This window comes from Lynx rufus, unplaced genomic scaffold, assembly GCF_022079265.1.
Source record: "Lynx rufus isolate CCGP_SWC_20201006 ecotype Redwood Valley unplaced genomic scaffold, mLynRuf1.p SCAF_2, whole genome shotgun sequence".
Classification (NCBI taxonomy): domain Eukaryota; kingdom Metazoa; phylum Chordata; class Mammalia; order Carnivora; family Felidae; genus Lynx; species Lynx rufus.
Genome location: NW_025814834.1, coordinates 3,375,939 through 3,445,417, shown reverse-complemented (window position 1 = coordinate 3,445,417; position 69,479 = coordinate 3,375,939). Strand labels below are relative to the sequence as shown.

Here is a 69,479-nt window from a genome sequence, read left to right as displayed (position 1 = left end):
GAGTGTGGGCCCCCACGCCAGCTGGCCTTAGCAGGGTGACGGCTCCGTCCCTGCATGCCCACCCCTTTAGAGCAGGGCTCCCTCTGTCCCTCCCCAAGCTGCCATCCGGGGCAGGAGGCTGTGTGCCAGTCCTGCCGCTGTCGGGGATCAGCCCTGGAGGATGCGTCCAGCCCCCGGCAAAGACAGACCCACGGTGAGAACGCAGGGAGGAGTGGCAGGGAGGACAGACGTCCCCGTGTGATGAGCACCGTCCTGAGGGTCTTTAAAACCCTCGAATGGAGCCAGGTGCCAGGAAGGTAGGGCAGGTGCATTCCTGCCCCACCTGGTAAGTACTGTGCATCTTAGACAAAGCCCGCCCCTCCATTTAGTGCCCTCTCACACGGGGACAGCTCTGGTACCTTCCTCGTGGGAGGCTGTGTGTACGGACTGTGACCACGGGGGTAAATCCTACAGAAGAGCACCTGGCACTCGATGAACCGACCCCAGCCTTGCAGCACAGTGAGGCTGACCGTCTCCTCCGAGATGACACAGCTAGGGTGACATCCAGTCTCCCGATTCGGACTGTTGGTGCTTTTATAGACCGATGATTTGTAATCGACTGTCCTCGATGTGAAATGAAAGCATTTCTCTGACACCGATTTATGAAGCATGTTTACGACAGCTGCGTTCAGGAACTGAACTGCGTTCAGGTCCTTCCGACCTTGGATTCATCCACGTACTCCCACCTGCTGGGAGTCACTGCCACCCGTCCCAGAGGCATCCCTGGATCTCGGTATGGTGGGGATTTCGTGCTGTGTCCTAGACATTCTGGTTATCGTGTTAGGAGACTTGATCCCAACAAAATGTATTTCAGCAGATAATCGCCCGGCTTCCGTTGAGGTCGAACTTGCGGGCGTCAGCTCCAAGGACGGCTTAGTTTTTGGAACACACGCTGTGTCATTTAGGTCTGCTTCATTCTTCCCGTGCTGCTGGGGCTGCGGCTCCGTCCCTGCAGGTGTGGTCCCCGGGGGCAGAGGTCACTGGGCCCGGGTGTCCTTACATCACCAGGCGGAGGGCAGTGAGACACATGGCTCCTGCGGCGGCAGGCAGGCGGGCCCCCGGGGGTCCGGCTGTGGAGGGGCCGGGACAGTCGCGGCTGCTCCCAGATCGGCCGGCCTGCTGCAGCCCGGTGGCTGAGCGGGGCTGGGGCTGTTCACTGAGTCTCTGTTGGGTTCCCCTTTCCCAGCCTCTTGGCCAGAGAAAGTAGGCTTTTTGAGATTTTCTTTTCATCTCTGCCTGTCGGAGGTTCTGACTACAGGTCTTTCTGGCACCCAGATAAAATGAAAACCCAGCGAACATCATTCCTTGGGCCCCGAGATCTCCGGCCTCCACCTTCTGGCAGCCTATGCTTTGTCCACGGTGAAGTCAAAATCATTTTCAGGGGGTCAGGTTATTTTTAGAATAGAGGAACCGGGGAAAGGAAGTCCAGCATCATTTTTCCAGAATCAAAATCCTAAGTCCTTTATAACCAACCACACGTTCCAAATCTTCTCTCACCAGGTCCCACTAAATACCCCCAAATACACACTAAATACCCCCAAATAGTTCCACGGGGCCGGCTGGTCTTCTCAGGGGATGGTTCCGGATAAAGGGCTCATCGTCAGTCGGATAAAGTAAGATCGGCCTTGGTGAGAGGAAGCCCGTGCTGCTGGACCCACGGGGCAGACCTCCAGGTGACCAGGGACAGAGGCTGGCCTCTGACGGAGGATGAGTCCCCAGCACACCCGCTGCCTCAGCGTCTCCTCTGCAGGGGACGGCCTCTGGTGAGCACTGATCTGAGATGAAAACGCAAACGTGGTGCCCACTCCCATCTTGGATCCTGGGAGAGACACGTGGCTCCTCGTCTCGGATCTTCCCATCTTCCTTCCTCTGGTTCCCTGACCAACCAGAGAGGCTCGCACCACTGCCCGGACCTGCTCAGCACCCTCCCGTGCTCGCAGCCCGGCTCAAACCTGTCAGCCTTCCAGGTCACTTGCTAACTGGACTGGAGCCCTATTCCCACGTGAGGCATCTGCTGCCTCCAAAATCCAGAGTTGCGTCTAATGCTGGTGGCTCTGTGTCTGTCGTGGGGATCGCAAAGGGAATATCTTGCCGTGACCGAGAAGGCGTGTCCCAGCCCGCTCTAGATCACTGGACCCCTAAAAATCCCCCCAAAGTTGCGCACCCCCAGTCTTACAGGATTTGCTTCCAGTCCCCGATACTCATGTCCTACCCGGGCAGCCAGCCTCCCTGCCGCTCCCGATGTGCCAGGTCGAATTAGGAAAACATCAGTACGTGGGACAAGCATGCTCAAGGTTCCTGAGGATTCTATGAAGACGCCGATCAGAGAGTTAGGATCGCCCCGAGACAGCAGAGAGGAGACGCTACTTTCTTCCTATGTGAAAGCAAACTCACTCCGGATCCTCTTTCCTGATGACAGTGTGGAGGCTCCCTGACGAGTGTCGGCCCAGAGTCGGCATCCAGTCACCCTCCTAAGGCCAAGCATCTTCCTTCACCCAGTACACAGTTACTCTGCCAAACAGCCATAGGTCCCTCCGGGGGAAGGAATGTGGGATGTTCACGGCATATATTGTAATGACCTTGCAAGGTCTGTCCTCCAGGGGCCCGGCTTCTCCTTGGATCAGCGGGCTCTGGGTCTGAAAACTAGTTTCGATCTGGAAACTGGAGGGGATTCTGATTTTTCATTGCAGCACCTGATAGCAGCCTTCTGTTTTTACTAGTTCCTGGCTTCTTCCGCATAGACCAACCCAGCAATGTCCTAGCTGGAACCTCGTCTTTTGCGTCCCGAGGAATACCATGGTCTATTAGCCAGCCCCATAGATACCAATGGGCCAAGGGGCCGTGGTCGCCTTTCTGGATTTTCTGCCATTATGGCAACTCTGCCCGCCTTGCCTCTGACGGTTGAGCACCTCCACCTAAACTCTGTTTGACGATCCTGGCACCCCTTGACACTAGGGAGTGAAGTTCCACGGCATAATCTACTGTCAACATTGACAGCATTGAGCACAGCCAGTACTGAGTTGCCCAGAAATGCAAAACCACTCCTCATAGGCGTGTTCCCTACTGTCTTGGCGAGAGAAGTGTCCTCTGGGCCTCCCGGGGAACACAGTCAAGTGATAGAGGCTTCAGCCTCACATGATGGATTCCTTCCCGCATCTCTACTTCCCCAAACCCTCTCTGCTCTTTCTCGACACTCTAGAGAGACAGCCTCAGCACGACACCTCACCTACAGCATCTGGATAACTCCCAAGTATGCCTGCTGGGAGGTCAGATCCTGAGACACGGCCACACTCTGCCAAATCAATAAACCCAGTTCATTATCTTCCAGTCTGCCCCACACATTTCTTCTGTCGCTCAGTGACATATACAAGCCGGGACCTGCGCTCCCATCCGCGAAGATGCCGTTTACGCCCAGAGCAGGAATTTTGTTTCCTCACTTGGGCTTCGCTGAGACCTGGCCCTCGTTGCTGGCCTAGAGGAAAGAAGGACAGACGGGGACAGGTCTTGAGAATGGCATCCTGTTGTCGGACAGCTACGTCGGGTGAAGCTGATGTCCAGGCACCAACTGGACCAGAGGCTGCTTCTTCACGTTCAGAGCATTCTGGGGAATCTGGGTGTTCAAACTCAGACTCATCCACCCAAACGTCCCCGTCCCAGGACGCCACCACTGCCCTATGAAGGCCCTGGCTGCACCACAGAAAACCTATTCAGGGCATTCCCTCTGTAGCTGTGGCACACATTTGCCAGATATCGGTATCAGCTGTCCCGTGAAACCCGAATTTCAGAAAAAGAGCGAACATTTTAGTAAAAATAAGTATGTCTCGTGAAATATTTAGAACATACTTCTACTTGGGGAAAAAAACAACTGTTCGCTGTTAACCTAAAATTGAAATTTAACTAGGCAGCCCGAATTTAATCTGGAAACCCTCCACTGGCACCCTTACTATTAAAAGCTGGGTCTGATTATCAGCACAGGCTGCCCAAAGGTGTCAAGAGATACGGATTTCTTTCAACAGCATCACCTGGAGGCCCTCTGGCTTTCCCAGTATGTCCTGAGAGACACCTGTACCTGCCATTTATTTCTCAGGTTTGTGTTAGGGTTAGGGTTAGGGTTAGGGTTAGAGTTAGGTTGCATTAGGTCTGTATTACAGTTTTTAAATGACTTTAAATACCTGAAAATTCTAATCGAGTGTCTCCGAAACCCTGAACTGCATTTACAAAACTAATTTCAGGAGTGCCTGTGTGGCTCAGTCAGTTGAGCGTCGGACTCTTGATTTCCCATCAGTCATGATCCTGGGGTCATGGGATTGAGCCCTGCTATCGGGCTCCACACTAATGCGCAAAGATTGCTTGGGATTCTCTGTCTCCTTCTCTCTCTCTCTCTCTGTCTCTCTCAAAATAAATAAATAAACATTAAAAAATAATAATTATAATTTCAAAAGCAGTGACCTAGCCCACACTCCTGGGCAGGGGGATCTGAGCCAGTTTGGAAGGTTAACTTGGGAAGGGTGGAGTTCGAAAGGCAAGGCACAGAAGCAGGTGGGCATCAGGTTTCCGCCCTGGACCGAAGGCACATCTGTGCTCCAGGAAACAAGTGTGCCCATCTGGGCTTGGGGTTCAGGAGCTCTGGGAGAGGGGGCTGGGCATTTGAACTGGCTTTGGGGTGCAGGTGGCTGGTTCACGTGAAGACGGGTGAGCATGGGCATAGGGGAGGGTGGGGCGAGGGTGAGTGGGCACAGGGTGGGCTGCAGAGTGGAGGGAGGACGGAGTGAGGGGCCGCGGGGCTCTTGCTCCTGGCTCTGGCTCGCTCTCCGGTTGGCCCTGACCTCGGAGCCCTTGCTGGCTGGCGGCGGGATGACCTGAGGAGGTTCGGGGGCAGCGGTTCACGGGAGCCAGCGGGTGACAGATTAGCCACACGGCCGATGTTCGGGAACATTCGTTACAAGAGTGTAATGTGAAGTATGAACTGCAGCTCATGCGGTCGAGACTGAAATTAGGTCACTCCGAAGTGTGGACGTGAGGAAGGGGTGGGGAGAGTTGGGGCGCCTGATGTAACCATGGTGACGCGGGAAGGGGGGGGTCACGGCCACCGGATGCCTCGTGGTGCACGGTCAGGGGCTCCCCGGGCCGCCCCTGCGCTTTGCTCCGGCAGGTGAGCCGCAGAGGGGCTCTGGCTTTGACGTCCGGGTCTGTTCCTCTGGCCGCGCTGCCCGGGCGCGGGTGGCCTCCCCTGCGGTGCCGGTGCCCCGCCAGGCTGCGCTTCAATCTGGTCTCCCCTCTCTGATGGTGACAACTGGCCCGGCGTCTGGGCTTCCTCACCTGCTCAGCCCAGGTGGTGCCAGCAGGCGCCCCGCACAGGAGACGCGGGTGGTCAGGCACCCACGCTGCCCGGCACTCGGCGGGTCTTCAGGGAGGACCGGCCCTCCTCCCTGCGGAAGGGGGTCTTGGCACGAGATAGAGCATGCAACTACATGGCCCGGATTCTTTCCCTTCCGTTCGAACCATTTCTGCTCCGGGCCGGAACCCCTGGTAGCGAAAGCCCCTAACTGAGCTCGTCCAGGGAAAGGCAAGTGTTCACTGGCCCGTGCCTCACATGACCTGAAGCTTCCAGAACCCCGAAAGCCTGAGCGGTCTGGCGGTTTTAGAGTCACGGGCTTCGTTCCTCGGGCGACTTCTCTCTCTCTTCGGCCTGGGCCTCTCTGGCTGCTTAGAGCTTCCTCTCAGCAATATCAAAATCTAATTCCTTACATGTTCTGATGAGGAAAAGCGCGTTGCCTAAACGAATTTGCGAATCCTACGTTTCTGAGCCCTTGAACACAGGGTAGGAACAGGCAAATGAAATCCTGTCCGGCTTTGGGTAGAAGGAAACTGTTTCTTGCCCTCTGACCTCCTTCCTGGGGAGAGAAAGCAAGGACGACCTCGGCCCAACTCAAGATAGAGGAGGAGGAGGCTGAGCTGGGTTGGGGCCCGGGATCTCCCAACACTATAAGGGCCGGGGAGCGGCAGAAGCAAGAGGAGAATGTCGGCCCCTTCCCAGCAGACCCCTTTCCCCAGGAGGGCGCCGTGGGCACTGGGTGGTAGGGGCAGAGCTCTGTTTGGAAAATGCCCATCAGTCAAAGTTAACAACCAAGGCATCATCATCGGCAACGACACGGATGGAGCTGGAGGGTATCACGCTAAGTGAAATAAGTCGGAGAAAGACAGATACCATTTGATTTCACTCACATGCGGAATTTAAGAAACTAAACAAATGAGCACAGGGAGGAAAGAAGAGAGAGAGGCAAACCAAGAAACAGACTCTTAACCACACAGAACACCCTGCTGGTTGCCAGAGGGGAGGTGTGGGGAGTCGGGGTGGGGGGGTGGGGATCAGGGAAACAGGTGCTGGGGATTAAGGAGTGCACCTGTCGTGATGAGCACCGGGTATCGTAGCAAAGTGTTGAATCACGACATTGCATACCTGAGACGGATATTACGCTGTAGGCTAACTCACTGGAATTTAAATAAAATCTTTCTTAAAAATCAAGGACATCACCAAAACATCATTCTGACTACCGGTTTATTCAACAAATAGTTCTCAAAGACCTACTGTGCACCAGGCACATCAGAGTGAACATGCGGGTCCTAGTACCCTCAGAGACTGGAACAGGGGAGTCCAGACGTGAGCCAGGTCCCCACACACATGGCAGGTAAACTACATTGGGGTGGTTCTGCAGGAACGTGCAGGGAATAAGGGCACCCCATGTGGGGAGGGCTGGACGCTCAGAAAATGCTTTTCAGAGGGAGGGGTGTTGAGCTGGGAATGAAAAAGGGAGAAAGACCAGACCAGGGGAGGGGAGCCATCCAGGGCTGGAGCTCAGAGAACAAGGGTGGGAGGGCGGGACAGCTCGGAGACAGCAAACAGGTGTGTCACAGAGGTCAGGGTCAGTGTGTGTCCCCAAATGTGGGGGGTGGGGGGCAGTCACGGGGCCCTGTGCACTGAAGAGCTGACTGAAGCAGCGTCAGGTGACACTGCCTCGAAGCGATTCCCTGCCCGGTCCCCACAACCACAGAGCCCAAAGAGTGCTTCCAAAAAATGGGATTTTCCCCAACTTCTCAGATTCGTAAAAGAAAAATGAAGTCATTCGGTACCTGATGAGAACATGTTTTCCTGTAACATACAGGTGGTTTCCTGGACATGGCTGGGGTTTGGGGCCCTGTTTCGTATGCGTTCAGCTTCACTGTAAGTTCACCTCCAAAATTCAGTTGCCTCTTGCTAACCCAATGCCGACCTGGCCCAGAGGATTTAGACAGGGGAGAGCGAGGGAAGGATTTTAACGGCTGCCTGCAGCGAGCTAGAGGACCCGGGAGAGGGCTGTGGGTTGGGGACAGCCAGCCTTTCAGCACAAATCCTGGACCCTGCCACCTCGGAGATGCTGTAGGGTGCTCCCTGGTAGGCCGCGGACCTCCTTCCCCCTGGAGCCCCCTATCTATGAGCAGAGATGAGGCTCAGCCCAAGCCCAGGCTTCAGCGAAACTTGCCTGCGTGGCTCTTGCCCTGGAGAGGCGGGGTCTCCCCAACTGTGAAATTCAAGGATCCTTTTCTGAAGGCCGTCTTCCATGTTGAGCTTCCTGCGGGAATGGCCCAGACCCTAATGCTTCCCTGCCTGTCATGCCTGCCCCAACGTCCCAGCAAAGGCAGGGTCTCCAGACAGCCACCCCTAAGACAAGGTGGGGAGGAGGCCTCTACTGCCCTCTGGTGTCCCCCCATCAACCAGATTGCAGAAGAGTCTGATGGCTCGGTGAGCAGCTCACTGCTAGAGAGGTAAGCTGTCCCTAACCCACTGTGTGACCTCAGGTATGCACCGCCCCTTCTCTGTCTCTAAGAGACAGAAAACACTAGTTCGGAAAGATACAGGCACCCCTAAGTTTACTGCAGCGTTATCGACAATAGCCAAGATACGGAAGCAACCCAAGTGTCCATCAAGACTTGAGATGGATTTCTGCAAAGTGGTGTAGACAGACAACGAGCCATAAAAAGGCATGACAGCTTGCCACTTGTGACAACACGGATGGACCTAGAGGGTACTATGCTAAGGGACATCAGTCAGACAGCACGACACAAATACCATGTGCTCTCACTAGATGCGGAATTTAAACAGAACGGATGAAGAAGCAAAACAGGAACAGACTCACAAAGGCAGAGGACAAACTGGTTGTTGCCAGAGGGGAGGGGATAGGGAGATGGGCCAACGGGGGAAGGGGAGTGAGAGGTACAAAGGTCCAGTTAGAAAATAAGTTAGTCACGGGGATGGGGGTACAGTCACACTATTGTAATAGCCTTGTAGGGGGACAGGTGATAACTTCACTTACGTGGTGAGCACAGCATCATGCATAGAATTGTGGAATCCCTGTGTCGTACACCTGAAACGAACAGGACATTGTTGGTCAACTCTGTCAATCGATCGATCAATCAACCAAGAGATAGGATTGAACCACAGAGCGCTGAGAAGGAGAAAGCCAGCCCCAAGCAAGTGAACAAGGAAGGACAGTCACAGGGGCAGGAGCAAAATGTCAGGGATCCAGAGGGTACCACCAAGGGCACGCTGGGAGCCCTGAGAAGCTGGCAAGGGGTGGGGGTGGGCGGAGTCCCAAAGGTGAGGCCCAGATAAGGCAAGAATGTTGGGTGAGGACAAACAACCGAGCCCCAAGATCCCAGCCAGAACTCACCAAACGCCACTGCTGAGCTCTCTCTCTTTGCTTCCCTGTCCTCTCCTGGTTTCCCCTAAATAGCTAAAGTAGGAAATCAAGGTATTCTCAACTGGATCCTATGCTCCAAAGGATATTATTGAGACGACTGGCGAAATTTGGAAGGGTTCTCGTGAGGAGATACGGCAATGGATCACGATTTTGCCGGTTAGACCAGTTTGGGAGGAAATTGACCTTGTTTGTATAAAATACAGACTAAAGAAAAATCATGTCATCAACTCACAAATGGAGGGGAGGAGATCTTTGTGCGATAGTTGCAAATTTCTCTAATTTTGAGATTGTTTCTACAATTAAAAATTTTTTTAATTCTAGAGTTTCCTTGTAAAAATTGCATACATTCTTTGACTCCACGATTCAATTTTAGGATTTTATTCTATAAATATATCGGTATAAGTATGTATGTACCATGATATGTATGTATGTATAATATTTTGTATCATTATAAATATGTCAATGATATGAAGTATTGTCTACAATATCTACATGACAGAATTTTTTTACATAGCAAAAAATCAAACATTGGCTGTCCATCAATAGGAGAATGGTAAAATAATTACGATAAACTCATGCAATGAATACTCTGCAACAATTAAAAAGAATGAGGGGCGCCTGGGTGGCGCAGTCGGTTAAGCGTCCGACATCAGCCAGGTCACGATCTCGCGGTCCGTGAGTTCGAGCCCCGCGTCGGGCTCTGGGCTGATGGCTCGGAGCCTGGAGCCTGTTTCCGATTCTGTGTCTCCCTCTCTCTCTGCCTCTCCCCCGGTCATGCTCTGTCTCTCTCTGTCCCCAAAATAAAAAACGTTGAAAAAAAAATTTAAAAAAAAAATAAATAAATAAAAATAAAAAGAATGAATTTGGGGGACACCTGGGTGGCTCGGTCGGTTGAGCACCCAACTTTGGCTCAGGCCATTATCTCACAGTTTGTGGGTTCAAGCCCCGCCTCGGGCTCTGTGCTGACACCTCAGAGCCTGGATCCCGCTTCGGATTCTGTGTGTGTGTCTCTCTCTGCCCCTCTGCGACTCGTACTCTGTCTTTCTCGGTCTCTCAAAAATGAATAAATGTTAAAAAAAATTTTTTTTGAAGAATGAATTGGGTCTATAGCAGTAGCAGTTAATGTTTACCAAATATTCACCATGTGGCAGGTGTCATCCAAGCGCTTTATGTATATTGATTCAGAACCACCGACTATGTGGATCCCATTGCTATCCCCACCATGTAGACAGAGAAGTGAGCTCCCCGAGGGGGGTGGGGAATAACATGCCCAGGATATCACGGCTAGAAGGGAATACACCCAGTTGGGGGTCCAATCTTGCAATTGGATCCAGAGTCTATGTCCTTTCCCACAACCACAGTAATTCCGGAACAATACACAAGACACCATTAGCAATAATTGCCTTTGAGGAGCGGGGTCGGGAGCAGAAACAGGGGCAAATCTGACTTTTCATTTTATGCCGTTTATGTCCTTTACCACGACTCTTTATCATGTGTCACCAAGTATCACTACTGTGCATGTTTAAAAACCCACCAATTAAAATAAAGTATAAAAAATAACATTGAAAAAAACACCCTTCTGCCCTTAAGGAACTTACAGTCCCGATGCCAACTTTTAAAGGATTTATTCACTTTACAAGAAATAGCAAAATACGTGGTAAGGAAATGAAAAACGTAAGAACCGGCTCATATGGGCTGTGGAAACTGGCTTATAAGTTGCAATTATTTCCAGGGTTTGCACCCCCCCACGCCCCCCCTCCCCCCCCTCACGCCCCCCACCCCCACACACCAGTTGATGATGTTTGGGGAGGGTTCCTATCCTAATGGAGCCCAAGCGCCTGAAATACCCAAATTCACTTGCGGTGCTTCGTGGGCACAGCCAGGTAACCAACCACTCTAACCGGGGTCGCAATTTGTGGCTTCTGAAAACTCCTTACGAATCATACCTAATGTGACTTCCCAGTGTTCCTACAAGGTTTAGTTTCCTCTTCTGTATGGAGACGATAGTATCTGTTCACCTAACTGCATCCATTCTGTATCTATTACTCATCCTACCCCCATTTTGCAGATAAGGAAACTGAGTTTCAAAGGTACCTCCTGGCGCAGGGGGCGGTGTACTTTTCATTTCAGAATTTTTTAAGGATAAGAGAGACGGTGGAGGGGGGAGCGCTCTGATGCGCCCAACTCCGGGAGACAGAGGGAAGTTGGGAGCTTCCCTAATTGTCCCCGCGAGTTCCCAAGGACCGGCGGGGGCCGGGGCTGGTGGCGGCGCTTGGAACCGGAACTCGAAGCGCCCCTGAGCGCGCGCGCGGGGTCCTGGCGGGGAGGGTGCGGGGAGCTCGGAGGAGGGGTCCCCTCCACTGCGTCCTCCGAAGGCACCTCGTCTGGTCTGCGCGCCCCGTCTGCTGACTCCGCCCCCAGCCGCGGCTGTGCGACCCGCGGGACTGTCCTCGGTAGGCAAAGCCCCGGGTGCGCTCCCCGCGCGGGGCTCCTGGCGCTGTGGGCTTCCCGGCCCAGCCGCGCCCCGAGGCCGGGCAGGATGGAGGGCGGCCAGCGGCACAGGACCCGCGCGACGAAGCCCTGGGCCCCCGGTCCCGCTTACCAGTTGGCATTCCCATTTATTAGGGGGTGGCTTTCGGTAAGGATCTTTCCTAAGCCTCAGTTCGCCTACCGGTAAAGCCGGAGTAAATTGCGCGGTAAGGCTCTTTCCTAAGCCTCAGTTCGCCTACCGGTAAAGCCGGAGTAAATTGCGTTCGCCTGCAGCATTGGGATGGCAGTTCAAAGTCCCGCGCGCTCCGAGGGCGCGTTCAGACAAGCGGGTCGTGGCGTCCAGGGCCCGGCCGCCGCAGCCGCGTCGCCCCGGCAGAGTCGCCGCAACTCCCGGTGTGGGCTCAACCCTCCCCCTCCCCGCCGCCACCTTTGTCCCGGAGGGTGGCTTGGGGCCGGAGTCGGGGGCGAGCCTCTGCACCTGCGCCTTCAGCGCCTGCGCCCTTCGCGCGGCACCCGGAGGCGCACCCGGAGCTGGGCGGGGCGGGGCTCGGCCCTCGTGACCCAGGCGGGCCCCCCCCCCCCCCCCCGGCTGTGGTCCGAGCCCGGCCACCCTTGCAGGTCAGGTGCCCCGTGCCCGGCGCCCCGCCCCCTGCCTGGCCCCCTGCGCTCAACGCCCCGCCTGGCCCCGACTATACCGCCTCGCCCCAGTGTGCCCCGACCGACACCCTGCCTTGTCGCCTTCTTTTCCCTCGCAGGACCGGAAAGAGCAGCCCCGGGGGCCGGGCCAGGGCCTGCACACCCCTAGAAAGGAGCCGGTGAGTGCCGTCAGAAGGGGGCATGTGGAGGCCGGTGTGGCGCCCAGGACTGGGGACTGGGCGTAGGGAGAGTCCGCGGTGACGTGTGCAGCCCCACCGGCCCCCAGCGGCTCCCAGGTCTTTGTCCCGGCTAGTGAGGGGAGGGCGGGGGCGCTCCCTTTCCACCCTGATCAGACCGGCCTGGGTTCTCAGCGAGCCCATTTTGGACAAAAGAGTGGTTTCACCCAGAGCCCTGCCGCGGGCCCGCGGGCCAGTGGGGCTGAGGCTGCGGTCAACCCGGGAGACTCAAGGCTGGATGCCCAGGGGCCCGAGGCTAGCTGATCAAAGACTGACCTCTGCACTGCGGTGCCGATTTGGGGGCACAGAGCCGGGTGATGTTTCGCCATGGGAGAAGGGTCCTGGCCTTCCTCTGGGCTCCGGCAAAGCCCCAGCTTTATCACAACCAAATCACCTTCTGTTTGCCAACAGCCCCCCTCCTCACCCGCCCCCACCGCCCATCCACCTGCTGCAGAGATGTGGGGAAGGGTCCGTGGGTGATGGACATTGCGCGTAGCCGGCCCCGGTCCCACTATGGGACGTTGGCTCCTGGCCTGAGCTCAGCCTCCCGTAGAAATCCACTAGAGCTCCCTACGTAGACTTGGACCCCGGTTTCCTACTAACCTTAAGCAGATGTTGAAACCTCCATTTTCAGTTGGGTCGGGCTTTTACATTTTCTTTTTCTATGTGGTGTGTTTTGTAAAAATCTTCTTTCCTTCTGAGAGGTTGCAATGGTGGTGGGGGAGGTGAGGCCCACTAGCCCGTGGCAGGCACCGGTTATGGCTGTGAAGCCCGCAGAGCTGAGGCCCAGGGAGGAGGCCAGCTGGTGCCTGAACTGAGACCGGAAGCCGGCTCCCGGCTCCTGGCCCTGTCCTCTCCCACACCTCGCCCTGGGACCCGTGCTTGCTGTGGACACTAGAGCTGAGGCTTCAGCCGGACATGCAGAACCCACGTCCGGGTATACGTGAGGATTGCCAACGACTTCCCAGGGACCTGAGAGAGCAGAGAGGACGGGCAGGTGGGCAGGCAAAGCTAGAGTGCCACCCAGCGCGGTTGCTGCTGGGGCAACTTGTGCCTGGTGCCCCTTGAGCAGGGGTCGGGGGAAGCTTCTGGATGGAAATGCGCCACTTTGCAGCCGACGAGGGCTGGGGCTTTGGTGGCTGCAAATGGACAGCAAGTCCTGCCCGCGGGAGTAACGACACCAGCCAGCGTGAGGGTGGTGCTGAGAGACAGACAAGGTTAACACGCGGGGCCCCCGAGTGGGCACCTCCACCTGCGCTCAGGAACGTGCCTGCACCTTTATCAGCAGACGCACCAGCTCAGCCTTGACCGTGAGTCAGGGAGCACTCCTGCCTTTGGTAGCTGGGCATTTGCTGAGAACCTTTGACTTGCTTTCCGGTTTTATTCGCTCAGGCGGGTGACCACTCCCAATCGCCATTGTGCTCCAAGGCTCCGAGGGCAGCTGACCCCAGAGGTGGTCAAGCCAAGTGTCGTGTGGGCGGAACCCCGGCCCGGACTTCCCTTTGATTTGGCCAGAACGTGAACTCAGTTCTTTAGCAGACAGAGACGGACACGCCATCGGAATTCAGTGGTCTGCATCTGGGGTATCCACTTTATAAGACCCATTCCGCTGTCTCTGCAACTGGTCAACCTCCTTGCCCTAATGGCTTTTCTCCACTGTCACTCCGAACCGGTTCGGGAGGGCTAACGGTCTCAGAGATTAAGACTATGATTAAATCCGAGCAGTGGGACGGGCAAAACTGAAAGCATTTCGTTTGGGAACCTCGTGACCAGGAGTGATCGGCTCTGAGACAGAACTAGGAGCCTGGTGGAATCCGCCCGCCCCAACACACGTGCCCTGGGAGGTCCCCCCACCACCCCGCCCCTGCGTTAGCCTCCTGCCCTCATGCTTCCCCGTGACTGCTGCGGGTGGAGGGGTTCCGGGAGCAGATCGGGGTCGGGGCGAGCCAGCACGGTGTGTAGTGATGGAAGAGGAGATCGCTGGCTGAAAGGCCATCCCCTCCAATGAGCCCGGGGCGGGGGGGCACGGTGTGGCTGTGTCTGGCTGAGGGACAGCCCGCATCCGTGTCCCATGTCCCAGCCGGAGCCAAGCCAGGCGGGTGCTCCGGACGACAGGGACTTGTGGGATGTGCGTTTTAAATGCTAAACTCAAACATACCCTCCGTTCAATTTAAGGTAACTTTTTAAACATAGTTTTCAAAAAGCATGAAAAGCCTCTCCATGTCATTAATTCACTACATGGGAAGATTCGGTCGCAGTAGATAAAGACCCGTGTCGTGGGCCACTGGCTCTCAATCCCTGGCCATGCTGGGAACACGCTCCCCTGGGGATCCACCCCCCCGCCCCCCGCCGCCACTGCCTCCCTACGGGCGAATCTGAACTTGGGACTTCGTCTTCCTTCCCTCCCCTCCCTGTACCCCTCTCCCCCCCACCCACCGGCTCCCTTGGAAGCTGGGTCCGAGCTGAACGTAAGCATCAGAGTAAAATCTTTCAGGTGACGTCGCGACACTGGGAGCGAAGCACCTGTTGTTGGTTTAGCTATGCCGGGTGTATGTTATTCAAAGTCTGTTATCACATCAGCTCTGGTTTTAGTAAACACCGCATAGCGAACACAGGTCACTTCCCTTAATAACTCAGGGTCATGACTGGCACGTTCTGGAAGGTGTTAGGTCACACTTTCTGTAGAAGCAGGTGGGGCCACCGGCCACCCTCTGCCTGCTGGTCTCCCCTGTTCACATCTCAGCTGCTCCTGAGGCCTCACCCCCTCGGCAGGCACCCCCCTCATCACAGGTGCCCAGACCCACTGGGTCCAGCATGCATCTGGTCCCCCCGACCTTGGTGATCTTTGCTATCCAAGCTGGGAAACCAAGCCATCGTTACGAGCAAGAAGCTTTGGAAAGAAGGAACAGGTGGGGAAGGGGGCCGGGGGGAGACACGTCCCCAGCCTCTGGGGCTGAGGGGGCAACTCTTGACTAAGTAGTGGCCTCCCGTCCATCCGCTGACCGGCCACTGACCATGCTCTAAGATACTTAGGTGCGAAAAGCGTGCTACTTTCCTTTTGTTTTGCTTTGCTGCCTCCCCCCTCGCCGTCTTCCAGGAAGCCCGGAATTGTGTCCCTTCGGAGAGGAGACAGAGTGGGAACTAGTCAGCTGACAGTCACAGCTCTCTCATCTGCTCTGAAAACAGAGCTTCAATGAATGTGCTTCTTATGATACAATTTTTTTTCAAAAATGGCAGAAAAAAAAAAAGAATAAACTTCAGTCATCTATCAAAAAAGAACTTTTTCATCCAGGTTTTTAAAAACCAGAAACTATGGGTTCTAGGGAAACAGCAGTGAATTTTGTTTTCACGTTTTCTTGTCCAAAATCTAAATTCAACCGTAAGTGAATATAGTCTGAATGACTCTGGCATATCAGGGCGACTTCTGGATGCACGATTCACAGCCAGCATTGTGCTTGAGGGTGGAAATACTGAGGGTTTGGTGCAAAAAAAATTTTAAGAAATTGGGGTGCCTGGGTGGCTCAGTCGGTTGAGTGTCTGACTTCAGCTCAGGTCATGATCTCGCGATTCACGAGTTCGAGCCCCGCATCGGGCTCTGTGCTGACAGCTCGGAGCCTGGAGCCTGCTTCGGATTCTGTGTCTCCCTCTCCGTCCCCCTCTCTGTCCCCCTCTCTGTCCTCCTCTCCGCTTGCGCTCTGTCTCTCAAAAATGAGTAAACGTTAAAACATTTTTTTAATTAGTAAATTATTTTTCACCAATTTAAGGCACAAGTCAGGGAATATTTTAGTTGAGCGCCATAGAACCTCTGAGGAAATTTTCATTTTAGATGCTGTTTGGGTGATAGTCACTTGTCATAATTAACCCCCTGTGAAACAAATCAGAGTCCATTTCTATCCTGTCTTATTCCAGGTGTGATCCTGACAGGCAGAGATGGGGAAAAAACTGGATCTTTCCAAGCTCACGGACGACGAGGCCAAGCACATCTGGGAAGTGGTTCAGCGGGACTTTGATCTGAGAAGGAAAGAAGAGGAAAGGCTGGGGTGAGTGTATGAGGCCGAGCCCGTCCCTCCGGTGTCCCCTGGAGGGGGGGCCTCCCCGGGACGCTGGGGGTGAGCAGACAGCAGGGAGCTCGGGGGGCAGGACACCGGATGGGAAGCCGGACGCTGGGAAACGTCCTGCTGTCTGGGCTCAGTTTCCTCATAATTAAAGTGAGGGGATCCGACCCCCCAGCCTGCATTCCGGTGCGTCCCACTGTGCCGTGAATACTTTTAGTTCATCCTGGTCCAGCTTCGGGTCCCGTCTCCTGAGCCAGGAGATGCTTCAACCGTGGCAGGGCGGGGTGAAGGTGATAAAATACGGAAACACCCGGATGTCAGGCTGGAGGGGTTTTAGCATCGAGGCTGAGTTTGTCTTTCTTTCCAGTGTGTTGGGGGGGGGACCCCATCCCCCAATGGGTGGCCATGGACTGAGCCAACACCGTCTGCCATTATCTACTCCTCCCCCACCTCTAAGGCTTAGCTGTGCGGTGTGCTCGCTTACGAGACTTTCCTGGTGCCGGGTGGCTGGAAGGCCTGTCGAGGAGACACGGGGGCAAGGACTCCTGGCGAGGGGAGGGGGGGGCAAGAACGTGTCTGGGAGAGCGGTGCAGGCAGGGGCGAGGCTGCAACGAGAGCCGGCTTCTGCCCTGCCAGCTCTGGGCCCCCGGGACGCGGCCAAATGTACCGGGAGGGCAGAATCAGCCAGTCTGCCCACGACTGCAAGTGGGGGTGACGAGGGCGACTCGTGGCCTGAGTGACCCGGAAGGTGCAGCGAGGTGGAGCAGGTCTGGGGGAAACCAGGAGAGGGTTCGGACACGGGGGTTAGGTTGCCTGTCGGATGCCCGGCGGACAAGAGGGCTCCATGCGTGCTGGCCGCGAGCCCAGAAGGGATGGTGGCATTGTCACCGGTAGATGATATTCAATCCGTTTCCTGGGGCCGCTACAGTCGCCACAAGTCTAGTGGCTTCAAAGGCACAAATGTCCCGTGGTTCTGGAGGCCAGAAGTCTTCCAGTCAAGGTGTCGGCGGGTTTGCGTTCCTTCTAGAAGCTCCAGGGGAGAGTCTGTGTCCTTGCCCTTTCCGGCTTCCCGAGCCCCCTCCCCCCAGCCCTGCCTGTCTTCGGGACCTTCATCACGGCATCTTCCACAGCCCCCGACTCTGCTCTCCTCCCCTTCTCCCTCTGTCCCTTATACAGACCCGTGACGACACAGGGCCCACCCAGGTAATCCAGGGCAACCTCCCGCCTAAGATCCTTCACTTGGCATGGCCTCTTCTGCCATGTGAGGTGACGTGTTTACACCTGGGAACCAGCAACGTGCCGTTTTTCATGCGGGAGAAGCATTATTCAGCTGCCCCCGGTGTTTAGGCACCAGACAGGAGGAGACCCCGCAGGAGGGGATCCAGAGAGGAAGGCAGGGCCCCCGAGATGACAGAGACAGACCGGGGCTGGGAGGAACTCTAGGTCCGGACACGGGACAAAGGCCACGAGAAACAGACAAGGCACGAACAGAAACAAGCGTGTTTCTGATCGGCGCCCCCAGGGTCTGTGGGGAGGGGTCCGGGTCAGTGCTGCCCAGGCTTCCAGCTGTTTCTCTGTGCAGCCCCCTGCCCTCCATCCTGCCCTGGGCTCCCGGGTCACCCCCTGGGCTTTTGTCGCTAAGACACTTCCACCCTGCTGGCCTCCAGGGATTGTCAGCCGCTCACCCACCCACATGAGACCTGACACCGGGGCCACAGCCGGCCTTGACCTGACCCGACTTCCGAGTACCAAGCAGGGGTCGGAGCTTTGCACCCACCTGCCCCAGCCCGGCCGTCTGGCTCTGCCGAGGCCCACGATGCCTATACCAGCAAAACCAGCCCAGCCTTTCCCGTTCACAGCGCCCTCTTCCCAGGGGAGGGACCAAACGCTGCCTCCAGGCAGCTCAGCTGTTGGCAACTTTTATTTTAAATGTGTACAGAAACACAGATAAATGGGACAGGAGGGGAGCCCAGCTCCCCAGGGAGCAGAGGGAGGACCCCGCGGGCCAGGTCCCAAGAGGCACCCCCTTTCCCAGAGACCCATGAGCTGGGCAGCTCCTCCTTCATCTAGACGGCTGAGGTGGGTTTTGCAGAAATCCCTGTGTTTCTTGCACGAAGGTGAGTCCCTTCTGACATCCGTCCTTCCTTATCTTCCTACTCCTTTGGTCATTTCGCATTGCAAAGAGGAAACGGGCCCCGGGGACCTCTCCACACTGTCAGAACCAGAAGGCTCCTACAAGGATGTGGGCTGTGTCACCCCCTCTCCGGCGCACAGCCTGTAGCTCAGGCCAGGTCCCCGGGCCAGTTATGGTCAGGGCAGCCTCCTGTCTCCTCGTCAGGAGGTGCCCAAAGCCGTCTGCTCAGAAAGGGCCAGGGTGGGGAGTGGGAGGCAGGGCGTGTTGGGGGACTGGCCCGTTCTGCCGTGTCTACTCCGTCTGCCTTGTGGTTGGGGACGGGATTCTTAAACATCCCCCATCAGACGTCAGACAGGGAGAGGTTGTACAGGGAACGTTAATGCAGTGGGAGGTTGTGTCTCTCCCAGAAATGCAAGCATGCGGCGGTGTGGAAAGTTTGTGTCCAAGTAACATTAGGTCAAGGGCAGGGACGCCCAAATGGCACTACCATGGCCAGATCTAGCAAGTGATCACGTTTGGGAAGAAAAGAGTCGTTTCAGGGGGTGCAGGGAGGGAAGGGTTTTTACATTTCTTATCGTATTTGATGGTTTTGCCTCAAATACAAAATTAGGATGTTAATGCAAAAGCAGGATGTTCACAGCATCGTTAAACATGCCGCAAAGAGTAAAGCTGCTTCTGTCCGTGAGGAACCTTTCCTCCAGTGTCCCCTGACCCCGGGGTGCCGCAGGACCCAGGCGCGAGGTCTCGAGGCAGGTAGACGTGATGAGCACCGTGAGGTCAGAACCCATGGGTTCGAGTTCTGCCCAGACGGGCAATTCTGCTTAGAAATGCTACAGGCAGCACAGCATAAACACTCTGGGTTCCCGACGCCAGAACTCGTTCTACAGAGCCGTTAGCTAACATGCCTCACTCTGGTTCTCTGATCTGTGAACCAGTCCTGGGCCGAGCTGAGAAACCAGTCCTCCAATGACCACCAGGTGGGTGGCAGCTCGGGGGTCGCTCAGATGGGTTTCTGATGTCTTTGCCATTCTCCCAAAGAGATGCCGGCCGGACGGACGGCAGAGCTGGAGGAACCCGCCACAGGGGCTGACAGAACAGAGCCCATGGGGGAAGAATTATGAAACCAAGAAACAGGCATGTTCGCTAAAGGGAAAGAATTCTCCTGCCCTGAATGTGCCTCAGGTGGGCACAGTGTGTGGGCCTGATACCCCAGGAGCAGACCTGCCAAGGGGCGCTTTGCTAAACAAGCAGTCCACCGAATAGACCAATTTGAAGACAACAGCAGGAATATTTCTTTCAATGTTTACAAGTTAATGGGAACGTGTGCCAGGCAGACCTGTCCCCAGACGTGGGAGTACCAACCCGTTGTCGGGGATGCTGGGGCAGGGCCAGGCTGAAGTTCCCCGATATGGGGAGGACGAAGTCCCACGTGGCTCTGAGACTGGTTTCAGTAACACCCACAGGTAGTAGAGTGTCCCCCAAACACTGAAGCCCCCGGTCCCTCGCTGAGCCTGACCCTCCCCAGCCTGAGGTGAGGACACTCACAGCCCCGTGGGGAAGACAGAGCCCGTCCCAGCTGTGAGAGGCAAGGGGTGAAGGACTTTGGCCGCTGCCTCAGCCCGAAGCTCCTGAGGTGGCCTTCCAAATAGACGACACAGACGGCTTCCCTCAGAATCGACTAGAAGGAAGGTGGAGGCCACGCCATCTCTGACTTAGCCGCAGGCACGCAGAAGTCGCCCCCTGAGGGTGGCGTGTGGGACCAGGGACTGGGGAGGGCCGTGTTTACCATACAGGGTGAGGGTGTCACGTCATTCCTGGCTTCCCTTCAGGACGTGCTGCTGCATCCCAAAGAGTGGGAAATTCGAAGATCTACAAAATCAGGGTGTTCACACCATTGGCATCAGAAAGGTGCTTTAGGATAGATTTCACATACTACCTGTTTCCTACCATCGAGTCCTGAGCGTTGGGCTATAACGAGGATGTGTGTCTTCCTGTGGATGAACTTTGAGCCTTCAAACATGGCGGACGCTTGTGTGAGACAACGGCCCCCCTTATGCTAAGTCTGCTACCTGGGGCAGGGCTTGGGCCGTGAGCCTTCATGACTGTCAGGGAGACAAAACTTAGAATTATCTCAGTGCCACCGAGGAGTGTTTGGTAGTGTGCTCTTTCCGGTCATTTTTTTTTTTTTTTTTAATTAGTAAAGTGGAAATAAAAATTCTTTCTTAACATGATAAAAATATCTCCCAAAGAATAGCCATCAGGATAGATTAATGTTAGAAACAAGAAAAGGATTTCTGTCGGCACCACTCATCACCACTAATTTATCATTGTTGTTGATACGCTAGCCAATGCGATTAGAGAAGATAGCAAAACAGAGCTATTATCTACAGGTGTGAAAACCCAAGTTCTCTGAAAGACAAAGAAAAAAGAGAATTTAGTAGCCTGCCTAATTACAAAAGAATGTAGAAGAAAATCGGTGTCCCCCTCTTAGACACCAAAAATAATAAGAAAATATATAGAAAAAAATTCTATTTACGATAAAAACATGAGGTACCTAGAGATACACGTATCAGAAATGTGCAAACGCGGTATGACGAGTAGCACAAAACATTATTGAGCAGCATGCAAAAATTTTAAATAAATAGCAAGTGAGACCATACATTCTTTTTTTAAATTTTTTTTTTCAACGTTTATTTATTTTTGGGACAGAGAGAGACAGAGCATGAACGGGGGAGGGGCAGAGAGGGAGGGAGACACAGAATCGGAAACAGGCTCCAGGCTCCGAGCCATCAGCCCAGAACCTGACGCGGGGCTCGAACTCCCGGACCGCGAGATCGTGACCTGGCTGAAGTCGGACGCTTAACCGACTGCGCCACCCAGGCGCCCCTTATTTTTTTTTTCAATGTTTATTTATTTTTGGGACAGAGAGAGACAGCATGAACGGGGGAGGGGCAGAGAGAGAGGGAGACACAGAATCGGAAACAGGCTCCAGGCTCCGAGCCATCAGCCCAGAGCCCGACGCGGGGCTCGAACTCACGGACCGCGAGATCGTGACCTGGCTGAAGTCGGACGCTTAACCGACTGCGCCACCCAGGCGCCCCAAGCATCATACCGCAGAGGAATCAGTGAATTGTAACCCCAGTCAAATCCCCGCGGCAGGTTGGGGAACGTGAGAAAATGGTATGGAGGAACAAGGACGTAAAAATGGTAAGAAGGACCTCGTCCCGTGAGATAATTTATTTCAGTGCTACATTAATGAAAATAAATCAGTTCTCCATGGCTGTCATCAAGGAAACGACATGGAAAGGTCTAAAACACAGCAAAGGATGGGTAACAATTTCTAGTGCAGTAAAGGTAACATTTTGTAGCAGTGGGAAAGGTTACTTTAGGGACAGTTGACCACGGGTGAGGTTTAACCTCCGTGAGATTTGTAATTGATTGGTTAAAAATATAAAACATGCAACTATGAAGATTCCTGGAACAGAATAGAGGTAAATAGGAACTTAGTATTGGTCTATGAACTTAGTATCGACTAAGTAAGTATATGCATTATATATATGTTAATTTTATTTTTTTCTTTTTTTTTTTTAATTTTTTTTAATGTTTATTTTTGAGTCAGAGAGAGAGCATGAATGGGGGGAGGGGCAGAGAGAGAGGGAGACACAGAATCAGAAGCAGGCTCCAGGCTCTGAGCCATCAGCCCAGAGCCTGACGTGGGGCTCGAACTCACGAACCGTGAGATCGTGACCTGAGCTGAAGTCGGACGCTCAACCGACTAAGCCACCCAGGCGCCCTATATGTGAATTTTAAAAGAAAAAAAATTTTTTTTGAAAATTTTAATGTTTAAAAAGTTAGAAGAAACAATTGAACAGAAATGGCGACGATTCATATCCTCGATGTATAAGGAGCTTCATAATATCAGAAAGATACATAAGTTTTCCAAATTAGAAAGCCATGAAGAGCCCAATGAAATAGGAAAAGAATACGAATAGGAAATTCACCAGCTAAAAAATGCACGTAACCAATAAACACAAAGCAATAGCTAAAAGCATGACGATAGACATACAAACTAAACAAAATACATTGTTTTCACATATTTCCAAAGATGAATGAGACTCCCAGTCTGCAGCCTGGCTAAAGGGTTCAGGCAAATGCACAAAGAGAGGGATAAAGTTGACCTTTGCAGAGGCCAGTCTGGCTGGCATCACGTAGCAAAAGCCCAAAATGTGTGTTCACCCTTTGAACCTGTGAAAAGTCATCCTACAGAAAGAATTAGGAGAAGCTATTCCTCACAGCAAGGATCATAAGAGCCAAGAACTAAGACCCGAATGTCCAAAATTACAAGCTTTGGTTATGTGGAAAAAGCATATCGTGATTTTTTTTTTAATTTTAATGTTTGTTTATTTGAGAGAGAGAGAAAGAGAGGGAGAGAACGCCCGAGCAGGGGAGGGACAGAGAGAGAAGGAGACACCGAATCTGAAGCAGGCTCCAGGCTTTGAGCTGTCAGCACAGAGCCCGACACGGGGCTCGAACCCATGAACCGTGAGATTGTGACCTGAGCCGAAATCCCAAGTTGGACACTTAACTGACTGAGCCACCCAGGCTCCCTGACATTTCACTTTTTAAAAATGCATAGAAAAGTCTAGCAGTAACGGAGGCTCCGTACCCACTGAGCTTTTTCTTGCTGCCCACTCGTGTCGTGGGGTCCAGCCCCTTCCGTTTCCTTTGCTGATCTTCCTGGACCCCCCAGTATTCCCTTTCAGAGGGTCCGGGGCCCCCACCCCTTCTCACCTCGCTCCCGGAGTGGTCTTCACTGCACTGTGGCTCTAATGCCCTCTAGACCAGCACTGTCCCGCAGAATGAGCCGCTGGCCTCCCTCTGCACTCCAGCCTCCGCACCTGTTAAGCACTTGAAATGGGCTCATGCAGCCGGGGAACCAGCTTTGTCTTCCCTTTCTTCATTGTAACTAAAATAGCCACACGTGCCTAGTGGCTGCCATATTGGACAGCGCAGGTCTAGACAACAAGCCCCGAAGTGATGCCCTCCGCCGAGAACTTGCCTCTGAACCTGTGACACATGGGGACGAATGCCCACTGAGCACCTTGGCCGGGGGTCTAACCAGCATCTCTAATCCAGCGTGCCTAAGGCAGGTCTCGACTCACCCAAGGCCCCCACTTCCCCATCTCGGAAACAGCCTGGTTGCTGAGGTCTGGTGCCCAGGGATCACGGTTGGCTCCTTCCCCTCGTCCCACATTCCGGGCCTCAGCACGCCCTGTTGGCTCAGCCCTCAAGATCAATCCCAGCTGTGGCTCACCACCACCTCTGCTGGACGTCTCCCCTCCGCCCTCCCTGCCCTGTTGTCTTTCTCTCTGTGGCCCCCAGGAAGCTCCTTTCCTCCTATTGCTGCCTCCCTCACGTCCCTTCTCCGATGTCACCTCCTCAGAGAGGCCTCCCTGGATTGCCCTTTCTAAAATAGCCACCACCCTCCCAGTGCCACTTCTTTCTGCGTAGCCTCCTGGATCTCCCTCCACAGCACTTAGGGCCCGTCTGAATCCATATGAGTCACGTACTTGTTGAGTTAGAGTTGGCCTCCCCACCCATGTCTCAGCCCAGGGAGGGCTCCATTTTGTCACTAGCGCCCAGCACAGTACCTGACCACGGAAAGACTCAAAAGCTGTCTTTGCGCACGGATCATTATGAATGTGCACTGAGTTACATCGGTTCCTCCCCGGACAAGCCTGCCATGTGGCTCTTACTGTTATCCCCGTTCGCAGGGGAGGACACTGGGAATGGGCCAGGTCTCCCGGCTGTGAAGAATGTCCAGGAATCTTTATAGCCATGGGAATATCGGGGGGAGGGGACGTCTTGCTGGGTGTCGGTCTGTACCATCGGTCCTCTCCGTGTTCGCCGTTTGTTCCCGTTATTCGGGTGTTGAGAACGTTAGCTACAGGAAAGATACACGATATTTTTTGATGTCGCATCGGTACGGAGTAGCACCCACGTAAACCTCCAGGTAGTGGCCCCGCTCTTTCGCTCGCTCCATCTGGGGAAGAGCCAGTCCTGTGGACACCCGCGTCCTGGACCCCACGGATGCGCGCAGGGGAGAGGATGGCGAGCCTGCGTGTGGCATCCGGAACCTGCACTCCCTGCCGGAGAGCCTGCCGTCTGCTGTGCTCCTATGAGGACCTTCCCGCAGATCCGCCCGGAGTGGCCTCGCAGCTGTGTCCGGGGTGGGAAGGGTTGGGTAATCCGAAAGCCCTGGGGGCACAAGAGTGCTCAGCACAGTGACTCATGCCCCTGGGTGAGGACGGAGCTTACCTAAATAGAACACCCTGTTTCAAAGGGCACAGCCCGAAAATCAAATATTAGGCCTGCGAACGTTCCCCAGGAAGGCAAACAGGTGGGGTTGTGGATTGCTGTTTCCGCAAACAGACCAGGGCTCCTGAGATCCTCTCTGAAAGTTCTCCCTGCGTGAGACGTGAGCTTTCGTGGCTCGCTTTGGAGATACTGCCACCAAGGAACGTGAAGTGTGCCCCCAGCCGGGCCCCCTGGCACCCCAGACCGACCGAGACCACTGCCGAGGCTCCCGTGACACTCGGGGCCCGTGGCTCACGCGGCCGCAAGGATTTCCTCCTCGTGCCGTTGGTCGTCCTGTGGCCGCTCTCTTCCAAGGACTGCACGGGACGTTAGCAAGTTTCTGTTCTCGTTCCCTATCATTCCCGATACTCCTTCCCATAATCGGGACTTTCGAGCCCCGTATCCGCTCTTCAGTTACCGTTGCACAACACGGTCTCTTTCCTCAGTTGTGTGGGACGGTCACGCTGCGTTTGGGCGCCACACCACCAAGAATTTCGCCTCTTGAGTCTGCGACTCAATGGTGCCTTCGGGCCCCCACGCCCCATTCTTAGGGTCGCCCCTGGGACCCGTCTCTCCGTGGGGGGCGCGTCTGCAGGTTACGTTCTCCGGAGAGGCGTGGCCCGTGGAACTGGCGATCGGGAATCTCTCAGCCGGGAGGGAGACCTCTGCTCACACTTCCCCTTTGGAATTTTGGTGGGATAACACCCTCCCCCGCCAAAGACGCCCACGTGCTGATCCCCCAAATCCGTGAGCGTGTCCGGCCGTGTGCCAAAGGAAGATTAGGTTGCAGAGGCCATTAAGGCCTCCAGTCAGCTGGCCTGGACCTGGGGAGACGGTCCTGGATGACCCGCATGGCCCAGGGTGATCAGAAGGGGGCCGGCAGGTGGAAGGAAGGGAGGCAGGACAGCACGAGAGCCAGAGTGCTCCGCCGTGGGGAGGAGCCCCCCTGCCACACGGGCTCTGAAGGTGGAGGACGGGGCCGCGGGCCGTGACGTGCCCTCTGGACGCTGGAAAGAGCACAAGGACAGATTCTCCCCCACGGCCTCCCGGAAGGATTCCGTCCTGCCAGCAGCTTGATTTGGGCCCAGTGACACCCACGTCAGGCTTCTGACCTTCGGAGCCATCAAATGAAGAGAAGGTGTTATTTTAAGCCACGAGATGTGTGGGAATTTGCGACAGCAGCAACAGGAAGCTGGCCCATTGCTGCTAGCTCGCGCTCTCTCTCTCTCTCTCTCTCTCTCTCTCTCGGCCTTGCAGAGAAGCCACCTGCCAGCCCACCCACGTTCCCCGAGAGCGAGCCCGCTTCGTCGGAACCGAGCGGTGCCGGCAGCCTGCCCCTGTGCGGTCTACAGGCCAGCAACTCCTGACCTGAAGGCCCGGATCCTCCTTGTCTCCTGGCCGGGAGACTTGCGTGTTCTTCCGGTGATCACTGTCTCCGAAGCTTGGTCAGGACTCACAGCCAACCAGGCCGTGCCGAGAAAAGCAGTCCGTTTAGTACCCGTCCAAGATTGCCCGTGAGTCCCCACCGCTGGGGCAGGAGATGGCTTCAGCCTGTCGGTTTCCAGTTTCCGAGACTCTGCTCACTTACACGGACGGACTCTTCGCGGCTCAGTCTTCTCCTTCCGAGTCCCGCATCCCCACAGCCCCTGCTTGTGGCCAGGGCAGCGGTGGGTGTGGGGGGAGCGGCTCCTGGCCCCCAGCGTGACAGCGCTGCTGGGGTCTCGACTCCGCCCACTGTCTCCTGGCTCCTTGCTGGTCCCTGTGACGGAGCGGAGGGTCAGGTCTGCTTCCAGGATCGGGACCATCACTCGTGTGTGAATTGTCCCAGCGTCGGGCACGGCTGGCACCCGCTGCTGGCATCCCCGATCCCAGCCATCAACCCCTCTCCGCCCCAGCCCCCAGACTGCCAGTCCCCTGGTCCCTCGGCACCTCGTGCCACCCTGCGGGGGCACAGGCTAAGGACCGCCCGGCCCAAGAGGCAGAGAGCAGAGCACTGGTCCGAGCCCATCCCTCTTTTAGTGGCTGCTGTGGGACGTTGGTGCTGTGGCCACGGTGTGCTCCTCACTAGCGGACCTGGAGGGCGCACCACCAGCCCCTGGGTCCTGGCTGTCCCCGGTACTCACACATTTCCACCACGCTCCCCTCCAGACTCCCCCCGAGAGGAGGAGAGCAAGGACAGATAGTGCTGACCTCTTGGCGTCGCCTCCAGCCCTTCTCCCTTCCACGCCCGGTCATTGCCAAGAGGGGACTTCCCTGCCCTGCCCTGTCTTGAAAGGGCTTTCCTTGCACCAGACCCCGCCCCCTCCACCTTGTCCTCAGAGGACCCTCAGCCTGTCTTGCAGAGAGCACTTGACGTTGGTGTCTCAGAGGGGGCTGGAAGTCGGCTGTGGGCTTCTGGTCCCCAGACACCCCTCTGCTAATCTCCTCCTCCATCCATCCCTGTTTCCACCTCTGCCCTCCTCCTCCTCCTCGTTCCCGTCCCTTTAGCCCTTTTCTCTGCGTCTGGGGCAGCAAACTTGCTTCCAAGTCCGCCGTTCTCAAGTATTTTGGCCTCAGGGTCCCCTTTACATTCTTAAATTATAGAGAAACCCCCAAAAGCTTCTGTTCACGTGGGTTACTCATGTCAATATTTACCCTATCAGAAATTGAAACCAGACATTTAAAAAATATTCATTCATTCGCTTAAATAACAACAGTAAACCCCGTATGTGTTAACATAAATAACATTTTTTATGAACAATAACTTTTTCCGTAGCAAATGAGAAGTCTGGCACGTTCTATATTTTAAAAATTTTTTTTAATGTTTATTTTTTGAGAGAGAGAGAGAGAGAGAGAGAGAGAGACAGAGCATGAGTGGGGGCGGGGCAGAGAAAGAGGGAGACACAGAATCTGAAACAGGCTCCAGGCTCTGAGCTGTCAGCACGGAGCCCAGTGTGGGGCTCGAACCCACCAGCCGTGAGATCATGACCTGAGCCGAAGTCGGACGCTCAACCGACTGAGCCACCCAGGTGCCCCTGGCATGTTCTATATTTTTGGAAATCCCTTCAGTGTCTGGTGTAAGAGGAGATGGTTGGATTCTCATATCTGCTTCTGTTTTCAGTGCATTGTAGTATCTTGTCTTGGCTGAGGAATTTGAAGAAAATCTGGCCTCCTCCAAATGTATATTTGGAAAAAAGAGGGGTGTTTCAATAGCTAGATGATTATGAACATTGTGTTTTGATTCTACATGGAAACACAACAAATGGGTAATTTTTTAAAAAAATTTTAAGGTTTATTTATTTTTGAGAGAGAGAATAGCAGAGGGGCAGAGAGAGAGGGAGACACAGAATCAGAAGCAGGTTCCAGGGTCTAAGCTGTCAGCACAGAGCCCGACACGGGCCTCGAACCCACGAACCACGAGACCATGACCTGAGCCGAAGTCAGACGCTCAACTGACTGAACCACCCAGGAGCCCCACAACTAGTAATTTCTTAAAGGAGGTTGCACGGTGGAATCTGAAACCATATCAGTGAACTTTTCCCTCCCTTTTACAGTAAAATCCATTGATCTGTCTTGCACTCAAAGTGAATCTTTTATCCATGTGTAGTGTTGTTGTGCAGTATGCAGCTTCTGGTGACACATCTCATTATATACCCAAAGGAATCACATTGACTCCGTCACCACTGATGTCATCAGCAACCTCTAAAAAAACATTAGCAAAAATAAATAAATGAATAAATAAATAAATAAATAAATAAATAAACATTAGCGTTGGCCACCATCAAACTCATGGCGGCAGACATAAATCTCCCAAGATCCTTCTTTGTGCTTGAAAGCTTGAATTTTGTCATTGGCCACAAAGACTGTCACTTGTTTCCTCGAGGTTACGGGCTCCCTCCCTCAGACATTTCCTAAGAAAATGTCTGGCGAACGCCCAAGTCAGAATAGTTTCTCTTTCAGTTGTTCTTTTAAGTAAAAGTGATGTCCCGTGAAAAAAGCTTCTAGCTCCCGTTGGAAGTCCGGCGAGTGCCTGCTTCCCCCATCAGGACCTTGGTGGTGCTTTAGGATGTAGCAGAAACGCTTCCTGTGTGTGCGTCCCGTCTCTCCATTCATGCAGAATATTAAAAAGACACGTGCTCAAGGGTCAAGGTGTAATTAGTTGAATACCTGTCATTGTAGCATCGAGCACTTGCCTTTCATCAGGACACACTTCATCAAAGACATGCTCTCCTTTACTTCCGTGACAAAGACTGGAATGGCAATTTGTACAGTTTGTCCCTCTGCCTTGACTCGTGCTGAGGTCCTAGCTGTTTGGCCATCATTGCTTTTCTACGGCCACTGCAGGCGTCAGAGAGCAAACAAGAGGAATAGCATTTCAGCATCATTACTAAAATAATTTTGGCCTTGTGAACCCTTTGAAAGGGTCTTGGGTACTTCCAGAGGCTCCCGGACCCCGCCTTGAGGGCCACCGGTCGAAATCTTTGGGCTTCGTAAGCTCCGGTGGTAATTCTGCCCGTCTTCCTCCCCACTGTCCGTCTTCATTCCTTCCCGTCTTTATTTTGGCCGTCTCTTCTCCACCTCGGTGAACATAGCCTGTGGTCTTTCCATCTCAGCCTGGTTCCTTCTTTATCCCCTCCTCTCTCTCAATCCCAGTGAACGTGCCAAACACACGTGTTTCAAGTTGTCTTCTGTTTCCGACCGTCGCACTCAGGGTGTCTTTTCTTCCTGGCGGTGACTTAGACTTACGTCTGCTGAGGCACCCATAGTGGAGGGACATCTGGTCAACCCCGTGTTTGCAATGAGCATCCTGTGTGCTTTGGCCTGGCCCCGCCCACCTCCTCCCTGTGCGGCTCCGGGTCAGGGTAGGAGCCAGCTGGAGTCACTGTGCTGGACCAGCCTGGGCTCTCCCCTTCTCTCCTTTCCTGCTGTCCAGCTATGAAGAAGAGAAGTTATGTTTTAGAGAATCTGAGGCAGAGTATAATTGTCCCTTCCCCCATAGTTGGCACTGTCTGTCTCCAGCCACCACCCCTGGGGCTCTTATTTCAGGGGACTTTGCATCCTGGGACGCACGGTGCCTCACATGTCCTCATCTTTCTTCCTGCCGTGCTGGGAGGTAGTTCTGCCTGGATAGAGAATGACGGGCAGTCAGTAGGAGAGGGACACAGGGTGGCCTCTAGATTTTCTGACTGATGCAGATACAGTCCAAGTGGAAGTGGAGGAGGGTTGGCCCTCCCCTCCTGGCGTCAGGTGCCTGTACTTGTCTCTGTGAGGCAAAGTCTACCTTGTCGACGCAGCTGTGTCTGGACCGTGGTCGGTGGATGACATCACCCACCCTGGATGCCACCAGCGCTCGGCCATGCTCTCTTGGTTTTCCAAGCTGACACAAGAGTTTCATGTGTGTGCCTGTCTTCCAGAGTGTTCGAACGGAGAGTGGGGAGAGGGAAATCGGCGAAGTGCAGTCCGTGTCACTCAACGCGGGAAGTGGTGTCCCAGGGCCTCTTGGGGCCGCTGCCTTGTCCTTCATCTCCACCGGCCCTGGGGCGACCCCACCAGAAACCACGGGTGCAGAGTTCTCACAAGACCGTGGCACCCAGGGTCTGGCTTTTGTCACTAAGAATGGATCGGTTTGATCGCATCTAAAGCTAGAAATATTGCCTTTGGCAGACATTCTCCGAAATCCAGAACAAAAGGCACGTGTACATCTTCCAGTCCGTTCAGTTTGGGCAAGCTCACCAGAAAGGTCTGGGAGAACTGTGGTTTTCCCAGGACCCCGTGGTGCTGGATGGTTCCCGCCACGGACACTGTGCAAACCAGGCCACGTCAGCCTTGCTCCGTGGGGGGTCGGCTCAACTTGCTTCCCTGCTGGAAGACACCCAAAACTGCTTGCGAGGGATCCCTCCTGGCTTGGCCCCCAGAACCCTGTGTGACCTCCTAGGGAGAGTGCAGTGACCTGTCACTTTCTCAGTAGGGTCGCAGCCCAACCCCCACTTACCTGGTGGTGTCCTCCACGCAGGGCCATTAGCTCAGGCTGGCGTGTGGAGCAGGTGTGACCGGACGTCAGGTCGGGCCGGCACACAGAGTAGGTGTGAGCGGCCAGGCCCTCACGGAGAGGAGCGCCAGCCTCGCCCCCCTGATGAGCTTGATCTCTGCCTTCTCTGTGGCTTCTGCTGTGAACCGCTTGGATTTTTCTCTCTTCTCTAGCCTCCTCTTAGCCTGTGCGACTGATTGGTTCTAAGTAACCGCGTGGCCTGACCGGCTACACTCCCAGGACTCCCCCTGGCCCTGCGGGGCTCCCCAAAGCTACCAACCTCGCCCCTTCCAAGGAAGGCTGGACACCCAGTGGTGACGACTGCAGGCTCACCGTCGTCCGGTGAAGCGGGGAGCCCGAACACGGTCTCCGAGCTCCACGCTGTGCAGCAGAAAAGCTCCAGGGTCCGCGGGCCCCAGCTCAAACCTGGAGTTCAGGACCTCCTGTCCATCTTTCCGTTATGAGTTGTGTGAGGTTGCGCGGGCAGGTGACAGCTGTCCCAGCCTGTGATCCCGAGCCTTTATGGTTCTTGGCCCTTTGGCACTGGATGAAAGTCACGGGTACGCAGCCTGAAAGTTTGTACAATTGTGAACAGTCACAGATATGTTTAAATGCGGTTTCATTTCTTTAAGAATCAGGTGTTTCAGGGGCGCCTGGGTGGCGCAGTCGGTTGAGCGTCCGACTTCAGCCAGGTCACGATCTCGCAGTCCGGGAGTTCAAGGCTCGGAGCCTGGAGCCTGTTTCCGATTCTGTGTCTCCCTCTCTCTCTGCCCCTCCCCCGTTCGTGCTCTGTCTCTCTCTGTCCCAAAAATAAAAAAAAAAATAAACGTTGAAAAAAAAATTAAAAAAAAAAAAAAGAATCAGGTGTTTCAGTTGCAGCCTACTCAGACTGGCCTGCTGGGCTCCCCCGTCGGGAGAGAGTGGGAGCGTGGAGCTCCCACGGCAGAGAGTAAAGGCTGCCCGTGGGTGCCTTTACCCGAGTTGGGGTCACTTTTCTCTGCGTATGAGAAAGTTCCCGTGTGTGTGTGTGTGTGTGTTTGCACACACACGCGTGCAGGCGTGTAAAACCTGTTGCAAGGACAAGGTGTCTAATATAGTTCTTGTGTCTGATATCTTCCTTAGGGGATTGAAGGACAGGATTAAGAAAGAGAGCTCCCAGAGGGAGCTGCTCTCGGATGCGGCCCACCTGAATGAGACCCACTGCGCCCGCTGCCTGCAGCCCTACCGGCTCCTCGTGGCCCCCAGGAGGCAATGCCTGGACTGTCACCTCTTCACCTGCCAAGACTGTAGCCACGCCCACCCGGAGGAGGAGGGCTGGCTCTGTGACCCCTGCCACCTGGCCAGGTGAGCCGGGGCGGGTGCCTGGGGTCCAGGTGACCCTGTGGGTTTCAGGGCCCGACACGTCCCCTCAGAGGGGCTGGCCGAAGAAAGGGTGGGCGGGGCCGTGGGCCTGAGCTCCGTGTGTCCGCAGGGTTGTGAAGATGGGCTCACTGGAGTGGTACTACGGGCACCTGAGAGCCCGCTTCAAGCGGTTCGGGAGTGCCAAAGTGATCCGGTCCCTGTGCGGGCGGCTGCAGGGTGGAGGTGAGGAGTGTACCTGTCTCGGGGGGGCTCTTTTCTGTTCCCAGGCGTGTCGTAATGTTTCCGGACCCAGCAGATCCTTTGGAATGTATGTGTGTGCACCTGTCCGTGCATTTCGGGTATTTTCTGTGAAACTGGCTGCTTTTCGTGTGGTGCAAACTTCTGCACCCCCCTGGCCTGGCCCCCTGGGAAGTCCTGCATGCTATTCACACCCCCCACTCTTTGAAGTCATATTTTTCCAGTGCTTCCTAGCAGGTTGAGAACTCAGAGCCAAAGATTCTGAACCTCGGTGGCTAATCGAATAATAAGGCACTTGTGTTCTCCAGACCCCTCCTCCCTGGGCGTCTGGTTTGGGGCCGAGACTCCCTCTTTCCACACACATTCCCTGGGAGTCGGGTGTTTATCAAGACTTAAAGAAATTCGTTCTAACTCAATGGTGTGTTTTCATATTTTGAATCCAAGTATTTATTTCATTTTTTTAACATCTATTTATTTCTGAGACAGAGAGAGACAGAGCATGAGAGGGGGAGGAGAAGAGAGAGGGGGAGACACAGAATCTGAAATAGGCTCCAGGCTTGAGCTGTCAGCACAGAGCCCCATGTGGGGCTTGAACTTGGGAACAGGGAGATCATGACTTGAGCCGAAGTCAGATGATTAACTGACTGAGCTACCCAGGCACCTGGAAGTCCCATTTCTTTTTAATAATTTTTTTAATGTTTATTTATTTTTGAGAGAGAGAGAGAGAACAAGCAGGGAGGGGCAGAGAGAGAGGGAGACACAGCATCCGAAGCAGGCTCCAGGCTCCGAGCTGTCAGCACAGGGCCGGACACGGGGCTCAAACTCACAAACTGAGAGATCATGACCTGAGCCGAAGTCGGATGCTTAACCGACGGAGCCCTCCAGGCGCCCCCCCCCCCCCCGCCAAGTATTATTTCATAATGAACTTGAAATCCATACTGTGATCTTACACCAAACCTGACAGGTGGGTTCACCTGTCTTGTCCACCTTTAGGGTGTTTGAAAAGGGAGATCATTTCAGGGGAAGGTTGAAGTTTGGAAGTTGAACTTGAGCGGAGATAATTAAGCAGTGTTTGCAGGGAGCGTGCCTTGTCGCTGTCATTCGCTGCCACTTGAATCCCAGGCTCTGCCATTAAGCCTGGCCAAGGCTTCAGGCTGGGAGAGCTCACCAGGCTGGGGGTGGGGAGGGGGGGCAGGCTCGGCGTCTTGAATGTCTCCATCTGGGGGACCGCGAGGCAAGGGCCCTAGGGCAGGAGGCACATCGGGGGCAGGTTCTGTGCTGCTTGGATTGGAGGTGTCTCCTCCCAGGCCTTCTGGGGAGAGGTCTTACTTGTGTCTGTGTCCTATAAAGCCCCACGCTGGTAGGCAGGACCTGAAGTTGGGCACAGCCACCCCCAGAGCGCCTGGGCGTCCACTGAGGTGTTTCTGAGGCATCTTAGCACACTCCTGAATTTAGGACGGGGACCACCCCGAGGCACCCTCACTCGGAATGACTTGTAGCACCTGGAACAGTGGACCGTGGGGTGAGGGGGCTTCTTGGGGAGGGAGGCATATGATGAATCATTCAAATAAGAACATTTTCATGAGTAAAAGGAGACTTTGTGGATAACTATGCCGAGACAAGAGATGTGACCGAGGTGGCACAGGAAGGCGCCCAATCCTTGAAGGCCCTTCCTCATCTCCCTCTGCCCTCCCACTGCTTCTCAAGGCCGTATCTGTGTCTCAGGCTGGAGCCCATCAGTAAAGCCCATGACCCCATGCCCCCTTGGCCAGCCAGGAGCCGGCTTGGCAGGTGAAGGAGGTTGACAGGGCTCACGGGTGAGAACCACAGGAAGCAGGGCCGAAAGCCACACTGCAAAGCATTTGAGACCCTCAAGCCCAGAGGCGGCCCTGCTCACAGAGGAAACCGCAGGCCACCGCGTTAGAACCCCTGGGGACCTGGCCTCACCCTGAGAGGTGCGGATTTCCAGGGGCCGGGTGGGCTCAGGAATCTGTGTTGTGTGAAAGGCTGTGGGGATTCTGGTGCCCGGCCAGTGTCCCCAGCTGCTGGAGCCAACACCCCAAGTAACCTGCCAGTTTCAAAGTAGTCACCACCGACGGCCACCAGGTGGCGCTGTCGGGCAACAGGAACCCCGGCTCCCAGTGGCTGCCATCCCCAGAGAGGGGCATCTCAGGTCCCCCGGAGGGATGCCCAGGGTGCATTCTCCCTGCTGGGCGCCTGGGAGCCCAGCACACTGAGTCAGAGAGGGTGCAGGGAAGGAAGGCTGTGTCTTTGTGGGTTTTTTTAAGCGGTCAAACTGAAAAAAAATAGAAACGATTGAAGTTAATGACTGGTGAGCTGGTGGGGGCCACTGGGGGGTCTTCTCCCAGGGAATCCACAGAGCAATGGGGGTGTTTCAGCCACTGGGGGGGGTGCTCTGCTCCGCAGAGCAATGGGGGTGTTTTCCCAAGTCCCCCACATCAGGATGGGCAGATGCTGCGGGAGACGGTCCCAGGGCCAGGAAGGAAATGACAGGAAACCCCATCCTTCAGCACACAGTCTCCGGAGGGTGTCTGTGTTTCTCAGAGCCTTTTCTTTGGCTGTAGGTTTGCCTGACAGGGCACGTGACTCACCTGACCTCCACAGTAAGTCCTTCGTGCTCACATGGCTTTACTTTTGTTTCCACCCCGCTATCGAGAGCGGTCGAGAAATCTCTTCCTTGGGTTTTATTAAGAATGACTCGATCTCTGGAGATGGGTTAAAGTCGCTCAAACCCTTGTCCCAGGTGGAGAGAGGGATGGAAGGAGTTGGTAACAAACAGGGGCACAGAGATCCTGTTCATATTCAGTCCGGCGGGGGGGGGGGGGGGATGTCACACACACACACACACACACACACACACAGGCCTCCAGGAAGCACTTCTACATTCCTGTAGTGCAGATAGCGTTCATCCCCCCGTCTTCTGTCTGGCAGTTTGGGGTGCATTCCCTCAAGACTGCCACTGCCGAGAGAATCGAAAATAATTACCCAGTCTGCCGACTGCGCGGTTCTGAGTTCTGAGGGGGGCAGAGAAGGGCTTGCAGGGCGCTCGCAGATATGTGCAATTCACTGCTTGCTTGCACTTGAGACCTCCCCGCACCCAAAGGCCCAGGGGCTGAGGGCCGGGATACGGGGTGGGGGCGTGCAGGGCAGCACGTGCTGGGCCAGGTCCCACAGGCCTAAGCACCCAGTGCCGGCCCTTGTGGCCCCTGAGAGACGGCGGGTGATCCACCCCAGGGCCCATTTCCTGGATCCCTCTCTGGCGGCCTAGAGGGGCAGGCCAGGCCAGGGTGAGCAGGAGAAGAGGGGGAAGAGGTCTTGACAGGGGGCCACCTGGGTGCTCAGGTGAAACAGGGGGTCTGGGGGGCCGAGAAAGGAGGGGTGGGAGCCCCGGGGCTGAGGCTCACCTCCGTCCCAATTGTGTCTGACGCCTGCAGACAAGCAGATGGACTGATTGTGGGTGAAGCAGTCCATCTGAGAAAACATGACGTAGCTAGAGTCCTCCTTCACCCACCACAAACATCAGTGATTCCGATTGCCCAAGAGGGAACCGATGAATGGGTGTGTAGGGGTGACCCTCAACAAAATTGATGCAGAATGATAGCTTTCTGCTGAGATTCAGACCAGTTCTAACTGATGCTTGGCTAGGTCTTTGTAAGGCCAGCAGATGGCCTTGTCTGGAAGTGTCACAGTGGGTGGGTGGATGGATGGGTGGATGGATGGATGAATGGAAAATGGATGGATGAATGGAGAATGGATGAATGAGTGGGTAGGTAGATGGATGGGTGTGTGGGTGGCTGCTAGATGGGCAGGTGGGCAGGTGGATGGGTAGGAGGGTGGGTGGGTGGACAGATGGGTAGGTGGGTGGGTGGGTGGATGGATGGATGGGTGGGGGGGTGGTAGATGGGCAGGTGGGATGGGTGGATGGATGGATGAATGGAGAATGGGTGAATGAGTGGGTAGGTAGATGGATGGGTGTGTGGATGGCTGCTAGATGGGCAGGTGGGCAGGTGGATGGGTAGGAGGGTGGGTGGGTGGACAGATGGGTAGGTGGGTGGGTGGGTGGGTGGATGGATGGATGGGTGGGGGGGTGGTAGATGGGCGGGTGGGATGGGTGGATGGATGGGCAGGTGGGTGGGTGGATGGATGGGCAGGTGGGTGGGTGGATGGATGGGCAGGTGGGTGGATGGATGGATGGGCGGGTGGGTGGGTGGATGGATGGTTTGCCCCCATCTTCCCCTCCCTGGGTGGACTCATGCCGGTATCCACTGCAGGTGGGCCTGAGCCAAGCCCTGGAGAGGGAAGTGGAGACAGTGAGCAGACAGAAGAGGATGGAGAACTGGACACAGTGGCCCAGGCCCAACCCCTTGGGAGCAAAGTAAGTCTTCCCCAGTCACCCCGCCCCTCCCCCACCTGGAGCCTTGGGCTCAGATTTCCTAAAAATCTCAGTGCTCTCCACTCCAGCAGGAGCACGGAGAGCCTGCCCCCTCTGCCATGCCCAGACGGTCCGTGAGACACTGAGCAGCAAATGAGAGCGTGCTTTCACCATGTGGTGTCACCATCAGAAACCCCGGGGGCAGGCTGCGGGGTAGGCAGAGGCTGCCGTGAAGCCTGCTTGGCCCACGGGTCAGGGCCCCGGGGGCCCGCGTGTCAGGTTGTCAGGGCAGGCAGGGGTCCCAGAGGGCGCGCTGGTGTCTCCCAAGGCGGCCTTTGCATCTTTGAGGGAAGCAAGGCCCCTTTAGACTCCCCTCTGTGAACACTTCTGCTTCTGTTTAAAAGCCAACCACGAGCCTTGCCTTTGTTGGTGTTTGTTTCTGTCTTGAGAACAGCAACTTATTTTTCAGTTAGTTTTGGTGATAGAGAAGCATCTGGGTGGGATGACGGAAGGGGAGCAGGCTGGGGCAGGGGGACAGTGATGGAGCCACGGGGAGGAGGCCAGGGTCTTTGAGATATGACACTGGACACGTCTGGCCAGTCTACAGTGAGAACACTGTGTTCCTGCCTCGTCCTGAGCTTAAAGAGCACCAGCCAGTGTCTGGAATATTCCCTATACAGTACCTTTAAAGGATCAAGATCATTGTGAGGGAGGATTTCAGTAGATGTATGCCCTTCATCTGAACAGCATGGAACTCTCCCCGCCTCTGCACCCCCACAGCAGGTGCCCCTCATTTGTCTGAGCCTCCTCCCCCCCCCCCCCCCGCCCCGACACCTCCCAAGGGAGAGAGGCACCTGTCGGCCCTCAAGCAGACTGCCTGCCCGCCCCACACCCTAGGGCCGCGGTGCTCCGGGGCCTGTGTCCTCGGCACTTCTGAGTAGCCGGATACCTCTCCTGCTCCTCTAGGAGATGCTGAGGAAGCAGGTCTCGCGGGATCGGGGAAAGGCGCTCTGGGCCCCTTGGCGTGGCCTTGGAGCTCCTTTGGGTCTGTTTCTAGTGCGGGAGGTGGACATATGCCCATGGAGGCTCCCACCCCAGGGCTGAGGGGGCCCCCGTCCTCTCTGTCAGGCTGACCCTGACTCCCCCCTTCTTGCCCGTGTCTACACCTGCTCAGAAAAAGCGCCTCTCCATTCACGGCTTGGACTTTGAGGCAGACTCTGATGGCTCGACTCAGTCCTGCGGTCACCCCCCATATCTGTCCCCGGTCCCGATGGCCACAGACAGCCTGCAGGTCAGTGGGCTCTCATTTCTGCCCCCGTCCTTCCCGGCCACTCGGGGCCCCGGGGGGGTAGGTGGGGGAGGGCACTCTGGGAAGGAGTCCGATGACCATAGCCAGTATCAGGGCACAACAGGCCAGGGGAGAGTTGGGGAGGGGGCCCAGGGTCTCTGCAGAGACGGGGCTGGCAGCTTGGGCAAGCGGAGTGCAGGATGGGAACGAAGGCTGGACAGACGAAGGGGCCGAGGGAATTCGGGCAGGCTGCTTGTCCCAGAAGTAAGGCAGAAACCCCGTGACTTGGGAGGGCCAGGAGAACGGCTTCTGCCCTGGAGTCCGGGCCTGACGTGTGCCTGGACATCCATCTGGAGGTACCAGGCCAGAGCTGGGGCAGGGACGCACCTGCCCCAGCTGATCTGCAGACTGCTTTGGGGGAGAGGACAGCAGGGCAGGGAGCCGGCACCCCGGAGGTCTCTGGGCCCCAGGTCCTGCTCCGGCCACAGGACCAGCCGCTGCCGTCTCCGTCTCCCGTGGCCTCCAGGGCCTGAGGACTGCTTCCTTCCTGCCCCCCTCCAGCTGGAAAGGGGCTGGGCACGTGGCTTCCCGAAGTCCTCAGCACCTTGGTTCCCTTGGGGTGACGGCACAGCAGAGAGAACCCTCTGCCGCCTGAGGAAGGGAGAGGAAGGGAGAGTGTTGGGGTTGCAGCCAAGGGGCCACCCGGGAGCCCTGCCCGCACTCACTCTTGCCCCCCTGGCCTTCTAGGAGTATTAAGGTGCACGCAGTTAGAAAAATGCACCCGCCCCCAAAAAAGATAACTTCCCCATCCGTATTCTCAAGGGTTCCATCTCTAGGAGGGTCAGAGCCCCCGAGGCTGTCAAATGGGTTTCAGTTCCCTTGTGTGATGAGGGGTCAGGGCATCGGGAGCCCCAACCTTCCATGGACACATGATACAGAGTGGGCAATAAATGGCTTTGGCAGAATTTCTGAAATCGAAGGGAACTGAGTTGGAAGGGGGCATAGCAGATGGCTGTCTAGCGTGCGGTCAGTCGGATGATGTGTGGACACCCCCAAGACCGGGACTGGAAAGACCCCCATGCCGAGGAGCAGCCCCCTCCTGGTGAAACGTCCCGCAACCGGGGGGTCCTGTGTGCTCAGGCCCTCACAGGTGAACCCCGTGCCAAGGACACCTCCCAGGAGGCCGTGGTCCTGGAAGAGGCTGATGCCGGTGCCCCTGGACGCCACTCTCATCCAGAAGAGCAGACAAACAGCCTCTCAGCTGCCAGACAGGACACCCTCACTGAGCCCCGCTTCCCCAGACAGTCCTGCACAACAGCCCTGGGGTTGGCTGTCACACCCGGTAGGTGCCCTGGCCGGGGTGTGCAGGTGGGGGAGGGGAAGGTAAAGACCTGCCTCGAGGTCCTGATTCCTGCAGACACACTGGCCGGTTTGTAGCAACTCCTTCCTTCCCCGTGGTTGTCCAGCACGGCCAGTCCCGGCTAACGCCATCAACACCGGCCTCCTCCGGGCTGGGTGCTTCTCTCGTAACGCTCAGAATACCCAGCATTAACGCCTCAACTGGCCACACAGCTCTAACCCTGACGCCTTTTAGGGAGGATATGGACCTGGCTTGGGGTAGGGACACGCACGTTTCCCTGAAATGATTAGGATCACTGGTCACCTGGACCAACAATCCTGACCAAAGAACAGGGCAGCTCCAAACCTGGAGACCGATGGCACACTTGGGGACCAAGAGTCCACTTGGGGATGGTTGGTACACTCGGGGACGGTGGCACAGGCTCCACTGGGGCACTGCTTCCCCTGGCCCACCGTTGGCTCCCAGCTGTGACTCAGGAGGTCTGTACATGCCCAGAACCTGGATTTGCTCAGTGTAATTTCGTTGTCAGACAGTTCGCTTCGTAATGAAATCCTGAATCGCCGTCTTTTCCTGTGCCCTGTGGGCGTGTGGGTTCAGGAGTTGAGACCCCCTACTGATGTCGCAGCAAATGAGATCACGGTGGCCGCGCGGCCTTCCTGCTAATGAGCCCCCACGTGGCCGCGGCGTGGGGCCAGCTGCCGGGGAAATGTGGTTAACACACCGTCTGCCAGGAAATAGGTCCTTTTTCCGTTTTCCCTTCTCATTATATTACAGGGACATAATCTCATGGTCTGCAGGCCGATTAGGATGCGGGAGGCATTTGGGAGGCATTGTTCCCTCTAATCAGTGAATAAATGTATCTACATTGAACAGGTCGTAGGATGGGGACTTGCACAGACGTGGTGTCCCTTCCCCTGCCCCGTGATCCCTGGCCTCCCCGAGCACGCAGGGCAGCGGGCGGGGAAGGAGAGGCCGAGGGAGACCGTCCGCGCTGAGCTCAAGCCCCGGCGTTCCTGACCAATAGTTGCTCTATTTGACTGGTGCTAACACACAATTTGCACCCCGTCCCTTAACCGGGGAGCAGCTCACGGGACGTACCGGAGTTTGATCGGCCGCGTTGCGTTGGGAGCACATCACGGCCTGCAGGTGCATCACCTGAGGTGAGATGTGCTGCCACCTGATCAACCCGCTTAGCCATCGTGACTCCGTTTCCTCGTGGCCAAGAGGGGCGCGTGCCCAACGCGCGGCACGGTTGTAGGCGGAAAAGAGACGGTCGTGTCCACTAAGTGTTACCACACAGCAAATCGTCACCAACACACCGGCTGGAAATCTCACTGTGGGCGGAGTCCAGGCGCGGCCTCACTGTGTCCTCAGCACACGGTGTCCCAGGCTAAAACCCGCGTGTTCCCTGCACTGGAGTCTCGCTGGAGCTCGGGGACCCTCTCCCCAGGCTCACTCGGGTTCTCGGAAGAGCTCACGGCACCCGTGGGGCCCTGCAGAGCCGCTCCCGCCGTGCCTCCGGGCTGGTCAACCCTGAACGCACCTCGCGTGGCCGCGTGTGGTGCCGTCCAGGCTGCCTGGGGCCGTGGGTGAGGCGGTGGGGACGGCGAGCTTCCCCCCACGGCTGGAGCCCAGGACAAGCACGGCCGGACACCCAGGTGATCCCTGCCCTCCAAGAGTCTAGCAGGAGAAACGGCCCGGAGTGCCCAATGTGGAAAGACTTCTGATGCCTCCTCCGCTCGGGGAAACTCCCCAGGACCCACGTGTGCCACCCTCCAGGCACGTGGACAGGGGTGTGCTGTAATCATCCCCCGCCTGCTGCTTTGCGGACCTGGCTTCCTCCTCTCCCGGCGTCACTGCGAGGGGCCTGAAGCTCCTTGCGAGAGGACGCGCGACGAGCCCCACTCTTACTTTGATTTCAGGCACTCCGCTCCCTGACCTCAGGGGGCGGCGGTCACGTCTTCGGTTTCTTTGACCTCTTATTGGGAAAAACGTGTCCACCAGCTTTCGGCTTTTCACCACAAATAATTCGAACCCACTGTCACTCCAAAGGTCCAGGCGTCATCAGCAGTAGTGAGCGGCTCTCCTCCCGGTACCCGGCTGACGAAGGCACCTCCGATGACGAGGACACCGGGGCTGACGGTGTGGCCTCCCAGAGCCTCACGTGGAGGGACTGCGCCCCGGCTGAGAGCCAGGTAAGGCAGCTGGGACGGATCCGTTCTTGCCGTCGCTGTGGATGGAGGCTTTTTACCTTCACACCAAGTCACGGCAGAGGAATCAAAGCTTCTGATATTTCATTTTAATTTTTTTTAACGTTTATTTGTTTTTGAGAGAGACAGAAACAGAGCATGAGTGGAGGAGGGGCAGAGAGGGAGGGAGACACAGAATCGGAAGCAGGCTCCAGGCTCCGAGCTGTCAGCACAGAGCCCGACGCGGGGCTCGAACTCACGGACCACGAGATCATGGCCTGAGCCGAAGTCGGACGCTTAACTGACTGAGCCACCCAGGCACCCCAATGTGTGTTTATTTTTTAGAGAGAGAGAGAGAGAGAATGAGTGGGGTAGGGGCAGAGAGAGAGGGAGACACAGAATCGGAAGCAGGCTCCAGGCTCTGAGCTGTCAGCACAGAGCCCGACGCGGGGCTCGAACTCACGGACCACGAGATCATGGCCTGAGCCGAAGTCGGACGCTTAACTGACTGAGCCACCCAGGCACCCCAATGTGTGTTTATTTTTTAGAGAGAGAGAGAGAGAGAATGAGTGGGGTAGGGGCAGAGAGAGAGGGAGACACAGAATCGGAAGCAGGCTCCAGGCTCCGAGCTGTCAGCACAGAGCCCGACACGGGGCTCAAACTCACGGACCGCGAGATCATGACCTGAGCTGAAGTCAGACACTTAACCAGCTGAGCCACCCAGGTGTCCCAGTACTTGATTCCTTGTGATGAAAATGTTTACTATGCACCCTATTAAGTATTATGTCATTTATAAGAGGAGGAAATAATCCGTCGATTTATGCCTTTAGCAGACTTTATGCAGCTTTTAAGAAAATGTAACTTACAACACTTGGCGCCTGTTGAATGAGTGCGACTCACTCACGCTGCAAGCCCTGATTTATAAAATCGGTCACAAGATTCCTGTGAGTACCCAGGTTTCCTTCGCGGAATTCAAACCATGATCCCGCTTACAGACCACTGATTTCGGTTTGAGCAGGGACACTTAACTGGGGGGAAAGGCAACAATGCTTTATATGAGGCCGTCGTGACCGCTAGGTTGATAAAGACTCATCAATGATCCTGATAAGGTCTCGACTGCTACGGGTGAAATCGTGAGGCCGGGCCGTTTTGTAACTGAGGAGCCCAGAGGCAGGTTGAGTAGGAGAAGGGCCCCCACTCGGGATGGAGAACTCTGAACTGTAGCTCAGCCCAGGCCCGTCGCAGGCACACTTGCAGGAGCCAGGATGAGTGCTGGTTCAGCCTCCCGTGCACCATGATGCATGGCACGGAGCTCCTCCTGGGACCCTCCCCCAGGGAGGTTTGAGGGGTCAGGGATGCCTCCGGCCAGCTTCCCTCCGGAATAGCAAGGAAAACACTGGCTCAAGGGAGTGACCTTTGACCAGACCAAGGCTTGGCCCCGGGAGGGCCGGGGGGGGGGGGATGGTGGTGGAGGGGGGAGTGAGGCCAGGGCAGGGGCCGTCCCGTGTGGCAGGACCACAGCGGGCAGAGGAGCCGGATCAGAAGACAGTGGGATACAGACTAGAATTGCCTCCTTTCAGTCAGTTTTTAATTTAACGACCGTGGGAACTTGCAGGAACACACACGCGCCGGTCTCTAGCCCTCCCAGGGCCGGCCGGCCTTTGTGCCTCCTTGAATCCTTGAATTATCCCCCATTTCGTTCCTCTAGCTCACCTCTGGAATTTCCTGTCTTCACTTATTTCCACTGACTCCACTTTGAGCGACATCTCCCTTCCCCTGAATCTTCACGTAAAGGCGACCGGCTGCTCACAGAGCTGGTGCAAAGGGCAGGGGGCCCGGCCTGTGGGTAAAAGCCTGGGACAGACTCTTTCAGGGGACCGTGTGAGAGCCGCTGCAGGACCCCCCGCGCCTGCCTGCCCCCAGAGCATTGTTCCTGAACCCAGACTCACAGACACGCCCTGGGGTGCCCAGAGTCCTCGAGCATGATGCGTCCTGGGGTTCATCGGCATGTCCTGTTGTGCTCTGGTGCCTGTCTCTGTCCTGTATTCAAGGTCAAGACTTTCTGGATGAGGGATATTCAGGGAAGGCCTTCTGTAAAGAATTGCTCACGCCAAGAGAAGGCCAGCATGGGTGTGAAGGGTGCTTCCGTGGGGCTGAGATCCGGAAAGCCGGGAAACCACAGCCCCGGCATGCACCCCCACGCCTCCCCGTGGTGGGGTGCGAGCCCCCACTCCCCAAACCCAGCCTCGAGGCCCCTGATGCTGGGCACAGGCTGCAGAATCTGACTCGGTTTCCCCGCAGAAGCCTCACGGGTGCCAAATTGTGGTGGTTCCATTTTAATCCACGGCCTGTGTCTGCGTTGTGTTTATAAATTGCGAATTTCGGTTTTGTTGCCTCCGAGTTGAAAGCACCAGGCGTCCGTGCCGAGCTTTATGTCCGTATGTGTCCACGAAACGTGGTAAGGCCGACAGCTGGAGCTCACACAGGGGCGGAGGCCGCCGGCCAAGCAGCTGCTGCTTTGGGCAGAAAGGACGAGGCCACACCAGCCTCGTGGGGGTCCCTCACGAGTACCTGAGAAGCGGGCGTCCCACAGGGGTTCCGGGAAGGGGCCGGCGGCCGTCCACACCAGATGGGAGACCAGAGTGGTGTTACAGTTATGGGGTCCACGCTGTCCTGGATGCCTCCTACCTCCTCCTGCCTTGGGAGCCCGGATGCTGCCAGGGCCCTGCTCAGAGCAGCCCTGGGCCCTCAGATCCCGGCCGCGGCCTCCCGGCCTCTCCGTGGCTCCCTGCCGCCCCCCAGCCCCAGATGAGAACTTTCCAACTCGTCTTGGATGCTTTTCTCTCTTTGCCACTCTGGAGGTGACGTTAGACCATGATGGCGTCGGGACTCTTCTTGGGGCGTGTGGTGGCAGGACGTGTCCCACGCACGCTGCTCTCGGGGAGACGAGCTGTCTGTGAACACTGCCCCCGCCTCCCCGTGTCCATCGCGCCTCCGGCCACCCAGTGCCACCAGAGGGGGGCTCCGTCACCAGCCGCCACTCAGACTGAGGGCCGAATCCTAACCGAGACCCTTGCCTTGTGTCGCTCAGCTTCCCGCTCTCTTCCGGGCAGCTTTGGCTGCTTGGAGCCCGCGGCACTGCCGTGGACACCAAACTAATGACCTGCCCCACAAAGCAAAAGCACCTTCCCACTCCACAAGTGCCTCTTAAATGTCCCTTTTAAAACCAGGTGAGCCACGGAGGAGATAATGGCCGGAAGGACGCGGAGGCTGGGCTTGGAGGAAAACCGAAGGATTGATTTTCTCAGGTCCTGGTCTGGGAGCTAAGAGACTCTGGGGACTCAGGGGACGAGGAAGTTGTGTTTTTAGTTGTTTCAGGTGTTAGTGGTCCCTCCTGGCCCGCAGTGACCCCGGCTCTGGCCAGCTGACGACTTTCGGGTCAAGCAACCTGGCGTAATTCATTGGCGCCTTCCTGTGCGGATGGGGAGCGGCGGGGCCGTGTCAGACGCCCTTCAGATGCAGCTTCCTGGTCTTGCTGAATTTGTCACCTCCCCTGCTGTGCTCACCCCCTTACCCTCTCTGCTGGGACCGCTCCCAGCTTTCTCTTGGTGTTCCAGAACTTTCTGTGTCAAAATGGGCTTCGTGCCTACCCTTCCCAGCTCACGTCACGGATGGCGGCCTTAGCTGGCCTTCCGCTGCTCAGGAATTTGTGCCGTGATGGGTGCCTGGTGAGACCGGACTGTGTCCCCCGGCCACCCCCTCGGCTTGGGGACCTGATTTGGGGCTAGAGGGAAGAAGCGTCCTCCCGTGGTGAAAATGTCCACGAAGGAAAGCTCAATGTCTAGTTCACACATCGTGGGTCTTTGGCGTGGGTGGTGGCAGGATCGCTGGGAGTGCCCTCCTACCCTGACAGCCTGCTTCCTGAGGGCCGGGACTGGCCCCCCAGCACGGGCACTGCGGACAGGGTCTTCTGGAGCGTGGACGGAGACCTCTCCCAGAGCCCTGCCTCTGAGCACGGTGCACACAGGGGACCAACTGAACACAGATCCACTTGTGCATTTCAGCATCTCACCGGCCACCAGCCCACAGACGCCGACAGAGAAGAAGAGACCCTAAAGAGGAAGCTGGAGGAGATGACCAGCCACATCAGTGACCAGGGGGCCTCGTCCGAGGAGGAGGGGAGCAAGGAGGAAGAGGCAGGACTGAACGGGAAAACCTCCATCGAGGACCTCCCCGGGGCAGCCCCAGAGGTGAGGCCACCCGAGGGCTTGGCAAGACGTGGGCAGAGGTGGAGTCAGGAGTCAAGGGTTTGTAACCAAGCCACTGGCCCACCCCAGGCAGGAAGCCACCCCCCCACCCCGGTGGGCACTGGGCCCCAGCAAGAGCTGCACGGGGGACCCAGCCCCCGCTGGCCAATCAGCTCTGAGTTCAGGGGAAAAGAGTGTCGTAAGCCTGGGCCCGTCTTGGGGAGAGCCCTGCGGTCTCTCCCGCTGGTGGTCATGTTCTGTGCTCCCCTCTCCTAGGTGCTCGTGGCTGCGGGCCAAACGTCCAGACAGGAAACAAGCCCCCGGGGTCCTCAGGAACTCATGCAGCCCGGCAGAACCACGGACCAGGAGCTGCTGGAGCTGGAAGACAGAGTGGCCGTGACGGCCTCCGAGGTTCAGCAGGTGGAGAGTGAGGTAGCCACTAGCCCCAGGGGCGGGCGGCTCCCCAGGAGGGATAGTGATGGGCCCTGAAGGTCTGGCAGCCGAGGACATCCACCCGAGCTCCAGAAGAGGAGCTCGGGGGTTTCTGTGGGAATCACCCAGGGCACTACCCTGGCCGCCATCCCGTTTGCCTTGGAGAGAGGCAGGCAGGGTTTTCCACCTTTAGAAAGATGCTGGAGGAGGGGCTTCCCAGGAGGAGGGGCTTCTCTAGAAGCAGGCTCAGGACAGCCATGGGGCTCAGGACCAGACTGTCACCCGAGGGTCATCCTGTGAGCCTGAGCATGGGGCCAGGGCTTGAGTTGGGTGAGGGTTGTGTCCGTAGCGTACAAAGGTCAAAGGGCAGAGCCGGGGCCTCCCAGAGACGGCAAGGTGACCGGGCTCCGCTCTGCCCTCCCCCTGGGGGCCGGCAGGGAAGAGAGGGTCTCCCCCTCAGGCTACAAGAGGAGCCAGCACTTCTGCTCATCAGCAAGTGCTCTCCAGGCCCAGGAGGATGGGGCGTGTCCCCAGAGCTGTGCACATTAGGGGGCCAGGTCAGCCCAACGACTGTATTCTTTTATTCCTTCTTGCCCGGCAAACAGTTTTCAAACTCCTGAATGTGGCGGGCGTTGTGTAGAACACAAAAGACACAGCTGTAACATTCTTAGATGGGGCCTCTGTCTTCATGGAGCTTACGCCTGTAGCAGGTGGGGACAGAGGACAGGCCAGTGATGGAGGAACTCAGTTCACGAAGAGAGCCGTGCAGGCAGGAAGTGACGGTAGCCCGGGCAGAGCGGTCAGGTGGGCTGCTCAGGAAGGGATGTTAGAAGAAGAAGGCAGCGCATACGTGCAAAGGTCCTGGGGTGCTGTCGGACTTGGCATGTTCAGGAATCAGCAGTGAAACCCTGAGCCTGGGGCAGAGGGAGCGAGGGGGCGGGGGTGGGAGGCAGGTCTGAGAGGAGAGCAGATTCCAGAGAGCTGTTGGAGGGATCAGAACAGGGGCAATGGGGCCTTGTTTCTGTTTCCAGAAGTTTCTTCTGGCTGGTGTGAGAGCTGGGGTCGGGGGGTGATTTGAAATGATGCCAGGAAGGCAGACTCTGCCCGACGCCAGCCAAGCCTTTGCCCGTAAAATGTAGCCCCGTCCCGTAGGGCTGCGGTGACACGGTCCCTGATCACTGCTGCTTCTTCCATCCCTGTGGGAGCCAAGCTCCCTGATGTGCCAGGAAAGGTCCAGAGCCCCCCTGCTCCTGCCTGGAGTGACCTACAAGGAACACCAGCCCCCTCCCGATGGCCCTGCAAGATGAATGACAACGGGACCCCAGGAAGCGCCTCTTGAGGGGAGACAACAAAATCAGTGAATCAGCAGCTGCTCTACCCGGGCTGGGACATTGGGTTGGCACATCAGAATAATGTGCCTGTCCTTTGTCCCCCAGGTTTCTAACATCAAGTCCAAGATTGCCGCCTTGCAGGCTGCCGGGCTCTCGGTGAGACCCTCGGGAAAGCCCCAGCGGAGGTCCAACCTCCCGGTGAGTGCGGGGGGCCAGAGTCCGCAGGTCTGTGCCCAGCTGGCTGTGACGGGAGCAGACGGCTGGGGACGGCAGGGCAGGTCTGGGGCCAATGGCCTCCTCCCCAGATCCCAGCTGGGGTTTCCAGGCGGGTCCCAGCAGTGGGGACACCTGGCAGGCCAGCGGAGGATGGTCCGGGGAGGGCCCTAGGTCCCACTGCAGGGAAGATACAGGACGCCCAGTGCACCTGAACTTCAGATAAAGGACACATCATTTTCTAGTGTAAGTACATCCCGTGCAATATTTGAAACATTCTTATAAACAAACATTCGTCGTTTGTCTGAAATTCAACGCTAACCAGCCACTCTGTGTTTTACTTTGGCAGGGTGCAGGGGTGGTGCAGGGGGGTGTGTGGGGGTGGGGGGGGTGGTTTGCTGATGGGCCGAGTGTTTACAGAGAACAGGCATCCTGTCCTTCGGTCCCTCCGGCCTCCAGCCCTCCTGTGACAGGGGTCAGATAAGCAGTAATCAGGTACAGGCCTCTCCCTCGTCCTCCACAGATATTTCTTCCCCGACTCGTTGGGAGATTGGGCCAGACCCCTAAGGATCCAAACGCAGAGCCTTCGGATGAGGTCAAGGTATGTGTCGTTCCAAGAGTAAGAGGTCGGCACAGCTTTTTCCAGAAGGTTCCAGGGAGTGGTGGGGCTGAGCCACACAGAGCTTGCTTTCTCGGCCAGTCCCTCAGGGTGGCTTCCTCAGAGGCGCATGCTGAGAAAGGGTGAGCGTTGACGTGTTTGTTGGGGAAACCCAGGAACACCCAGCTGGGGCGCGGGAAGGTGGGACAGAGAGGGAAACACAAAGCAAACCTCCCACGGTGACAGACCCCATGCAAGGGGTCCTCAGCTCGGAGTAACGCAGCACAGTCTCCTGTGCAGGGCCCGTCCGTCATGGACGACATCCATTCTGGGCTCTTCTCCCAGGCCCCACGCAGGCCGGCGGGTTCCAGCGGCCTGGGGACGGGCCCGCGTCTAGGGGAGGCAGGTGCCGACTCAGCGGCGGGAGCAGCAGAAGCCCGTGTGTGTGTGTGTGTGTGTGTGTGTGTGTGTGTGTGTGTGTGCAGTGGCCCAGGGACCAGGACCGTGGGCAACGATGGCACCATTAACAGCTGCAGCATGCAGGGGAGGGGACGGCCTGGGAGGGAGCCAGATCTCCTGGGTGTAGGGGTGCGGGTGCCACCCTCAGTGCCCCAGAAAGTATGGTACCTGCTCCCAGCCCTGCCTGCCGCCCGCTAGGAGCCGTAGGGAACATCCAGTCGCTTCTGTTTATCGTAACGGTGACACCGGGTAGCTTTTCACAGTTGGGAACAGCGTTTTTCCCCTCCTTCCAAGTGACGTTTACAAAGCTGGTGAGTAGACACTGGTGTTCACCCTGTCATAGCAATGAGCAAACAGAAGCTCAGGGAGGTTGACATCTATGACTGAGATCACACAGACCGTAGGTGACAGAGGGGGTCTCAGCCCAGGCCTCCCGGCCCTGACCTCCCTCCCTCTTCTTGGATCCTTCCCGATCTGCCCAGGGAAGCCCGGCCCCGAAGGCCTCTGCAGTGGGTCTCCGGGGGCAGCCCACGGAAGGAGCCAGGCAGAATCCCAGGGTGCCAGATTCTAGGAATATTTCCAGGGGAGCCAGGCCAACTGCTCGTGCCCGAAGGGGGCAAAATGGGGAGTGGACGATCCCCGGGCAGAGAGGCAGTCAACAGGAAGGTGGGACGGAAGGGAAGGTGTGGGGGCCCCCAGCCGTGAGGAACAGTTCATCTTCCAGGGTCCCCGAGAAGGGGCCGCTGGCCCGGTTTCCAGATGAGTCCAGAGAGGACACGCAAGTCGTCCACACCACGGGGGTGGGGGTGGTGCCTGGATGTGAAGCCAGGTCTGCGTGGCTGAGACGTGTGCCCTCCCTACTGTCCGCCCACAGTTGACAAGCATAAACCTCTCTTTTATACTCTGGAGTTTGGTGCTTTGTGTACTGACACCATGTATATTAATACGACGAAAGTTCAGATGCTGCCTGAGAACAGGAGACGGCTGACCCGATTCTCTAGAATCTGGAAGAATGATAAAAAGTCCAAATTTGGCTCCCAGTGCGGCTGAGAATTACAGCAATTTCGCGAAGCCCAGAGACGTCTTCTTTCTTCCAGGTGATGACTGCACCGTACCTTCTGAGAAGGAAGTTCAGTAATCCCCCAAAAAGTCAAGGTAAGGGTTAGTGGCTTCCCCGGTCCCCGTGGGCCTGGGAGGTGAGCTCAGGGCCGTGAAAGTGGCCAGTGGGAGTTCTGCATTTCTGTGTAATCCGGGGGACACGGCATCCCATGTCCCTGTGCCTGGGACACTCCCGGGGCCACTCCGGCCACCGTCGGGGAGCACTCCAGTGGGTTGGTGTTCTGGATAACTGGAATTTGCTGGTTGAGCATGCAGAGGTGGGGGGGGGCGTGTTGCCCTGTGAATTGCTCTAATGCTGTGCTCAACCCCCCCACCTCCTTATGCAAAGCACAGAACATACCTTAGCCGCCCTTGATGTCTCCATGGTGACTAGGACATCAACTTTGTTCCAGATGGAACAGGATGGAAAGCCTGGCTGCCCCATCCACAGCACGTGGCCGGGCTCTCGGGGAATCGTATACTCGTCCGTTGCTCCCCTTGCAGCCTGAGCGCGGGTCACCAGAAGAAAGCGGCCCCCTCCCCCTGTCAGGGTCCAGTCCCTCCACTGCCATTTGAGTCCCTTCGCCACCGTGGCGTCCCCTGTTATCCCTGCATCTGAGCTCTGTCCTCACCACTCCATCATTACAGCCCTGTCATAGCCATGGTCCCAGCCCAGGCTCTTTTTCCGTTCCTGCTCTGCTCCGGAACAATCGTTGGCTCCCACCTGCCCACAGAATGGGTGGGATTACTTAGCACGGGCTTCCAGACCTCACTGCCTGTCCCACACGGGAGCCCTGGGAGCGCTTTCCTCCACACTGGACAACACACACCTCATAGCCACACGTGGGGTTCGGAGCTCCCCGTGCAAACACACGCCTCCGTGCCTTTGCCTGGGCCGGGCTTTCTGCCTGGGGCGCTCTCTTCCTTTCCCACCCGCCTCCACCTTCCGAAGCCCTTCCAGGCCAAGCGCAGTGCCTCCTCCCGGGACGTTCTCCTCCACCTCCTCGGGCACGACTTTGAGCGTCCGTGTTTGCACCCAGCTCACCTCCGTGCCGGCCCCCTCCTTCCGCCCCAGAGCTCCCCAGACACAGGCAGGTCAGTCCAGAGACACGGTGGGTCCCGAGGTTCTTTGAGGCGAATCCCCGACTCAGAGCCACCGGCCACGTGATGGACTTTGCCAGAGACACCACCTGCCACGGGGCCGGCGGGAGGTTCCCGGGTGCGCTGACGCTGGGGGCGCTCCCAGCAGGTCTCAAGGCTACAACCCAAGTGGAGGCCCACGTTTCCAGCAGGGGGACAAGCGATGAGCCCCTTGTCGGTCAGAGGCCTCTCACCAGTCCCAGCCCAGGGCACCTCGCCGCCGGGCCCCCTGAAGCTGAGGCTACTCGCCTGCCACCGCGGCCAGCCCCGGCGGGGGGCTTCTCGCCCTCTGCCAGAGGGCCACCCCCGCGCGGGCCGCAGGTCCCCACGCCTGCAGTGACAGATGGGAAGGGCCACGTGTGTTCTCACCGCCCCGGAGTTGGGATTGCTGGCTTAGCAACTCCCTCGGTGGAGTTTGGTCCCAGAGCAGGGACGTGTGGCAAAGCCAGGCCACACGCCCTCTGCCCAGCACGGAACCGTGGACGGGTTCGCCAGCCCCCTGCCAACGAACAAGCCACCACCCAGAACCCTTTGCAGCGTCTGCCGATTTCCCTGGTGTGAACACCTCCCCCGGGGCTGATCTCAAGCTGCCGCCTCGATGTCCCGGAACTCGGGGCTGGGAAGAGGGGACGTGCCCCCCACACCCCTGGGGAACAGGTGCAGTGTGCCAGGCGGGGCCCACGCCACACCTGCCAGCGAGGAAGGGGGGCTGCCTGCCCACCCCCGGGCTCTGCTCGCTGTGGCCACGCACGCAAACAGTTCACTAGGGTGTGACCCCAAATGCCTCGCTCTGAGGGGCGGGGTCCTGAGACCCCCGCAGCCCGTGTCACATCACGGAACTAAAGGAGAGGCAGTGGCAGTCTCTGGAGCCCTGGTGAGGTGGGGCTTTAGTGCTCGCTCCAAGGCAAGGGAGAAAGAATTGGACTGAATTGTTGCACACCTGCTGACGTGCCTCTGTTTCCCCCAAAGATAAGGCTGGCGACTCCTTTGACCGGCAGTCAGCGTACCGCGGATCCCTGACGCAGAGAAACCCCAACAGCAGGAAGGGAGTGGCCAACCACAGCTTTGCAGTAAGCTTTGACCTTGCTTCCTGAGGCCTGTCAGATTTACAGATTGACGTTAAGACTGCGGAGCAAAGAAAACAGGGATAAACTGACAAGTGCAGTAAAACCAGCAAAAATTTAAAGGAAAGTTGAACACGGTTTCTTAAAGGTACCAGAATACACCGATGATAAGGGTCTCTGCCTACCCAGGGATGGGTCTCAGCTCGGGGAAGGGGACCATCCATGGAGAAAGGACACTCAGGGGAGGGGACCGTCCATGAGACAGTGAGGACACTCAGAGGAGGGAACCATCCACAAGACAGTGAGGATAGTCAGGGAAGGGGACCGTCCACGAGACAGGACACTCGGGGGAGGGGGAGGGGACCCTCCACGAGACAGGACCCTCGGGGGAGGGGACCCTCCATGAGACAGGACACTCAGGGGAGGGGACCATCCATGAGACAGGACACTCGGGGTAGGGGGAGGGGACCTTCCACGAGACAGGACACCCAGGGGAGGGGGAGGGGACCTTCCACGAGACAGGACCCTCGGGGGAGGGGACCCTCCACGAGACAGGACACTCAGGGGAGGGGACCATCCATGAGACAGGACACTCGGGGTAGGGGGAGGGGACCCTCCACGAGACAGGACACCCAGGGGAGGGGGAGGGGACCTTCCACGAGACAGGACACTCGGGGGAGGGGACCATCCATGAGACAGGACACTCGGGCAAGGGGACCATCCACGAGACAGGACACTCGGGCGAGGGGACCATCCATGAGACAGGACACTTGGGGGAGGGGGAGAGGACCATCCACGAGACAAGACACTCGGGGGAGGGGACCCTCCACAAGACAGGACACTCAGGGGAGGGGACCATCCTTGAGACAGGACACTCGGGCGAGGGGACCCTCCACAAGACAGGACACTCGGGGGAGGGGGAGGGGACCATCCACGAGACAGGACACTCGGGGGAGGGGACCATCCACAAGACAGGACATTCGGGGGAGGGGGAGGGGATCCTCCACGAAACAGGACACTTGGGGGAACAGAGTGCCCAGGAGACAGTGAGAACACTGTCCTCATAGCCCCACCGGCTTACCAGTGCTGTAAAGGTCATTCAGCAAACCGCATGTACAGATGCTGGGGTCAGGCTGTCCCCAGGTCTGTGGGAGAGAGGTCAAGGCGACCCCAGCGGCACATCGCAAACATGGCACTGTCACAGCTCAGAAAAGCTGATCTCTTGGGACCTCAAGGCCATGCCCACGTCCTGGGGATGGACGTGATGAGTGGGTGCCAGTGGTCACAGTCAAGGCCCAGATGGCTCTGCACCCCCACCTCCCACCGGTGACTTATTCTCTCCATGGACTCTGGCTTTTAAAAAGAATTTCAAAGCCTCTTGTGATAGCGATACCCCAATACAGGGATAAGGCTGTCCCTAACTGTGTGAGCCTCGTGCTGGCAGACGGGGATGGGGGTGATATGGCTGTCTTTAAGCCGCACCAACGGGGGGACGGGGCCGTGTGTAGGGACAATGACAAAGAACGGAGGCGCCCCGTGGGCCCCACCTTCACCAGAAGGAGGCATCAGGACTGTGGCTGGAGCATGGCCGTCCCCGACGGAGGGCTGATAACCATTAATAAGAAACTTGCCAACAGGGATTGAAAACCTAAATGCTTTCAAATTAGAATACACCTCCCTGTATTTCCGAGCCTTAAGTTTTCAGATACTTTCCGTCCACTCACCCCCTTTGATGAGAGGCCAGTGCCACTGACCCAGCTTCAGAGCTGGGGAAACAGAGGTAGACAAGTTGTGTAAAAACCCCCAAGGGGATTGACTACATGTTCGTGTGTCTTGTGTACACTCTGTGTGTGCACGCTCATGTGTCTTATGTGCGCACTCGTGTGTCTGTGCGTGTGCACACGCTCGTATGTCTTGTGTGCACACTGATGTGTCTGCGTGTGCGTGCTTGTGTGTCTTGTGTGCACGCCGGCATGTCTGTGCGTGTGTACACGCTCGTGTGTCTTGTGTGCACGCTCATGTGTGTGCATTTGTGTGTGCATGTGTGTGCTCATATGTGTGCACGCTCGTGTGTCTGTGCGTGCTCACATGTCTGTGCATGTGTGTGTGCTCGTGTGCCTGTGTGTGTGCACACTAGTGTGTCTGCATGTGTGCCGCGCGTGTGTGTGCATGTTCATGTGTCTATGTGTGTGCATGCTCGCGTGTGCACGCTTGTGTGTCTGTGCACGTGTGTGCTCATATGCCTGTGTGTGCACACTTGTATGTCTGTGCTTGTGTGCACGCTCGTGTGTCTTAGGTGCACACTCATGTGTCTGTGTGTATGCACACTGGCATGCCTGTGCATGTGCACACGCTCATGGGTCTTGTGTGCGCGTTGATGTGTCTGTGCGTGTGCGTGCTTGTGTGTCTTGTGTGCATGCCAGCATGTCTGTGCGTGTGTACACGCTCATGTGTCTTGTGTGCATGCTCCTGTGTGTGCATATGTGCGTGCTTGTGTGTCTGTGTATGTGTGTGCTCGTATGCACGCTCGTGTGTCTGTGCGTGCTCATATGTCTGTGTGTGCTCATGTGCCTGTGTGTGCACACTAGTGTGTCTGTGCATGTGTGCCGCGCGTGTGTGTGCATGTTCATGTGTCTACGTGTGTGCATGCTCGTGTGTGCACGCTTGTATCTGTGCATGATCATACGTCTGTATCTGTGTGCATGCTCATGTGTATTGTGTGTGTGTACCCTCGTGTGTCTGCATGAGTGCACTCCTCTGCACATCTGCGCACGCTCATGCATCTGTGCGTGTGTACGTGCTCATATGTCTGTGCACGTGTGCCCACGCTTGTATGCCTGTGTGCACTCTCGTGTGTGTGCATGTGTGTGCATGCCTGTGCGAACATGTCTGTGTGTACACCCAGCTGTGCACAGCCACGCCTACACGTATTTGTGCTTCACAGAAACCCGTGATGACCCAGCGGCCCTGAAGGGGGGTTGTCAGAAGAGGACGGAGCGACCCCAGGGCCCCCGCTTTCCCTCCACCTCAGCCGTCACGTTCCTCCGCCTGCCGTGCACTTTGTGCTGCACTCAGTCCAGTGGAGAGACGCGACGGAACAGCGTCCATAATGGAACCCCACCTGCGAGGGGACTGCCGTCGCCAGACCTTCAGCTATTCGCCCACGTTCCCTGACGCCCTCCGACACCACCCCTGCCGGCCGGCTCTGATCCGTGAGAAACATCTAAGCTGACACTCTTTCCTTTAGGACCGTGTTCAACTTTTTGAAGGACACAGAGTAGAATGTTCTCAGTGTCATCTTTCAGCCCTTTCCCTGCTGGCTGGGACAGTAAAGGGCTGGCTCCGTGTAGCACTTGCTATGTGTGTGCCCCACACCGTACCGGAGCACGAGCAGGTGTGTGTGTGTGTGCGTGTGTGTGCGCGCGTGTGCAGTCAGACAAGGAAATTGGGCATCAAGGCAAGTGACTGAACTCATGGCCAGCTGACAGAGAGGGATTGATCCCCGCCCCCCGCCCCTCACACCTATTCTGCAAGTTCATCTGTGGCTCACACACCAGGAGAAATTCCACTGGGGTCAAGGGCAGAGCAAGCACGTGGTAGCTGGTGAGCATCTGATCGATGTCCAAGTGCAGGTACAGAGGACCTGCTGGAGAGGTGGACGCTGGGGCTCTAGACAGGCAGGACGGCGGGTTCCAGCCGGCACTGCCACTCCTGCAGTGGCATCCAGTGGGACAGGGGAGCAGGACCGCTTAGTGATGCCTGCTGCCCACCTGTCGTCAGTCTCGTAGGTGAGCTCCGAGTGCTCCTCCACCAGGACAGCCTGGGATTCGGGGTTACTTCTGGGCATCTGTGTGGCTTATCCAGCTTTAAGGGGAGCCCACTGGGACCCTCGGGGCTGCCTTGGAACATAGTAATGGTAATGGCACCCCCCCCAACTGAGCATCATTACATGCGTCCCAGAGACTCTTTACTCCTTGGGTTAAATTTAAGCCCATTTCTTTAGGTTTATTTATTTTGTGAGAAAGAGAGAGAACATGAGTTGGGGAGGGGCAGAGAGAGAGAGAGAGTGAGAGAGAATCCCAAGCAGGCTCCGCGCTGTTATCGCAAGGCCCCACGTGGAGCTCGATCCCACCAACTGTGCGATCGTGACCTGAGCTGACATCCAGAGTTGGACACTTAACCGACCGGGCCACCCAGGCGCCCCGCTTTTAAGCCCATTTTGCAGAAGGGGACACTGAGCCCTGTGTGTGAGGCAGCCTGCCCTGGGAGCTAGAGGCTACCACGTGATGCTTTCTAAAGTGACTTTGGGCCAGCTTGAACTTTTCTCTCTTAAACTGCTCGGGGACGGAAGGGAACGAAAGGCAGGTGGAGAACAGAGGGGAGCAGGCGAGCCTGTCTTCTGACCTGACGGGGGTCAGAGTCCCACCCCCACCCACTGCCGTGCGGACCCTGGACCGCCAGCTCTGTGTTTCCACTGAGCCCAAAGGCGGCGGCCGCAGAGCTCACGCCGTCCCCAGGCCCTCCCGCGGGTTTCAGAAATCAATTTGAACGACTGGGCTTCAGGTTATGCTGGGGTCTGTAGAAAAGACAGACGTGAGGCCCCTTCTCTGGATGGAAGCTGGTGCAAATACGTAGCTCCTAATCCAGTGCTAAAAACGATTAAAAGCTTCCTACAAATGAAAGGAGATCAATTTGGGGGGGGGGGTACACCTCTCCTTATCCACAAAGTAAATCAAAGTCAACGTGAGTTCCTAGGAGTTAGAGAAGAGACGGTCTGCCGGCCTTGTGTCCCCGAGCGTTCGTGTAATAGGGACAAAGGGTCCCAGGTACTACTTGTTCCTACCGGAGGGCTTTATTAGCCACGTTCGTTCCTCCACTGCCGACTCGAGCGCCATCAGAGCGAGAGCACGTACTCATTCACTCATTCACTCAGCGGCACCACAGAGGCCCGGCGACCTGTGCTGCCCTGGCGGGCGTCCTCCCAGCCCCCAGCACCGGTCCCTCCACCCCTCCAAAGCTCCTCTCCAGCCCCCATCAAGCCCCACGGCTCTGCGCACCTGTGGGCTGGAAGTGCAGCCAATTCCACACCGGAGACCAGCCACCCCCTCCTCCAGCTTCTCAGAGTCCCCCTTCCGGCCGAACTTGGCCTCACCGCCCCCAGCCCCTTGCTGTGCCCAGTAATGCCCACCCCAGCCTTCCAGCAGCTCACTCCAGGGCTTGGGGCTGCCTTCTCCTTCACCCCCACATTCTGTCGGGAGAACCTGGCTGTTGGGAATATACCTTTATGCCAAAGACTGCCACTCGGTTCTTTTCCACGACGCCTGGATCTTGTCCCTCGTCTCGTGACAAATCCGTGTGCTTAGTCTACAGCTGTGTCCTGTCGTATCCGTGCTGTCTCTGCTCTCGCCTCCGTGGCCAGTGCTCTGTTACTCTACCGAGACCTTCGTTGTGACTTGTGAACGAACTCGCGTCCCCAGAGAGCCCCAGCCACTCCACGTGCCGTGCGTGGGGGCAGCCCGAGAGTCAGAAGGGTGGCCGTGAACCTCACTACAGGGATCCCCGTGCCTTCCAAACAAGCCCCAGCCTGGGATCCGCCAGGCCTGTCGGTTTGGGGGTTTGGGGGACCCCTGTCCAAGGCAAGCCGGCCCCGCCTCTTTTCTCCAAAGCTCCTCCTTCCTCAGGTCGCCTGCCCAGCCTCTAGGCCTCGGTCCACAAACCTGGCCACGTCCACCTGCCACCTTATTGTCTGTGTCGCTTTTGTGCTGCAGAAACAGAGTTGAGTGTATACCATCTGACCCTTCACGGGAAGGACTCACGAGGCCTTCTGGGTCTCCCAAGTCTCCCTCTGCCCTTCTCTCATGAGGACGCTTGCCCTTGGATTTAGGACCCAGCTCGATTATCCAGGGTAATCTCATCTGGAGATCTTTATCCTAAATACATGTGCAAGGACCCGTTTTCCAAATAGGGTCACATCCACAGGTTCTAGGAGTTAGGATAGGAGTCTGGGGAGCCACCATTCAGCCCACTGTAGCTAAATTATAATCACGCTGACAGAGATCAGTGGAACACCCCCCTCCCCCGGCCAGACCCTAAGAGAGAGCACGGGGAAAGCAGAAGGTCACGGCACACGCTCCTGTGAACGGCCTCCTCCCAGCCTCCCAGGGAGCCCTGGGCTCAGGCACACGCTTCACTTCCGAGAGCGACCAGGAGCATGGACAACAGGCATCCTCCCCGTCCCGTCCACTGGCTTTGCCACACACTCCCCCTTGTCCTCTGTGCCCCCATCCTCATAGAATCCCCCCCCTTTGACTGTTCTCATGTCACCCAGCAGCAGGACACTTGGCACTCACTGCCCCACTCAAGGCCAGAGGACCCACTCTGTGCAAGTAAACCTCCTGTCCCACCAGTTCAGGGAAGGGGGACTGGGAGGGGGTAGACGGTGCATTGAGTGCATCGAGTGGCCACGGCCCAGCCTGCCCAGACGTGGTAGAAAAGCTTCAGGAACAATGGCTGTGCGTGTGACCTCACCGAGCAGTGACCTGGGGGCTCGGGCACAAGCAGGCCCATGCCCGTGGAGTCCACGGCAGCCGGCACAGCACCCAGGAACGGCCACGGAGCCACCAGACTGCCGGTTTCCAGGAGGCTCCCAGGCACGACTGACCGTCCCCCCCCCCAGAGGCAGTGGCATGTGGACAGCCTGAGTAGGACCAGCGTTCCCCACGCGGAGAGAGGGGAGGCTCCCCGTGGCTGTCACCACGGTTACAATTTCAAAGTGCCCCCGAACTGCCCACTCCGTGCTGGCCTTTCCAGGGGTAACGCTGTGGCTCACTCCAGACAGAGCCCCGAGGCCGCAGCCCTGCTTGGGGGCAGGGCTTCCCTGGGAGTCAAACGGGGGGCAGAGACGAAAGTCAGCTGCCAAGGGAAGCGCTTCCTGCCCCCTCGCAGTGGGACTCTCCCCAGACTGGTGTCGAATCCACAGAGCTCGCTGGGTGCCCACGCCGACAGCTGAGTGCTGGCTCCCCGTGGCAGCAAATAAGAGGTGGTCGTTTTCATATAATAAATTCCATTCTTTGAAAGAGCTTTCCCGAGTCCCTTTCCTAGCAGACGGTCATTCCAGAAGCACCTTTCCTGGAAGCTGATTACGGGGAGGTGGGCGACCAGGGACCCTGGTGTTCAGCTGCTTCCAACCAAGAGCGAGACGAGTCCGTGGTTTCATTACAAATCCAAGTGGGTATTAGAGTTAGCGTTGAAAACATCTCTCCGGGGGCGCTCAGTCGGTAGAGCATGTGACTCTTGATCTCGGGGCCGTGAGTTTAAGCCCCAAGCTGGGCATGAAGCCTACTTAAATAAAAAAGTAAAATATTTCTCCAGAGTTTGATTCTCCAACGGTCTTCTTTATCAGAGAAAAGAAAAGAAGCATCATGAGGAGCTGAATGTGCAGATCTCGTAGTTTATTTTCTTTTTAATGTTTGTTTATTTTTGACAGAGAGAGAGAGAGAGAGAGACAGAGCATGAGCTGGGGAGGGGCAGAGAGAGAGGGAGACACAGAACCCGAAGCAGGCTCCAGGCTCCGAGCTGTCGGCACAGAGCCCGACTCAGGCTCGAGCTCACAAAACGCGAGATCATGACCTGAGCCGAAGTCGGACGCTCGACCGACTGAGCCACCCAGGTGCCCTGGATCCTTCATGGTTTAAAGTGAGCTTAGAATAGGCAGCATGAGGCCCTCTGCTCAGATCACCTAGCGCCCAACACATGGCGGTCCAGGCCCAGAGAGCCACTTATGCTCAGTTCCTGCCAGATGCCCGGCGAAGGGTATGACCTTCCAGGCGATTGCCCCAGCGCATCGGCCCGAACCACCCCAGGTCAGTGGTCTTCCACGGCGGTGCTCTAGCCAGCAGCGATTTCTGTAAGTGTCAGCAGCGCTGTGTGGAGGAAGCCGCTTCACCGGGGGCCGGAGACCCACCCCGAAGGCACAACAGGATCTCTGTGCACTTGGCTTCTGGTCCCCAGACGCTCCACAGCCCGCACGCGAGCCGGCCGAGTGACTTCTAAGCGTGCTCACGAGACCTGTGGCACCAAAGTTGTTTTTGCACAGAATTATTATTAGATCATTACTAATACTATTAGCAGTACGAGCTATCTCAGTGTTTGTTGGGAAGAAAACAGAAAACGCGGATAAGCTACGGAAACAAGAACAGAGCGCATCATCTCTCAATCAGCAACCCTGCTCATTCCTCCAGACGTCCATCCGTATATTTGCTCTCAACTTAAAACTCCTGCAGGTTAGCTTACTGGCAAGGAGATGAAGCCCTCTCCAGATGTTGCCCCATGGCTATGGCTAATTTTAGGTGCCAACTTGGCTAGGCCCTGGAGCCCAGACTTTTGGCCAAACACCAGTCTAGATGTCGCTGTGATGCTTTTTTAGATGTGGTTAACATGTACAATTAGCGGCCTTTGAGTAAAGCAGATTCTCCTCCATAGTGTGGGTGGGCCTCATCCAATCAGTTGAAGGCCTTAAGAGAGAAAGAAGGAGGTCCCCCGAGAAAGAGAGAATTCTGCCTCAGCGCTGCCTTCCAATTCCAGCTGCAACATCGTCTCTTCCCTGGGTCCCCAGCCTGTCATCTTGCCATGTAGATTCCAGACTTGCCAACCCCACAATCGCATTAGTTCCTTAAACTCTCTCTCTCTACACACACACACACACACACACACACACACACTTCACTTCGTTCCATTTCTCTGGAGAACCCTGACTAAGGCATAGTTCCTACATAAAAGCCACGTCTGGGGGCGCCTGGGTGGCGCAGTCGGTTAAGCGTCCGACTTCAGCCAGGTCACGATCTCGCGGTCCGTGAGTTCGAGCCCCGCGTCGGGCTCTGGGCTGATGGCTCAGAGCCTGGAGCCTGTTTCCGATTCTGTGTCTCCCTCTCTCTCTGCCCCTCCCCCGTTCATGCTCTGTCTCTCTCTGTCCCAAAAATAAATAAACGTTGAAAAAAAAAATGTTTAAAAAAGCCACGTCTGATATTTCCCACACCGGATACCCAGAAACCAGTTGGATGGGAGTCACATACAAGCAATGGAGAACGTCATTTCCGATGATGATAAGTGCGATGCCAGAGTTCCCAGAGCCACTGTCCCCTCGGGGAGGAAGACACGCCCACCACCGCTCATCTCTCACTAAAACTTGACCTCAGCTCTTGGGAGCGGTGTTTCCCTGACACAGACCTGGGAAACAGCTTTCTAAATTAAAGATGAGTCCTTTAAAATGTTCTCAAGAGGGACGCCTGGGTGGCTCAGTCAGTTAAGCGCCTGACTTCGGTTCAGGTCATGACCTTGCAGTTCATGAGTTCAAGCCCCAAGTCGAGCTCTGTGCTGACAGCTTGGAGCTCAGAGCCTGCTTCGGATTCTGTGTCTCCCTCTCTCTCTGCCCCTCCCCATTTGTGCTCTGTCTCCCAAAAAAAATAAAATTTTTTTAAAAATGCAATTGATTGGGGTGCCTGGGTGGCTCAGTCAGTTGAGTGTCTGACTTCGGCTCAGGTCATGATCTTGCATTTGACGAGTTCGAGCCCGGCATCGGGCTCTGTGCTGACAGCTCGGAGCCTGGAGCCTGCTTCAGATTCTGTGTCTCCCTCTCTCTCTGCCCCACCACTGCTCACCCTCTGACTGTCTCTCATTCTCAAAAATAAAAATAAACATTTAAAAAAATTTTTGTAAAAATAAATAATTTTTAAAAAGTCCTCAAGAATTTGGATTTTCAGAAAACTTCTGCATCAGAAGCAGCTTTGCTAGTGACTGGAGCCCCCCCCCCCACACACACACACACCGTGGTCATTCTGCAGCTAGGACTCTGGTGGCTCCCAGTCCCCACGGCCACCTCCTTGCAATCAGATTGTGCACCATTTTTCCAGGACTCCAGAAGGAGCCCACGTTTAAGAAACACGGGCCAAAACCACAAAGACTAGAAGGAATATTTCATCAGTCACTCAGACACGCTTACGGACTCCTGCATTCATTTCCTGGGGCTGATGTAACAAAGTACCACAAGCAAGGTGGCTGAGGATGACAGAAACGTGTTCTCTCACAGCTCAGGAGGCCAAAGGCCAAGGTCAAGGTGCCGGCAGGGCCGGATCCTTCTGGAAGCTCTGAGGGAGGATCCGTGCCATCCTCTGCCCCAGCTTCCGGTGGCCTCCACCTGTCCCTGGCTTGTCTCTGCCTCTGTCTTCACAGCACCTTCTCCTGGTGTCTCCGTGTGTCCCTCCTCTTCTTCTAAGGACGCCAGGGACTGGATTTAGGGCTCACCTCACTCCAGCACGACCTCATCTTATTCATCTTAATGTGATTCCATCTGCACCTGCAAAGATCTTATTTCCAAGGTCACATTCTGAGATTCCTGGTTGACGTGAATTTCTGAGGGACACTCTTCAACCCACTGCACCATTATGGTCCAAACACCAAAACCACAAACAGCTACCCACCACCGTGCTCCCTTCTGAGTATGCCCGGGAACCCACTTGGTTGAGGGTAAGAGTTTCAAGAATTCAAAGCCATCAAGTTCACTCCAAGAGAGGGGTCCGCTCATGAGGGTCTCCCCAGTGTGCGGTTCCTTTCATTGCAAGGAGCAGAACCCACTCAAACCAGCCCAGGTGAGACGGCGAGTGTATGAGCCACGCACAGCACTTTCCATCAGGACAGAGGGACACAAGACCCAGCCTTAGGAAGGGAGGGCAGAGCCAGGGAGGCCCAGGGGCAGCCATGCCCCTATGACGTTTCTGAGGCTTCCATCTTGACTGTGAACCTCTCGGCAGGCTTTTCAGCCCCAGTTCTATTTCCCTAGAGTGGTCACAGTCATCTTCCAGACACAAAGTGACGGAACGAGCAGGGCCATGTCTCTCATAGGTGCTGCCAGCCTAGGGCGGGATCTGCCTCGACTAGCAGGGGAGCAGGTCATTTGATCCCGTGCAAGTGACCCAGCGACCTCATACACGTGGGATTCATAAATCGGACTATGGTCTCCCCACCAGGGCCCGAGGGCCTCCCTCGATGGTGGACCATTGGCCCACACCTATAATGAGTAATGTGCCCCGTACAAATACAGGGGGCAGCTGACTGCGTCCCGGGGGCCCAATCCAGCCAGCAGCCTGGTTTTGTGAAACAGCCCTGCAGGTGCCCAGCCCTAGCTATTCAGGTTCAGTTCACCTGCAGCTACAACACAGACCCCGGCCCACAAAGCCGGATATGTTCACCGTCTGGCCCATTGCAGAAAAGGTTTGCCGACCCCCAGCAGACAAGAGTGTGTTGGAGAAGCAGGGGGGCCGGGACAGCGGAGGGGTTTGAATTCTCGTGTGCAGGGCAGTTAAAGGACAGGATGGGGCATCATTCACAGCCGGCCCAGCAAAGGGCCCCGTGGGGAGGCGCCCTCACACCCGCCCCTCTGCGCTCAAGCCTCCTCCCCTGGGCTGATCCCTGGGTTCCTCCTGCTGCCCAATCCCGTCCCTTCTCTGCCCTCCTCCCCACTCCCCGCTCCTCCCCGGTGAGCTCACCCTCTGCCCAGCCGTTCGCTCTGTTCACACGCACGTTCCCGCCGTGGCCGAGGCCCCACTGAGGAGCTCTGGACGCACAAAGCAGCCGCAGGGCCGTCCCTCAGGGTCCACAAACACCTGCCGCCACTGAACTCATTTCCCTGTCCCCAGGGCTCCTGTCTCAGCCCACCAAGCTCTGGAGCCAGGAAGCCCCCCCACCCATGACCCCAGCCCCCACCCCCCCACTCTCCCCTCTTATCGGCACCAAGCCCTGCCCTCTCCCTCCCCCAAACAGCCCCAAACTCGTGTCCTTCCTCAAACTCCTTCACAGAACAAAGGAAAGGGGGAAGGGTCCCTCCTCTTTTGTAAGGTTAGCAAAACCTTAGCCTCAAAACAGAACAAAGACCGTGTGAGAAAGGAGAATCGAACACAACAGACAAGAAAAATCCTAAGTATTAGCACAGCAAATCCAGCTAGTAAGGGTGCCTGGAAACAGCCAGTGGGGAAGCCTGGGAGGCTTGCTGGTTAAGCCTCTGAATCTTGACTTCGGCTCAGGTTGTGATCCCTGGGTCCCTGAGTTGGAGCCCCATGTCCGGCTCCGCACTGACAGCAAGGAGACTGCTAGGGATTCTGTCTCTCTCCTCTCTCTGCCCTTCCCCTGCGCTTGCTCTCTCTCTCGCTCGCTCGCTCTCTCAAAATAAATAAACTTTCAAAACAGTTTTTTACTACAAACTTCTTATTTTATAGTGAAAGTTAATACATTTCTTTTATAATCACAGTAAACTTGCTCATTCTAAGCAGTAGTGACGGAAACTGGAAAGCCTGGGAGGAAGCATTCTGTGTGTTACAGAAACAGGACGGCACTGGTTTGCATGTGATGAATGCAGCTGTGAAGGCCCCGCAGGTGGGGGACAGACGGGGACTGAGGCCTGGGAAGCGGGGTCAGGCCCCGGCAGACTCTCCCGTCACCCTTCTGTGACCGCAGTGCTCCCACGCTGCCCCGCCCATGGCACAGACTTTGCCATCAGCCCAAAGGCCGGTGTGAAGAAGGAAGGCTAATGCGTTTTAAAACCACTCGACCCAAATGAGATTATATAACCCAGGAAGGGACAAATCACGTCGCTGATGAGTTTAAAAAAAAAAAAAATAGAAGAAAGAAAAGAAAAAGGGAGACTCTGTCCCGATGCCACCCTGGGAGGGAGGGGGATGCGGTTGAGGCGGGGGGGGGGGGGGGAGCAGCTGGGGGGTGGGCTGCTTCCTCCTCGGGTTATAAAAGGGGGTGAGCCGGCCCTGCCTGGGTCACCGCCGCGCGCAGCACGCTCGTGGGGACCCACGGTGAGTACCCACCCCACCCCCACCCTGTTTCTCTGTGCCCCTTCCTTGTCACTCTCCTCCCTGTAGGGCTGGGGCGGGAGGGTCTCCCTGCAGCCAGGGATTTGTGTGTCTGAGGGGCACCCACCTGCCCAGCTCCGATGCTCCAGCATTGGCCACAGTAGAGACAAAGGGCAGAATTGTCCCTGCGCCCCTGTGGCAATGCGGAGCAGGAAACCCAGTGGGCTGGAGGCAAGAATCTCCAGGCGGAAGAGAAGCAGGTCCTTGGGGACCAGGGGCCAGGACGCGTCCTACCCCTCCTATGAGGCCAGCCACCGCCCTGGGTCCCGCCCAGAGGGGCAGCAACAGCCCAGCCCGTCCGGATGGGTCTCTACATTACTCTGCTTTCGTGGTGGCACCTCCGTGTCCTCCAATTCCCACCCCGCGTGTGACACCCCAACAGAGAGGTGGGCATTTTAAATCTCTCAGACCAAGAGCGCTTTCCACGGGGCTTGGGCAACCTGGAAAGTCAAGGTCGGCAGAGGGGTCCTCCCTGGAACACACAGGGTGCTCAGGCGCCTTCCGATGCCCCCCCCAAGTGCGGAGGGTGGGGGCACGTGCGGGAGGAGGGCCAGGTCCCCCGACGATGGCAGGGTGCCAGAGCACTCTTCCACAGCCCGACCACCAGCTGACCTGTGGGGACACGATGGACTGGGTGCCGGGAAGTCCTGGGCTGAGTGAGGGAAAGCAGCCTGCGCCGGGGACCCCCAGCCCCCGGCCACGTCCCCGGCAGGCAAGCCGCCCCCTGCGCCCACGGCCTCTGCAGCAACCCTGGGGGCCAGTTCCCCACACCCTGCTCGCCTCTGCCCCCCCTGCCTGTGTGCACAGGGTGCACACAGCGGTACAGAGAGCTCCAGTCCCTCCGGCTCCCTGACACAGACAGACAGACAGACCGGGGCCGTTCCCAGACAGCCCACCTCTCTACACCCACGGCGTGTACACCTCCCCGGTTCCTTCCGATGACACGGGGGTGGTGCAAACGGGTCTGAGGCCGTCAGAGGCTGACACACGCGTGCTGGCCTCACGTAAGGCTCGCTGCACAGAACGAGGCCCCCGGGAAGGCGACGCGCTTTGCAAAGAGCCGGGTGTGGCTCCAGCGCGGCTCAGAGCGGCTCACGGCGGAGGGCGGCTGCGCGCGCACCCCACGCTTCACACGTGCACGGGCCTGTGACGGCACGCGCGCGCTCTCGTGTCCTACACAGGCGCGCGGTCCCACGCATGCGCTCGCGCGCACGTACACTCACATGCGCGTGCACACGCCCTCTCGCACGCGCACGCCGCGCTCGCGTTCTCTAAGGCTCCCACCTCTGTGGCCGCCCGCCCTGCCGCGTGTGTAACGTAACTTTGCTCCTGCCCTGCGCCCAGGTCGTGCCCTCCCGGGTGGGATCCCGCCTCCAGCCGGCCCTGAGCCCGGAGCCGAGGGATGAAGGCTTTGCAGGCCTGGCTGCTGGGCCTGCTGCTGCTGGGACTGGCCCTGCGGGGGGCTGCGAGCCAAACCCACCCGCACTCCATGGAGATCCGCAGTGAGTGCCCGACCCTGGGCATCAGCCTCCTTCACCCGCCCCACCCCCCTCCACCCCCAGGAACCGTGGCTCACCACGAGTGCCCCTGCCCTGGGAGGGGTGCGGCCTGTTGCTCGCCAGGCCTTTCCAGGGAGTGGCCCGGTCACCTGCTTCCCAGCGCCCCTGCCGCCGCGCGCAGCACACAGTTGAGGGGCTCATTGGCTTTCCCCGGCCCTGGCACGAGACCCTGGGGGGGGGGGGGGCGGGGGAGGAAGGGGTGGCTGCGTAGCTTGAGTTCCCATTTCCCAAAGCTGCCCACTACCCAGAAGTGACCTGGCCTGCCACCTGCGGGGACAGACGGCACGCACGTGCCAGGGGACGCACCGCGGACGCCCGCGCACAAGCTCTCGCTCTCTCCTTCCCAGACCCTGACATCGATCCCGCCTGGTACGCGGGCCGCAGGATCAGGCCCGTGGGCCGCTTCGGCCGGAGGACAGCAGCCCCCCCGGGATGTCGTGAACCGGCCAGGCTGCTCTTCCCTGAAAGGAGGCGCTGAGCCCTCTGGGGATGGGGGACAGCCCGGCGCAGGAAGACATGATTCCAGGAGCCTCCCCCCACCCCCCCTCCATGGCTCCTTTCCCTTCAATCCTAATAAAAGCAGCTGGCCTTGTTTAGTTGCATCTTTGTGGTGGCAAACTGGAAGCTGTCTTCCCTCGAGGGACAGTAGCCTAGAAGGACGCTCGGAGTCCAGCAGCCCAGAGGCTCCGTGACTCGCCTGAAGGCACCCAGCACTGGGTAGGGGAGCTGGGACCTTCCGGGGTCACCTGCGGCCCGTAGCGTCCTCCACCCGAGCGTCTCTGAGTGGCTGTCCAGGCTGCACACTGCATCACGCGGCGCAGGAGGCCCCCAGGGGTGGGAGGCACAGCCCCTCCCCGTGACCCGTCCTCTCTGAGCCCAGTCGCTTTCACCTCCCTTGTTTGCTTGCACTCAGAGGAGAAAGACAAGCGTGAGCTGCTTGTTTCTAACCACCAGCGGGAGACTCGAACCTAAATGAACTGCACTGCGTCCCTTTGCTGCCCGTGCCAAATCGCGCCAAGATGTCCCTACGTCCTGCCTCAGAGGAGCTTGCCTCGGTGCCAGAGCCACACCCCCACGAACTGGGCAACTGAGCCCAGCCCTTAACTCTGAGCCTCAGTGTCCCCATCTGAACACCCCCGGACAGGAACACCCACCTCACTCCACAGCTCAGGTAGTCACAGCACCTGCTTGCAGGCCAACACGGTGTGGTGTTCGGTGTAAACCCCTTCCCCAAGGCCCACCCCACCCCGGCGTGCAGGGAGGAGGGTGGTGGGGACGGGCTTAACAGGCAGCCACTTCCAAACCCAGAGCACGCGGGCCGCCGTCTGCACCCTTTCAGGGTCTCGGGAGCCCACCTTGACTGCCAGACTTCCGTCCGTCCACACCCAGGAGGCCACAGAGCAGGCCCGCAGGCCCCCAGACCCCAGCCGTCCCTGCTCCATTTCGAGGGAGGGAGGTCCAGGGCTCACCAGACACAGGGAGGAGGCAGGGCCAGGACCGCTCCCCGGAACAGACAGGTGCTGGACCAGGCCTGGGACGGGGCGCAGTCAGGAAAGCAGGTCCCAGCAGATGCTCAGAAAGTGACACACGAACAGATGAAGTGCAGTCGATCCACACAGCGCGTTAGGACTCAGCCATAAAAAGGACCGGGGTTCTGCCGATGCCACAACTCGGGTCCTCGAAAACGAGACGCCAAGTGGAAGGCGCGAAAGTCCACGTAGCATATGATCAGATTTCTATGAAATGTGCGGAAGGGAGACAGAGAGCAGACTGCCGGTTGCCAGGGTAACTGCTTGACAGACATGAAAACGTCTTGGAGCTGGACCGAGGGCCTGCTTGCAGACCCTGTGAATGTGCTCACGCCGCTAAATTACACCCGTTAAAAAAAAAAAAAAAAAGAGTCCGCACGGAAACACAGCGGGGTGCCCATGGGCTCCAGACTGCGGTGCTCCGGTAGGGCAGCCCCGGGCCACTAACACACCTTCTGTGCCCAGAGGGATGGAGAGGCGGGAGATTATGCTTCCTGCAACTTTTTATGAAAGTTTTTAAACACACAGGAAAGTTCAAAAGGTAATCTAAGGAGCATCCCACACACCCTCTCTTAGAATCAACACTTTTTATTTTATGTATTTGCTTTCTCTTCCTCTCTCTCTCTCTCTCTCTCCCCGCCCACCATCTGGAAGTAAGTTGTAAACATCGTGACATTTCCCCTAGATATTTCAGCACGTTGCTCCTCAAAATGAGGACAGTATCCTGCATAACCACAAAACGACCGTGCCTAAAACATTTTCTACTAACTCCATAATATCACCTGGTTTTCAGTCCATAGTCAAAAATCCCCAAGTATGGCCAGAAAGTCTTGCTGTCCTTTTTTCTTTCTTTTTGTTGAAAGCAGGCTGCAATCTAAATTCACTGTCATAGTTAGGTATTGCTTGTTAGCCCCTGGCCTTCTTATTTTGTCTTGACACTGAGTCTCTCAAGAGCCCAGATGCGTCATCCTGTAGAATGATCTGGTTTGTTGAGGTGTGTTCCCTTGTTCTGTCCCTGAATTTCCTGTGGTCTGAGAGGTAGATCGAGCACCTCAACTGGATTCAGTCACTTGCTGTGGGCACCAGCACTGTGTCCCTCCTCCTGCTGTGTCCCTCCGTGTGACCCTGGCCTAGAGGCGGGGATCTCCACCGTAAGGGGTCTCCCCCCTGCTCACCGTGTGCCTGACATACCAGCCCTGTGTGCCCAGCACCCCCCCCCCGCTCCCACCAGTGATTTATACACACACTGAACATCCCTGCTGGGAAGCAAATGACCTCACCGGTGGGTCACACAATGGAGATCCTCCAATTCCTTCCACATTTATTAGCTGGATTCTTCTAAAGGAGGTCTCTCTCTCTCTCTCTCTCTCTCTTTTT

At 56.9% G+C, this 69,479-nt stretch overlaps 2 protein-coding genes across 2 annotated transcripts; both read left to right on the top strand.

The window, feature by feature from the left end:
- The first annotated feature begins 16,069 nt into the window (after window positions 1–16,069).
- On the top strand, window positions 16,070–55,074 carry MLPH (melanophilin). Its single transcript, XM_047085805.1, has 14 exons — window positions 16,070–16,179; window positions 31,815–32,036; window positions 32,164–32,276; window positions 36,584–36,687; window positions 37,859–37,975; window positions 39,113–39,314; window positions 41,385–41,527; window positions 45,586–45,771; window positions 46,045–46,200; window positions 47,637–47,729; window positions 48,268–48,345; window positions 49,899–49,956; window positions 52,009–52,109; window positions 55,048–55,074. The coding sequence occupies exons 1-14, from the start codon at window positions 16,070–16,072 to the stop codon at window positions 55,072–55,074; spliced, it is 1,710 nt and encodes a 569-aa protein (XP_046941761.1).
- Window positions 55,075–66,416: 11,342 nt separating this feature from the next.
- On the top strand, window positions 66,417–67,051 carry PRLH (prolactin releasing hormone). The gene is made up of 2 exons (XM_047085267.1): window positions 66,417–66,516; window positions 66,921–67,051. The coding sequence occupies exons 1-2, from the start codon at window positions 66,417–66,419 to the stop codon at window positions 67,049–67,051; spliced, it is 231 nt and encodes a 76-aa protein (XP_046941223.1).
- The last annotated feature ends 2,428 nt before the right edge of the window (window positions 67,052–69,479 follow it).

Excerpts from the sequence above, each read along its gene's own strand:
- PRLH (XM_047085267.1), top strand. The coding sequence starts at position 66,417 with ATGAAGGCTTTGCAGGCCTGGCTGCTGGGCCTGCTGCTGCTGGGACTG. Across the intron at positions 66,517-66,920 it reads GCACTCCATGGAGATCCGCA|ACCCTGACATCGATCCCGCC; the intron begins GTGAGTGCCCGA and ends TCTCCTTCCCAG.
- MLPH (XM_047085805.1), top strand. The coding sequence starts at position 16,070 with ATGGGGAAAAAACTGGATCTTTCCAAGCTCACGGACGACGAGGCCAAG. Across the intron at positions 49,957-52,008 it reads TAATCCCCCAAAAAGTCAAG|ATAAGGCTGGCGACTCCTTT; the intron begins GTAAGGGTTAGT and ends TTTCCCCCAAAG. Across the intron at positions 52,110-55,047 it reads TGGCCAACCACAGCTTTGCA|AAACCCGTGATGACCCAGCG; the intron begins GTAAGCTTTGAC and ends TGTGCTTCACAG.